The sequence below is a fragment of the Hevea brasiliensis genome, chromosome 3 (assembly GCF_030052815.1).
Source record: "Hevea brasiliensis isolate MT/VB/25A 57/8 chromosome 3, ASM3005281v1, whole genome shotgun sequence".
NCBI lineage: Eukaryota > Viridiplantae > Streptophyta > Magnoliopsida > Malpighiales > Euphorbiaceae > Hevea > Hevea brasiliensis.
In genome coordinates, this window is record NC_079495.1 from 96,281,069 (window position 1) to 96,349,250 (window position 68,182).

The 68,182-nt window shown below is 30.9% G+C and overlaps 5 protein-coding genes across 6 annotated transcripts; 2 read left to right on the plus strand and 3 right to left on the minus strand.

Moving 5' to 3' along the window:
• Positions 1-17,096: 17,096 nt before the first annotated feature.
• On the plus strand, positions 17,097-28,715 carry LOC110642886 (uncharacterized). Of its 2 annotated transcripts, XM_021795071.2 has the most exons (12): positions 17,097-17,479; positions 17,585-17,717; positions 17,830-17,903; positions 18,021-18,067; positions 18,163-18,313; positions 18,386-18,430; positions 18,504-18,708; positions 18,799-18,860; positions 18,960-19,060; positions 27,508-27,562; positions 27,635-27,688; positions 28,083-28,715. In XM_021795071.2, the coding sequence occupies exons 1-12, from the start codon at positions 17,275-17,277 to the stop codon at positions 28,259-28,261; spliced, it is 1,311 nt and encodes a 436-aa protein (XP_021650763.2). In that variant the 5' UTR covers positions 17,097-17,274; the 3' UTR covers positions 28,262-28,715. The 2 variants fall into 2 exon arrangements, with proteins under 2 accessions (XP_021650763.2, XP_021650768.2); XM_021795076.2 differs by lacking the exons at positions 17,585-17,717; positions 17,830-17,903 and having other exon boundaries at positions 17,100-17,479.
• Positions 28,716-29,953: 1,238 nt separating this feature from the next.
• On the minus strand, positions 29,954-30,833 carry LOC110642889 (light-harvesting complex-like protein OHP1, chloroplastic). The gene is made up of 3 exons (XM_021795077.2): positions 30,601-30,833; positions 30,354-30,476; positions 29,954-30,247 (listed from the first exon to the last, which is right to left on the minus strand). Exons 1-3 carry the CDS (start codon positions 30,763-30,765, stop codon positions 30,179-30,181), a joined length of 357 nt encoding a protein of 118 aa, XP_021650769.2. The 5' UTR covers positions 30,766-30,833; the 3' UTR covers positions 29,954-30,178.
• A 2,499-nt stretch (positions 30,834-33,332) lies between these two features.
• Positions 33,333-35,094, minus strand: LOC110642894 (putative cyclin-D7-1). Its single transcript, XM_058143482.1, has 6 exons — positions 34,812-35,094; positions 34,638-34,724; positions 34,361-34,459; positions 34,069-34,273; positions 33,776-33,909; positions 33,333-33,688 (listed from the first exon to the last, which is right to left on the minus strand). The coding sequence occupies exons 1-6, from the start codon at positions 35,067-35,069 to the stop codon at positions 33,428-33,430; spliced, it is 1,044 nt and encodes a 347-aa protein (XP_057999465.1). The 5' UTR covers positions 35,070-35,094; the 3' UTR covers positions 33,333-33,427.
• Positions 35,095-38,266: 3,172 nt separating this feature from the next.
• LOC110642884 (uncharacterized) lies at positions 38,267-40,797 on the minus strand. The gene is made up of 8 exons (XM_021795068.2): positions 40,641-40,797; positions 40,405-40,460; positions 40,039-40,182; positions 39,338-39,411; positions 39,131-39,185; positions 39,000-39,062; positions 38,778-38,905; positions 38,267-38,552 (listed from the first exon to the last, which is right to left on the minus strand). Exons 1-8 carry the CDS (start codon positions 40,684-40,686, stop codon positions 38,474-38,476), a joined length of 645 nt encoding a protein of 214 aa, XP_021650760.1. The 5' UTR covers positions 40,687-40,797; the 3' UTR covers positions 38,267-38,473.
• A 3,207-nt stretch (positions 40,798-44,004) lies between these two features.
• On the plus strand, positions 44,005-46,213 carry LOC110642885 (L-type lectin-domain containing receptor kinase V.9). Its single transcript, XM_058144092.1, has one exon. It carries the CDS (start codon positions 44,084-44,086, stop codon positions 46,061-46,063), a length of 1,980 nt encoding a protein of 659 aa, XP_058000075.1. The 5' UTR covers positions 44,005-44,083; the 3' UTR covers positions 46,064-46,213.
• The last annotated feature ends 21,969 nt before the right edge of the window (positions 46,214-68,182 follow it).

Sequence of the window (68,182 nt, forward strand, 5' to 3'; positions counted from 1 at the left end):
CAAAGACTAGCTAGTATATATGAGTACTCATCCAAACTCTTCCTCAACTGGCAAGCCAGAAAGGAAGGAACTCACCCCATTTAGTGGAGGAGATATCTCACTAAACAAGCTAATGAGAATTCAAAACATATTGCCATGTCAACTGTGGTTTCAAATCATATTCAAAACAATTTCTATTTACAAAAGTGTTTACAAACCATTAACATATTTAATCATTATAAATTCATGCTTAAGATTTGCAACACATCAAACTTAAAATTTACAATTCTCAAAACCATGCAATAAGTCCTTAATGCTTAAGAAAATTTATACTTAATTTATACAATTTCATTCAACAAGTTAAAATTCCCAACACAAAAAAAATCATAAATCATACAATAAACTTATTCAAATCAATTTGGAAGTGAAAAATAACAAAAGAGTTAGTTGTGCACAAACCTCTTATCGAGGTTTTTCTTGGTTCAATTTCTCCTCCTTCCTTGGAGGGCTCCTTTCCCACTTAAACACATAGCTAAAATATTTTAATATCTATTCAATTTATTTCTAATTAATAATTCAATAATTAAAATTTATACACTTAATTTACCCTATAAAATTGAGTCATTTGTACTTAGTGTAATTGTAGTTACTATTCATTTGACCATTTGGTCAAAATATTGACTTTTTCATACTAATTAGATATGCTAATTCTAATTACACCCACATACCACATTTTGAGTCATATTTTTGTTGGCATTGATTGCCAAATTCAATTCAAAGCCTATTAGGGTTAAATAAAATTTCAGTTTTGGGTTACTTGTTTGTACTGTTCCATTGGTCTATCTACAATGGGAATTTGGCCAACTTTCATTCATCAAAGTTGTTCCTTATTGTCTTATCTTTAATTTTCTTTTCGAATCACTTCATTTGGAGTTTTGTAGCCCAAGATATGCCTATTTTTCTAAGGCTGGCTAAATTAGTTCAAACCCAGAATTCTGGGCACTTTCTTGGCTTTGGCAGTTTTGGTGTGTTGATTGCAACTAGCTTTTTGGATGGGTTATGGTTAGAATTTGGGTTTGTATTCTTCATAAAAGTTATAGTGCTACGTCTCAGCTTTCCATCGGTATAAAATTCAGGTTATTTGGATCTTCCTACACCAAGTTATGGCCATTAGAATAAGTACTATTCATATGGTCAGTTTTATAAAGGGCAGTGTGCCTATTCCAAGTTTGACCTAATTGTTCACTAACTTAGAGTCACTTTCTAGGCATGATTTTTGCATGAAAAATGTGTCATTATGTGTTTACTTTCATCTCCAATTGGCCTCACACTAATTAGAGTGGCAGAATTATAGTTTTGGTCCCTGAAAGGGACCTAGGTCAAGCTGTCCAGTAATGACCCCTCACCAATCCGAATTTGACATAACTTCTCTCCATTCAAACACATTCTAAATTACACCAATTAATTATTTTAAACCTCACTTAGGTCACAGTACATCAATTACCAATTTTCTCTAAATTTTCCCCCAAACCCTAAGTTCCATGAACCCTAGTTTATCAATAACTCCAATTCATACATTTCAATGTTCACATCATATATTCAACATTATACAAGCTCCAAATCATGTTATAACTTCATCAAACACTCCAATTCCTATCAACACTAGGCTGGCCAAAATTCATGTAGTCCTTTAACATATCATTTTGTTTCATTTTTCAACAATTTTTTTTACTTAGTTCAATTGCCTAAGCATGAATATAAAGAGGAAATTGGAAAATTCATCACTAACCTTTTTGTTGGATTTTTCAAGTCTTTATTTCTTTAATTTTTCCTTTTCTTTCTTGATTCAATCTTCTTTTCAAGACTCAAAGACAAGGTTTAATTAAGGGAACTATGGGATTTATGGCTAGAATGAGGGTTTATGGAAGCTTGGGTATGGTTATTAATGGTGGAAGATGAAATGAAGAAAGAGAGAAGTGAGAGGGGTGGGCGGCCAACTTGTAGAAGAAGAGTAACTTTTTTTTTTTAATTTATGTGTATTTATCTCTTATGTTGACTTAGTCAAATAATTAAATAAATTGATAATTATTTTGAAGTCATGCTTAGGTCATTGGGTAATGTCATAATTCTCTTTTTAACTTCTTTTCTTTTCCTTTATTTTCTTCATAATTCTTTAATTTAATTCCATATTTCGTAATTTTCATTTCTCATATCTTATTAGATAGTTAGGCCACGAGTCATCTCTAGGGGTTAATTGACCAATTTGCCCCTCGCCTGTCTGATCTGATTTGCCAATAATTCAGTATTTCTTTCAGAACCCTAATCTAATTATTTGATCTGGTTCTCTAACTTTTTCTATGATTTTGACATTTTCTCTAGCTTCGCAATTTTTCCTAGGACCGTGGTGTCACAATGTTCCGTACGAAATTAAGGTTATAATTGACCTTGCAGTCACTTCCCGATACGGTTACCCATCGCTGTGACCCTCGGCTCATTTAACTTTTTATGCTCTATTTTTCTTATTTATATTTTACCTTCTGGTAATTACTATTAATTTTTGTACAGGGCTTTTCTAGGTGATATAAGCATATGTCTTGACATCCTGACTGTCCGGACAGACACCAGTCACCAGAACAGTAGAATGCATAGACTGCTTAATATTGGGGTGTTACAATTCTCCCCCCCTTAAAAAAAATTTCATCTCGAAATTTTACTCACTGTTAGTCCTTAAATAGTCATGCGCGTTGTTTTCTTATGTCCCTCTCACATTTTCATATGGCTTTATGGTCCGAATGATGGTCCATAACACTTTAACCGATGATATTTATTTATTTCTCGAATGCTTCACCTCGTGTGCCAAGTTCCTTCTGAACTTCTCATCATAAGTTAGATTTGAATTTATTTCAATTCTAGAGGTAAGCAAATTTGTGTGCTAACGGTTCCACTCCTTCTAGGATCCTGTGTGATCCTATGAAGTGAGAACTTAGTCTTTCTCCTTTCTATATAATCTTATAATCTTATTTCCTTTAAGTTTATGTAAGACTTCCAACAATCTAATGCAACGTTTAATTTTCCTGTATAATTATAATATTCTCTTAGTGTTGTTCTATTTAATATTTCAATTCATGTTTTCTTATAAGGAAATTTCATCGATCATATGAGAAATACTTATCTCATAATTGGCCATAAGTCTATAACCGTAATCTTTCATCTTTATTTATGACCTAGGCTTATGTGCCATTTTGCACCATCTTGTTCACTTTTATTTAACTTACTATTTACTAATTCACTCCCTTGCCTAATAGGACAATTTGAAATATCATTACACATCTTAAAATTTTTGTTTACTTTGTCTTCCCAATCTTATCCAAATATGGGCTTTTCAATTTGTTCCTTAATTAACTCCCTTATCTCCTCTAACAATTCAATGTTATTCTCTTTCTTGACTCGACTGTCGGGTTAAGAGCTAGTACTCCTTATTATTTCTAATAAATCCTCTAAACTTCAACGTTACTCTGAATTGGTCCTCGACCATTTTGGCTAATACTTCCAATATTCGTGATATTTCTCTATCACGCTTAACCAACTATTCAAATTTTCACTTCTATATTTTCTTTTATCTACCGATATCCTATAGCTTATTTTCCCATGGTTTGCGATTATTACCCTTTTTTTTATTGAACCATAAATAACTCTTTAACCTTAAGAACGGAGTCTACCGGACTCTTCTTTTTCCCATGCTATTCAAAAGTTTCGCACTAATCATAATCTAATCCTTATGATCCGCACAATAAAATTGTGTTCTTCCTAAGGAATGCCTGACCAACTATTTCTTATCGAATTACTGTTATCAGTATAACATCATTTCTTAACTATTTTATAAGTTATAATTATCATCCATAGCATCTTGTCTCTTTCAGGGGAATAAAATCATATTTTGTGTCTTACTGCTACACAAATAGAATACTGCTCCTTACTAAACTTTAGGCAAAAGATCTATTGCACTACCAAAATAATTATAACCCCTATATCGGAGACCGGATGACTTAGCCCTATAGGTATTATCTTTAAATTTTGACCATACTAAAATCTCTAGTCCCATAACAATTCCTGATGTACTGTAATTCGTGCTAGGGTAACAGTCGTTAACTCTCGCTACCTTACAACCATGATCTTTTGATATTCTAATTATAGAGTTTTAAATCCCGAATTAGGATTTTCAAACTCAGTTCTAGTAATAAAACTCTATTCTGGTATATTTGTACCAGAGCGAAAGCCTTTTATAACTATTCTTATCTTTGTGTACTATTGGGTAGTATGTAGATCTATACAATAAATCTCAAGTCAGTACTGTAATCTGTAGCTTACAACACAAACATCAAGAACATTGTATAGTTAGTACGATACATCCCAATAGATCAAACTTCCCTATATCTTATTTCTCTTAAATCCACTATTATCTTAAACTTATTTTAATTATGGTACCTACTGACATCTATCAGTAGTAATACCTTTGCTTTCATCTAGGGCAGATATTTTACTACAACTTACTTTTAGGTCCTCTTGCCTTACCTAATTAAGCTCACTAATTAACTTTATAATTTATCGTAGTCTAGGAGATGTCTCTCACTAACAAATTTTTTTCCAAAACTAATTCTAGTCACGCTTATTATCATAGTTCTTATCCTAATAGACTAATCACTAACACATCAAAATTTATTTCCATGCAAGGGAATAGCAGTAAAACATATAATTCTAGCATTAGCATATAAATAAGTAGAGCCGAAATCAAATAGTACATAATTATTCCTTTCAAAAGTTAAGAACGTATCGGCAACTATATCTGAAGTCTCTACTTCTTCCCCTCGACGCATGGCGTACACTCTTTCTAGTGTATTCCTCTGCTCGGGTTGGTCCATTGTGCTAGGATTATCTGAAGTGCTGTCTCTACTTCTACCTCTGCCCTTACTGACTATTAATGAGCCTCTAAAATCAGAACCTTGGACTAATTACTCTGGTGTAGTATGTGGCATAAATTGACGTGCACTAGTACAATCTCAGGCGTGATGCCCGATTCCACCACAATTGTAGCAGGCTCCAGTGACCTTATAGCAAATACCCCTATGTAATTTTCCACAAACGTCACAGATACAAATAGGGTAGGAACTTCTGATTCTTTGACAAATGGTTCTTGATTGCTTCTGCTATGAAGATCTGCCTCTGTCATACTTAAGAGCTCGGGGTCCCTCAAAACCTTTTCTCTTTCCCAATTTACTACTTGAACTCTAACCCATAGGTTTCTCACTCTTTTCTATTTCATGTCGCCTTTGAGGGGGTTGGGTTTGTACTTGGACCTGGGCTGACAGATTATCAGCCATTTGTTAAAAGAACATGGCCATCTGCAAGGCCATTTGTACAGTAATTTGTATAGGAGGGACTGGTGCAGCTGGACCTCCAATGCTCTGCGGAACTGGGGCCTCTCCTTATACGTCAGCTGTATCAGACTACTCTACTGTTTTATCCCCCTTGTCCATATCTATTCACAGGATTTTTTTATTTCCTGTACAACTAACACAAAGATATTTCTCCCCGTTAGTTCGTATTTATGATGTAAATGTACTATATGTATCAAACAGTCGAGCAGTTGTATTTATCGAAAAATATTTTAAATTCACAATTCAAAATTTACATCAAAACTTGCTCTGATACCACTAAAATATGTCACACCTTACCCTTTCGTAAGGCATAATATGATCCCGTAGTACACCTAATAAATTACCAAACTCTACCTACCGGTAACCCATTAAATATACTACAAGGGATTTTAAAACAATTTTCGTTCATTTTTAAATTCATGGGTAATTTTTTTCAGATATTAAAAACCTTTATTCGAAATCCAAACATAAATCAAATTTTTAGATATTTAAAATCTCTGCAATTTTTATAAAAATTTCTGTTGAGTGCCATCTGTATTTTGAGAAAATAGTTCTTCAAAACCTGAAAAGAAAAATACTCCCAATATATTTTCTTAACCACAACTCCATTATTCAATTTCATTTTACAAATCAACACAAGCAACCCAATACACAGTTTAAATTAAATCAAACATTAAAACATCTCATTAAGGTAACAAAATTAATATTTACATTCATGGGAGTATTAAAAAATTTAGTAGTACAAAACTTTATAAGTACATAAAATCTCAAGATAACATTACAATAATTTGTATTTGATTACATTTCAAAAATATATTACAAAATAGTTGATGCAACTGCTTGAATGAAATTACATACATATAATCATATAATTACATCAAAATCTAATGTACAGTGGTATACCTATGATATACCTGAAGATAGTCTCATTGTGTCGTCAAGTAATCTCAATCCGCTGCTTATATTTTCTTTCACCTGCGACAGTATATAAAGCTATCGCTAAGTAGTGAACTCAGTGGTGCACAAATTAATAATTTAAAACTTAATACAAGTTATTCTTTGACAACTCATAACAAATAAAAATTTAAAATTTCTAAATTCTTCAAAATTCATGACATCCAAAAATCAATATTTTCATTCATGCAAATTATTCATTTGAATAACATTTTGATCAAATAGTAATTATTTATCTATATTTCTTTTAAATAATGAAACAATACAATATTTTTGAATCACTGACAATTTATTTATTTCGACCACAATTTATCAAACTATGCATAATTTAAAGGGTGTTGCTAACAATTCACACAGTTGGACCCATGATACAAAATTCATAATAGATGTCGTGTCGTACACCACGATATTTCAAACTCTCCCAATAACCGAGGCCAAAAGGGAAGAACAAAGACTAGCTAGTATATATGAGTACTCATCCAAACTCTTCCCCAACTGGCAAGCCAGAGAGGAAGGAACTCACCCCATCTAGTGGAGGAGATATCTCACTAAACAAGCTAATGAGAATTCAAAACATATTGCCATGTCAACTGTGGTTTCAAATCATATTCAAAACAATTTCTATTTACAAAAGTGTTTACAAACCATTAACATATTTAATCATTATAAATTCATGCTTAAGATTTGCAACACATTAAACTTAAAATTTACAATTCTCAAAATCATGCAATAAATCCTTAATGCATAAGAAAATTTATACTTAATTTATACAATTTTATTCAACAAGTTAAAATTCTCAACACAAAAAAAATCATAAATCATACAATAAACTTATTCAAATCAATTTGGAAGTGAAAAATAATAAAAGAGTTAGTTGTGCACAAACCTCTTATCGAGGTTTTTCTTAGTTCAATTCCTCCTCCTTCCATGGAGGGCTCCTTTCCCACTAAAACACATAGCTAAAGTGTTTCAATATCTATTCAATTTATTTCTAATTAATAAATTCAATAATTAAATTTTATACACTTAATTTACCCTATAAAATTGAGTCATTTGTACTTAGTGTAATTGTGGTTACTATTCATTTGACCATTTGGTCAAAATATTGACTTTTCATACTAATTAGATATGCTAATTCTAATTACACCCACATACCACATTTTGAGTCATATTTTTGTTGGCATTGATTGCCAAATTCAATTCAAAGCCTATTAGGGTTAAATAAAATTTCAGTTTTGGGTTACTTGTTTGTACTGTTCCATTGGTCTGTCTACAATGGGAATTTGGCCAACTTTCCTTCATCAAAGTTGTTCCTTATTGTCTTATCTTTAATTTTCTTTTTGAATCACTTCATTTGGAGTTTTGTAGCCCAAGATATGCCTATTTTTCTAAGGCTGGCTGAATTAGTTCAAACCCAGAATTCTGGGCACTTTCTTGGTTCTGACAGTTTTGGTGTGTTGATTGCAGCTAGCTTTTTGGATGGGTTATGGTTAGAATTTGGGTTTGTATTTTTCATAAAAGTTATAGTGCTACATCTCAGCTTTTCATCAGTATAAAATTCAGGTTATTTGGATCTTCCTACACCAAGTTATAGCCATTAGAATAAGTACTATTCATATGGTCAGTTTTATATAGGGCAATGTGCCTATTCCTGGTTTGACCTAATTGTTCACTAACTTAGGGTCACTTTCTAGGCATGATTTTTGCATGAAAAATGTGTCATTATGTGTCTACTTTTATCTCCAATTGGCCTCACACTAATTGGAGTGACAGAATTATAGTTTTGGTCCTTGAAAGGGACCTAGGTCAAGCTGTCCAGTAATGACCCCTCACCAATCCGAATTTGACATAACTTCTCTCCATTCAAACACATTCTAAATTACACCAATTAACTATTTTAAACCTCACTTAGGTCACAGTACATCAATTACCAATTTTCTCTAAATTTTCCCCCAAACCCTAAGTTCCATGAACCCTAGTTTATCAATAACTCCAATTCATACATTTCAATGTTCACATCATATATTCAACATTATACAAGCTCCAAATCATATTATAACTTCATCAAACACTCCAATTCCCATCAACCCTAGGCTGGCCGAAATTCATGTAGTCCTTTAACATATCATTTTGTTTCATTTTTCAATAATTTTTTTACTTAGTTCAATTGCCTAAGCATGAATATAAAGAGGAAATTGAAAAATTCATCACTAACCTTTTTGTTGGATTTTCCAAGTCTTTATTTCTTCAATTTTTCCTTTTCTTTCTTGCTTCAATCTTCTTTTCAAGACTCAAAGACAAGGTTTAATTAAGGGAAATATGGGATTTATGGCTAGAATGAGAGTTTATGGAAGCTTGGGTATGGTTATTAATGGTGGAAGATGAAATGAAGAAAGAGAGAAGTGAGAGGGGTGGCCGACCAACTTGTAGAAGAAGAGTAACTTTTGTTTTTTTTTTTTTAATTTATGTGTATTTATCTCTTATGTTGACTTAGTCAAATAATTAAATAAATTGATAATTATTTTGAAGTCATGCTTAGGTCATTAGGTGATGTCATAATTCCCTTTTTAACTTCTTTTATTTTCTTCATACTTCTTTAATTTAATTCCATATTTCGCAATTTTCATTTCTCAGATCTTATTGGATAGTTAGGCCATGAGTCACCTTCAGGGGTGAATTGACCAATTTGCCCCTCATCAGTCTGATCCGGTTTGCCAATAATTCAGTATTTCTTCCGGAACCTTGACCTAATTATTTGATCTGGTTCTCTACCTTTTTCTGTGATTTTCACATTTTCCCTAGCTTCGCAATTTTTCCTAGGACTGCAGTGTCACAATGTCCCGTACGAAATTAAGGTTACAATTGACCTCGCAGTCATTTTTCACTACGGTCAACCATCGCTGTGAGCCTCGGCTCATTTAACTTTTTATGCTCTATTTTTCTTATTTATATTTTACCTTCTGGTAATTACTGTTAATTTTTGTTCAGGGCTTTTCTAGGTGATATAAGCATATGTCTAGATATCCTGACTGTCCGGACAGACACCGGTCACAGGAACAGTAGAATGCATAGACTGCTTAATATAGGGCTGTTACACCCCCTATACCTTGGACCTATCCAATATGCAAAGTAGTTCAAATCACACTTCTAAAGCCACACATCATCTCAACAACAACACATAGCCCCTCTTAGGTCCTCTAACTCAGGCAAATCTCACATAATCTAACAATTCAATTGTAAGGTTTAAATCAGATATTTTGCAAAAGTCATTCTAGCTAGCTCTAAAAATTCTAAAATTTTATCTTGTGGTCCTTAGCAATATTATAGAGCTAACGCAAAAAGAATTATAATTTTTTAGCTACTCACAAATATTTTATGGAATTTTATTCTAAACTCAGCACTATAAAATTGAAGAAATTCAGAGTTTAGGTTTACCTATGCCAATTTTGACGCTTGGAATGCATCCGGGGTGTCTGAAAATGGTGGGGTAGCCTATAACTTTGACCCGGTTCCAAAGTAATTCCGGCAGTTTATCTGCTCAGCCTGAAATTGTAGATTCGGGCGACGGTTGAATTGCCACGAAATGAAAGTACCTATGCAAAGCCCACAACACCAGGGTTTAGACTAAAATATTTATATTTACACATAAAATAATTATTTAAAAATTAGGGGTGTTACATTCTCCCCCCCCCCCCACCCTACAGAAAATTCATCCTCGAATTTTTACACAAGACAAAATAAAGAATTTCAAGATTACATAGTGGATAAGTATAGGTACTTATTGTGCATGTCCTGCTTTGACTCCTAGGTACACTATTCTACCGATTGGCTCATCCACAAAACCTTAACCATAGGGATCTACAATAGCTGCCTCATCTGAAAGTCCACTATGGCTATTAGCTGCTCCTTGAAGGTTAGGTTTTCTTTCAACTTCATTGTATTGGGTTGTAACAGATGGGAAGAATTAGGTATGTACTTTCCTAAGCATGGAAATGTGGAACACTGGGTGGACGTGAGAAATGCTTGGTGGTAACTCCAATTGGCCAGCAACTGTTCCAACTCTATCAATGACCACAAAATGTCCTATGTATCTAGGTGGCAGCTTGCCTTCCTTCCCAAACCTCATGACTTTTTTCTTTGGGGAGACCTTTAAGAATACATAATCACCCACTATAAACTCTACATCCTTTCGCCTAGGATCCACATAGCTCTTTTGCCTGTTGTAGTATCCTAGCCATCATCATCATTTCACAGCAAAACTCATACCTCAAACCACTCCTTAATCTTTTTCTGACATCTTCAGTACTCACTATACCTCCACTGTGTTTGACTTAATATCTCATAACTTCCATCCACTTTGGTGCTTACCTCTCCTTCATTGTGCCTTAACATATCTCTTAGTGACTTTAGTCCCCATACCTCTATTTCAACAATCTCTGCTTCTTACAGACATGACTAATGTTCCTTATCCTATAGTATCCTATGAGATGCTTTCCTGTAGCACCTATGATAGGTATTTTGTTCAACATCTTTACTTATCCTATGGCCCTATTGGTCAACATATATGCACCTTCTCATTTCGATGATACTTCGAATTCCTAATTTACTTGTGTTATTACTAAGGTCCTCAAATCAACCCCTGTCCATCTTATGTAACTAGTTATGTAGAGCTCTATCCAAGTATTGAGCGTTCATATTCTATCTATTAATAGTAGAAAGTGGGTTGGGCCTCTTCTCTAACTTAACAAAAGTCTACGTATTCCTAAGCCATCCATTCAAAAAAACTTATCATATCCTAATCCTTTTCTGAAAAGAGAGTTACTTGCCTTGTGCTTGAAATTTCTTACTATCTGACGTGCTTCTTGACACATTGGTACTTAAATCGAGGCTCCATTATTCCTTTATCTTATCATTTCACCATAATTTGTTTTAAACATCCCTTAGTGTATCCCTAGCGTACTTATTCCTTCTTATCCTCATCATTGTAACCAACTCAACTGAGTTTTTCACCTATCCTTTGGATCTTATCCACTTTCTTTTTTTTTTTTTTTTCTATTTCTGCTAGTGTTGATATCTTTCCAACTTATTGTACTTATTCTTTAAGCTTTGTCCTCTCTCACCCTTATGCCTTTCCTTCAAGGATATCCATCCCAACATCTACTTTGACTTTTTTTTTTTTATCTCTTAGTCCTATCTTGATTACTAGTTCCATTACTTCTGGGATTCTAACCTTACGATTAGCTCCTATCAGCACATCTTTCACATTATGTAACACTTGTAATTGACCTTAGAAAATTCTTTTTGTGTCTCCTTTTCTAACTTAACCATTAGAACATTATCATTCCCTACTATCCTTTGTAGGAAATTGCTCATCATAGTTAGATAGGAGCCCTTGAAACTATAAGTTGCAACTAAACTAACATGGCTGTGGGAAATATGTGCTATGCTATAATTTCGGTCGGGATACTTCATGTGTTCATTCTCCTTAATGCAACCACACATACTGCCCACGGCTCTCTAAACTTCAACCTTAAAGTTACCCATCAGCAACAATTTTATCCACTAAAACTTATTTACAACTAGCTCTTCCTCTGGCTTGTAGTTCAGAAGGGTTGCAAGCCCTGGTGTCTAACTTGACTTAATTTCGGTCACTACTCTGATCTTCCTTTCATACATAACATTAGGTACACGCTTACCATCATTTTCTTTTTAAGAAGAATGTGTACAGACTGGTGCCTATCAAGTTCTTAAATACTAAGTCATCACAACGTTATTTTCCTTGCTTTTGTAGACTTCTAGAGCCAAAGGCACAATCTAAACTTAAAGAGAAGGAGAAATCTCCTCCTATTAACATCAACACACCATTCATGTCTCTTGGTCTTCTCTATGAAATTTCATCATCTCTATATAAGATATCAACTATAGCAATCCTTCTATTATACCACCGATTTGCCTAATATATCATCTTAAGATTTTCTATCTCCACTTGTACTCCATTTTTACCTTTTATGCCTACCTTAACTCTTTTGCATCCCTATATTTTACTGTATTCAAGAAGATACCTCTCACTAATAAACTCTTCCAAAATGGATTCCAATCATGCTTACTGTCATAACTCTTATCCATGTACTTCTCAATGACTTGTGACTGTCACTCATACATGCCTCTTTCTGCTCTATCTCCTTCTGTCGTTCTGTCACTCATTTTCATTCATGTTTCCTTATAAAGTGACTCTATTGGTCATACTAAAAATACTTATCTAATCTTTGATCGCAGACCCCATAATTGCTATCTCACCACCTCTACTCAGGTCCTGAGCCATTGTGTCATTTTCCACCATCCTTTTTGTTCGTTATGCCTATTTGAACCATTAGGTTTACTTTTATTTAACTTACTACTTATTAATTTACTCATTTGCCTGATAGGACAGTTCAAGACACCATTGCACATCTTATAACTTTTACTTGCTCTAGTTGCATTTCTCAACTAACTTTCCTCATATTGTTAGAAGTCTAAATGGACTTATCCCATTGATACCCACTCCATCTTGGAAACAGGAATAGACAGAGTTTGATCCATATCCTACAACTCTGAACCCCATGTTTTGGCTCCTGACACTGCCCGATCCATGACTTGCTCCAAGTCATACACTTTTGAATTCTATATCTTGATAGCTATCCTCACTAATGTACCATCATTCTAAGTTTTCTAATATTGCCTTTTAGTTCATCCTATTTACCTTGCCCAGGATGGCACTTTATATACCTTATATCACACTTTGATCTTCCTGACCTTGTCTTATTTTTGGCTATTCGATTTACTCTTTAATTTATCTCTTTTATCTTACCCAAAGTAGAACTTGAGTATTTTATTCTTTAATGCTACTTTCTTTCTTGATCTAATTATCATGTTAGGAACTTTTATCCCTTCACTGTCTCTATCAAGTTATCAACACCTTGATGTTACTCAAAATTGGTGCTCTAACCACTCTAGCTGGTACTTCCATTGTCATTCGAATTTCTCTTTTGTTGCATCTAAAACCAACTATCCAAATTTTCATTTTTATATTTCCTTTTATCTACTAATATTTTATGACTTATTTTTACTGACTTGCAATCATTGTCCTTTCCTCTGTTTAACTCTAAACTACCCTCTAATACCTCAAGAAGGGAATCTACAAGATCCCTTTTTTTTTTCTTACTACTCCAGCTCTGCATCCATCATGAACTGATCTCTTATGTTCCTTACAATGAAAATTGTACTCTCCCTAAGGGGATACCTGAGCCACTATTTCCTATCACACTACAATCCCATTTAGGACATCATTCCACAGATCGTTATATTAGTGGTACTCTTCTATCTCTCCTCAGAAAACATTACCATACTCTACAGTATAACTGACTGCAAGAGAGATACTACCTTAACCCCATTACCACAACTATATAAAGCTGTCTGCTCTCTTTTTATATTGTCAACCTTCCTATAATGTCATTTCACAGGCTACGAATATTATTCATAACCTCCAATCTCCTTTAGGGAGTAGATTCATACTTACGCTCCAATGTCACACGAAGGAGGTGCTAGCTTTATTAAACTTTAGGCAATACGTACACTGTAATGCCAACACTGCCAGTGATCTCATACCGGAGACCAGATAATCCCACCAAGTAGGTGTCATCATTACACTGCAATCATACTAAAAACCTCTAGTCTTATGCCACTTATGCTCTAACTCTGCACTCAAAGTAGAAAAACTGAGTCATTGACTCTAGTTATCATCCAACTGTGACCTTTGGTGTTCAATCTCTAGGGTCTTAAACCCTAACTAGGAGTTTTCCCAACTTCTCTGTGGAAATAAAACTTTGTCTTGACATAACTGTACCAAAACAGAGGTTAGGTTGTTTACAAACACCCTAATCATGATGCACCATGGGAAAACACGTAGCTCTACACAATAATCCCATGTCGGTACTATAATCTATAGCTTACAACACAAATATGGAGAACATCATATAGTTACTATAATACGTCCCATATACCAGATTTTCCAAACCCCTTATCTCTTTTGAACTCACTAATACTATACACTTACTCTGATGGGGCTATCCACTAATAACTGCTAGCAGTGGTACCCTCGCTCCAATCTAAAGCAACTATATTACTAAAAATCACCTTTATGTCCTCGTGCCTTGCACCAGATAGGCACGCTACTTAAACCCATACTGATAGAAACATAGCATTTCTTGGAGTACTTATCCTCATGGCAGACCTCAACATGTCTGTTAACTCTATTTCACATCTCTATGTACTCCATGAAAATCAAGACACTAACTGAAGCACTCTTATATTACCCAAGGTATAATGCAGAAGCTAAAAGCAAGGAGTTACAGAAGAAGACGAAACAGAATCTTGTACTCCGCATGTAACATCCTAACAAGACCCCTTTTACACTCCCAAGTATACTCTTTCCCATAAATCTGGAGCCTAAGCTGTGATACTAACTTTGTCATGACCCAACCTATGGGCTGGATGGCACTAGGACCTGGGTCGGCCTAAAGCTCCCGAGGCCCGTAGTAAGCCTAATTAATCCTTAACCCAATCTTAAGGCCCATTTTAGACCCAATTCAAGAATTCAACCGGACAGAGTCCGGCCATAATGTGGACCATACAACGGAGAGTTTTTGACTCACCCGACCTGTAAACATAATATATAATCATTTGGGGAGCTCAGCTCATCCTCCACATACTTATAATATCATAAGATCCAATGGGAGCTTAGCTCCCTCATTCAATCCAGTCATGCATGTATTTAATAGGTTTACAGATTTAATATAACAATATATTACAGTCCCAAACTAATTAAAATACTCCTAATACATACAGAGTCTAAAATTTGATTAAATTGTATAAAATACATTAGATATTACTAATTGACCTGTGAAGAAGAAGAGCAGGTTAGTCACAATAAGTAATCCTCCTGTAGCCTGGAAAAATAAGAAGAACAGGAGTAAGCGTTCGACTCAGAGAGTAAAATATCAATTTTAACCACAATTTCTATAGCTATCTAAAGCTAATGCATCCTAAGGAGTGGAATGCAACATCATTATAATTTTCATACAAATCACATCATAACAGTAAAACGACAATTTGGAGCACTCACACACTCAATACTGTTCAAACAGTATATATATGGGAGCTGATCCCCTATACATCTCTCTTAATCCAACCTTTACCAGCGAGTGTCTCTCAAGCCAGACTTTGGCTTAATAAACCAAATGTGGGGGCCAGCGAGTGTCTCTCAAGCTGTGCCTACCCCAACTTATCCATAAAGGACCGGGTCCCAGCGAGTGTCTCTCAAGCCGCGTTTATCCGTTCTATCCATATCCAATACCACACACCACAAGCACGCCAACGCACGCACACTGCTCCAAATTACCATAGACAACAATCATAACACTTCGTCAATTAAGAATGCATTATAAAATATGCCTAGTGTTTAACTACATGGATACATATTTATAAGTGATGCATGGGCATGCTTGAACATATAATAATATTGAAATGATAATTAAAATTAATATTTTACTCACAGACTTAAATCGAGGTCACTGCGGTGGCTGGACGGAGGAGGAAGGCTGTCCCGGCTCACCTAACAAATTTAATTATAATTTTTAATATATTTGACTCAATACAAGTTTGGAAAAGACTAAAGACACCCTAAGTTGTGTCGAAAATCCGACAGAGTTTCCTCTATACCTAGGACCTACCCAACCTGCAAAGTAGTTCAAATCACACTTCTAAAGCCACACATCATCTCAACAACAACACATGGCCTCTCTTGAGCCGTCCAACTTAGTCAAATCTCACATAATCTAACAATTCAATTATAAGGTTTAAATCGGATATTTTGCAAAAGTCATTCTAGCTAGCTCTAAAAATTCTAAATATTTATCTTGTGGTCTTTAACAATATTATAGAGCTAACGCAAAATAAATTATAATTTTTTAGTTACTCATGAATATTTTATAAAATTTTATTTTAAATCCAGGACTATAAATTTGAAGAAACTCGGAGTTTGGGTTTACCTATACCAATTCTGACTCTTGAAAATCGTCCGAGGCGTCTGAAAATGGTGGGGTAGCCTATAACTTTAACCCAGTTCCAAAGTGATTCTGACAGCTTATCTGCTCAGCCCGAAATTGTAGATTCGAGCGACAGTTGAATTGCCATGAAATGAAAGTATCTATGCAAAGCTCACAACATCAAGGGTTAGACTAAAATATTTATATTTACACATAAAATAATTATTTAAAAATTAGGAGTGTTACATTTATTTTGCACTTAGTAATGGTACTATTTATGTTATTATATAAACCTCCTATATAATGAGACATGTGAATTTAATTTATATTTATTACTATATTGTTAGTTGGTTTATATGTTTGTTAATGATTATAAATTTATTAGATGTAAAATGTTTTTGAATTTTGTACAAATTTATAATTTTTTAAATCTATTCTTGAGGGTAATTTAGGAGACAAAGATAAATAAATTTCAATTATGAATTTATACTATATATAAATTATATGGAAATTTAATTAAATTTTATATTTTAAATTGTATTATTTAACCAAACTGTGTATAATTGCTTGTATTATTTTTTTAAAAAATATTTTTTCATATATATATATTTAAAAAAAAAAAACATGCCCTTAGACGTGGAACTAGAAAGAAAGACCACATGTCGTTGAGAAAGCGTGGCAATTACAAAATTGTTCTCATCCATTTAGATGCCACTGCTGTTCTACTGGGCTCTCATAGTTTCTGCCTCTAAACCCTTTCCTTTTGATTAGGGTTTTAAAATTTCTCGTCTAAGGAATAAGGAGTAGTAGTAGACAAAATAGCTATGATTCGTTTCTTATCGAGAGCAGCGACCACCGTTGCTCGAACAGCCTGGTTGCAACCAATCTCCAATAGACGCTCCCTGTTTGCTCCGTCATCAACATCAACACTGAGATTGTTTCATGAGAAAATCAACGGTCCAAATGCAAGCCCAGTTGCTCTTCAGATGATCGACTACGCTCTCTCTCTTCCCAAATCTCAGAAATCAGGCATTTATCTTCGACGATTCTGTTTCTCAGTTTCTTTTTCTTGTTTGGCATAAAATTCATTTTTATTTTCTTTATTTTTTTTTTCTTTTGTAACTATATAAGTAGATGAATCTTTCGCGCAAGCTATGCTGGTACTTGAGCAGTGCCTTTCTTCTCAGTCAAGCGAAGGACAAGATATTGTGACCCAAAATTCAAAGGGGATGGTCCTACTTGCTATGTCTAACTTATTATTTGGAAGGTTTAGGTTTTTGCCTTTTCTTTTTCTGGTATTTGTTGTGTTCATAAAGCCCAGTTAGTTTGATTCTGGCATATTGGGAAAGTCATGTTGGTCTTAAATTGATATTATGTAGAGAAAATTATGATGAAGCAATGGAGAAGCTGCAGAAAATTCAAGATTTAGCTCACTCTTCTTTGGGTGTTAAAGGTAGGAAACTATGTCTTCTATCCCAATTTATTGGTTTTATGGTTAAAATTTGTCTGTTGAGTTTTAGTTATGAAAAGGGTATTCACTAGAAGATAACTTCTTCTTTTGTTTTTTAAGTTGCTGCCATCGAAGCTCTTGTGGGACTCAATTTAGAACTGGGGAATGTAAGTTGCTTTAGGAACTCTTTCCATGCATTTTGTACTTCCCCTTTTGTTGTATATGATTCAAATTTTATTTGGAGATGGTTCTCCCTATATAGGATGATACTTCATCAGTGCTCGCAGATAAATGCTTAGAACTCTTGGGAAAAGATGAACATAAAAGGACTGTTGGAGAATTTGTGGTTGCAGATGCTCGTGCTAAAGCGGTTAAAGGACTAGTTGAGCTTGTTTGTGGCAATCTTGGATCAGGTACAACCACAAGCACTGTTGAATTTGTTGTTTCATTTGATAATTACTGATTCTTTCCCTTTTACTGTGTAGCTGAGTCATTATTCCAAGGATTTCATGACAGTGAGGGTTATGTTGGTGAGCATCTCTTTCATCATTTAGACCTTATATGGTGCACTGTTGTACCATAGACTGAAGTTGTGATATATAGGAAATGCTGCTTTATCATACGGAGAGTTCTTGCATGCCACAAGGAACTTCTCATTGGCAAAGGATGTGTATCACAAAGTTATTAATGAGGTGGCTGAAAACAAAGACTTTTCTGGCATGCATACCTTAGCATCTTGTAATATGGCATCAGAGGAAGTTCTGTTGGCAGCCATCTGTGCCTTGGGGCAGCTTGAGGCACATATGGGGTATGCTTAGAATTGTTTGCATTTTGTTGGTCCTTTTGCTAATTGGTTTTTTTGATGCAATATTTATTTATTAACTAGCATTTATTTCAGGAAATTTAGTGATGCAGAGGAGACATTGACGAAGGCATTGAATAAGGCAGAACAACATTTTGGTGTGTTGCTTAAAAGCTTTATTGTTAATTTCAACTGAGCTGGAGTTTTTGGATTTAATTTATGGATTGTTTATCAGCAAGTTCTGTTTATCCATGTAGGTTCTCGGCATCCCAAGGTTGGTGTAGTTTTAACCTGTCTGGCTCTCATGTTTCGGCAAAAAGCAGTACAAGAGCGTTCAAGTTCTCTTTTAATACAGGAGGTCAGAGTCTCCTCATGACCCATTTAAATTTTTGGCAATCCTAAAATTTTAATACTCATCCTTTATTTAATTACCTGATCATCATCTGTTGTTTGTTGTATCAAGCCTTATCCGATAAATCAATATTGTTTGTTTGGTTTATCAATTGGGTTTTGTGAATTAAAGATTAACTACATTTTGGATTCTAGGAACTGTTCTGGTAGAATAGGGTGATTTTTCTTAGATCCCAATTATTTTGGTAAGGTTATAAAGGCTTTGCTTGATAGAATCAAAGCTTTGGACAGATAATTGTCAGAATGGTTTTGCTCATAGTTTATGGAAAATTTTCCTTTGTCTCTCTCTCCTCTTCCCACCCATTTTTAAAATGGGATGCTCATTTATTGTCTCAAATTATCGAGTACACTGTCGTATAACCATCAATGTGATGTGGTTTGATGTAGAACCAATAGAACACTCAAAAGAAAAGAAACAAAGCTCGCAAAATTATTTTAATAATCAATTGTCAATAATAATAATATCTTTGTCTACAAAAATACATAAATTACCAAGTTATTCATAGACGAATAACTAAATTACAGACATATTTATAGACTAATAACTAATTGTACTTCTATTAGGATTAGGAATCCCAAAATAGCAGAATACTAAATCAATACTAACTAAGGAAACTCTAAACCAGTGTTATCAAGGCGAAAGGCGACACTAAGGCGATAGAGCATTCTATTGCCTTAGGCGAGAGGCGAGGCGAGGGCCTTTTTGAAGCGAGGCGCCATAACCTTAATTGTTTAAATTATATATATATATATACTTTTAAATAGTTGATAAGTAAAAAAACATATTAAAAAGAAAAAAAATATGATTTACACTATGTTTATATCTAAAATAAGAGAAATTGAAAATAGTGCATACCTGTATTTCCAGCTTAAGTATAAGATACAAGTGAAAGTATGAGACTGTAAAATTAAAATATATAGCATGAGTAAAAACACACATAATAATAAGAGATGTTAAAAAAAGAAATAGTTCATACCTGAATTTTCAGCAGATGTATATGATAAAAGTGACGCTATAAAATTATACATAATAAATAAAAAATTAGAAATAAGTCATAAGTCACATAATAGAAAATATAAATTATAGAAGTTCAGACATTAATACATAAAAATAAGTTGTAAGTCATAATAAATGTAATGCAATAAGTACATAAAAACTTATAACTAAAACTACTCATCATCAAGATTTCCAAAATCATCTTCATTTTCAACAACGCCCATCACAAATTCTTCCTCCTCTTCATCATCATCAACTTGCGAAGAGGATGCACTGCCATTGCACGAGGCCTTCAAATGATGGAGTTTCAATTGGTGGTGTTGATCTTGCACTGCTCGATTCATAACGAGATTCGTAAACTCCACCGCTTCTACCAACATCACCCAGTCAATATGTCATTCATGAAAACAAGAGAATCATCATCATCATCATCCCCATCACCTTTTTCTAATTCACCAAGCAACCATTCATTACTCTCATCAATATTTGCCAAATCAATAGGTGTTGTGATATCCCCAAAAGTGTGTCATGAGCAACGCCTATTGTACTTCACATATACCAATTTGTCCAAGCGCTCTTGAAATAGCCGATTTCTTTTCTTACTATGAAGTCATTATTTATTTTACAAGAATAAATAAGTTAAACTTCAAACTCAAAAGGCTCAAGATAAAATAACAAATTAAGAAATCTATATATATATATATTACTTACATGCTCAAATACACTCCAATTTCTTTCGCAACCACTTGCACTACATGTGAGACTCGTAACCTTTACAAAGAAACTTTTGTAGGTTTGGAGTTGAAGAACCATATGTTTTCCACCAAGCAATTATTAAAATATAGAACTAATGATTGTTAAATTCATGATATAAATTAATAAATGAGCAAAATGAAAAATTAATAAGAATTAAATTAATAACTGAGATTTGGTTGTTCTTCCTCTAATAGTCAAGGAAACCAAAGGTCCTCAAATGCCTTGTATTTCTCAATTTCATCAAGAATCATATCAACTTTTGCTGAATTTTTTCCATTTTATGAATGCATGAAAGCAACTCAGATTGACCTCTTCATCGATTCAATTCTCATCTTATTTGGATAAAAATTCAGATTCAAAAAGTATCCAAAGAAGATGCAAAGGACGATGCAATTGAAGTGACCATCTCGCATCAATAATCTCAAAATGCTCTTGTATTTCTCTTCATTGCCATTGAGTGAGTTGGCAATGGCTTCTTTAGCCCTATCCATGGCTTCATAAATATATCCTATAGCTGGTTTTTCATTATCAACAAGTCAAGCACACTAACAAGAGGACCTAAACCTTAAGAGCATAAACAACATGATTCTGCATATGTGACTCAAAACCGCCCTTTCACACTTTTTGCCTTTCACCTCTTTAGCCCATTTACTAGTTGTCCAACTTTCCAAGTAAACATTTTTCTAATGTTGGCTTTCTCAAGATGAATCCTTCCTAAAGGTAATAAAAGCAGAGCAAATCTAGTTTGCCCCTGCCTTAGCAATTTACTCCATTAGTAAACTTCCGCAACATATTTAGAACTCTCAAGAGCCATATGTGAAACCAAGAAGCTCAACACTTTATGAATGTTTCTTTGAAAACACGGATCTTAAAGATATCCTCCAACATCAAATCTATACAATGAGCTGCACATGGAGTCCAAAGATAGATGAGAAAAATTTGCTTCCAATATTCTCCCCATCATAAACAAGTAGAAAAATTCATTCCATTAATAATAAAAATAAAATGATATTTTTTTAGTAATATAAAAATTAAATAAAAATTTTACTCAGCAACATTATTTGATGCATTATCTCAGAATAACTTGAACTACTTTTTCGTAACCAATTTCCATCAATTCTTTCTCAATCAAACTAGCTAACAATGCCACTGCCTTTGATTCATCACTTGCATCAACCGATTTAATAAATACACTTCCCTTTGGACTATTAACCAAGAAATTAATCAAGGTTCTCCTTTCTATCTGTCCATCCATCACATATCAATGTACATCCATAATTTTCCCATTCTACTTTATTAGACTCAAGAAGATCATTTATGATTTGCACTTCCTTGTTAAGTAACCGAACTCTAACCTCATAAAAACTTGGAGGTTTCATTTTTTTCCCATAATTTCCAATTGCTCGAATCATTTCCCCAAAGCTATCATAATTCACAGATTAAAAGCTATTCCCACATCATACATCCATCGTGCTATAGCAACACAAGCACGCTCCCTTAACTCCTTTTTAGCTGGACTATTTTCATCAATGGTAGTTTGCCTCATATTTTTTTCCCAAAACAGCAGGTCTCGGGGAAAAATAATACCAATAGGCCTCTACTACTTTGTGGTGGTACAACTTTTGGTTTTTAAAAGCACTAGTACTGTGAATCTCCAAGATTTGCCTTCTTCTTTCACCGCCAATTTCTTGCATCAACTCTTCCTCTTCCTCATTTTCATCTAATCCTAGTGCTTCAACATCATCAAATTCGTGTGGTCTTTCCATATTCATAATTGATTTTTGCTCTCTTTTTAGAGATGAATTCTGATTTGATTCCTTACATCTTCCGACATTTTGGACACGAATTACATTTTTGTAACCTCCAAAGAAGATGTTGCTTGATTCTATTAATTCCTCCTTTGTAAACTTTCATACAGTACATGCATTGAAGATCATTGGTATTGTTTTCACTAACTTGAATTACATGTGCCCATCCTGGGTCCGTTCTTCTACTACTAGCAGAAGATCCAGATGTATTATTCTTATCACCCATTTATAATCTAGCAAAAAAATTAACAAGAATAAAAAAATAAATTAATTAACAACAAATTAACAATATCCAATATAAATTAAATAAGTAATTAACAAGAATAATAAGTAAAAAGTAAAATAGTAAACTAATTAACAACAAATTAACAATGCCCATATAAATTAAACAATTAATTAATAAGAACAAAAAGTAAAATCATAAATTAACAATGCCTATATAAATTAAACAATTAATTAATAAGAACAAAAAATAAAATCATCAAATTAATAATAAATTAATAATACCATATAAAATAAACAACTAATGTCTAATTAACAAGAAACAAAGTAAAACTAATTATTTTAATAATCAATTGTCAATAATAATAATATCTTTGTCTACAAAAATACATAAATTACCAAGTTATTCATAGACGAATAACTAAATTACAGACATATTTATAGACTAATAACTAATTGTACTACTATTAGGATTAGGAATCCCAAAATAGGAGAATACTAAATCAATACTAACTAGGAAAACTCTATACCTACAGTAACTTTTTGTTAATATTCCTAAATAAATAAAATATTATTTCTTAAATTATAAAAAGGTGAAAATGCCAAAAAAAACCTTGTACTAAATTTTTTATAATTATACCCTATACTAAAAAAATTACCAATTAAATTATGTATTTTTTTAATTCTTACCAATTATAACCTAGTCAACTGAGCCGTTGATTCACTAACAGAAATGCCACGTTAGCTGCCACATCAGATGTCACGTCCCGCCAATGATAGGGTATAATTGGTAAAAGTTGAAGAGTATAAGGTTTAATTGACTTTTTTTTTTTAAAAAAAAAATTTAGGTTATAACTACAAAAATTGAAAGTATAGAGTTTTTTTTTGGCAATTTATTCTAAAATTAATAAATTTTAAAACATAAATTATTATTAATTATAATACATTTTATGTAGATTATTAATTAAAATATATAAATTTAAAAATATTTGAATATTATTCAGGCAATATAATCGAATTTGGGACGGGTTTGGTTATTTAAAATACTAATTGGGTTAGAATAGAATAATTTTCATGGATATTTTATACATTATCATAGCATAATCTAAATTCTAAAGACTAAAAGATAAAATTTTCTTAAATATTTACTATAAATGTAATTAATTAATTAAAATATATGCAACAATAACAATTGAGTTCCCAAAACTAGTTAAAGTTGGCTATATTGGTCATTTTTCGCTATTTAATTATGTTTGACACCAATTTTGTATCAATATTCAAAGGTTATAAATTTTTTTGATATTATATCCTTTTATGTTATTTTAGATCTCTCCCTTTTCATTCTCATTTCCTTCGATACTAGTTTATCACATTTTCGTGTTGAAGCATTTTCAGGTCATTCAAATTAATCCAAATCAAATTGTTAATTAACTTAATTTGAAATTTTGTATAAATTAAAATGGATTGGGTAAATTGCCAAAAAAATGTACTTTTTTTTTTCAATTATACTCTATACTAATTAAATTACTAATTAATCCCTATACTTTTCATCTTCTACCAATTTTGCCTTATTGTTGGTGTGATGTGACATTTGATGTGGTAGTTGACGTGGCGCCTCCATTAGTAATTTAACAGCTCAGTCGACGGTAGGGTAGAATGAGTAAGAGTTAAAAAGTACCGGGTTTCATTGATAATTTTTTAGTATGGGGTATGATTGCAAAATTTTTAGAAGTACATAGTACTTTTGGCATTTTCCCCTAATAAAATTTAAACTTCCAAATAGAAATTGTACTAGAAAATCTAATTAAAGATCTTAATTTTACAATTAAAAATTAAATTAAAATAATTCATATATCTAGTTTTCCTTAATTGCACCATTCTCCGTTAGCTAGAGAAGACTTGACCTTGAATTTTCTTGTGTTCACAATCTAGTGTAGTCAAAGATGTGGAAAAAAAAGAAAAAATGCCTGGGCACCTTTTGACAAATAAGGAGGTGCGTGTTTGGTAGGGTGCTCACTTGTTGCATTTAAGCAAGCGCCTCTCATAAGGTGAGAGGTGCAAAAACCTATGGGCCCGTTCAGTTGTGGAAAACTGGAGTAGTTTTCATGGAAAAAGTTTTCCGTGAAAACTGGAAAAACATAGTTTTGTTTTCACATGTACCAATTTTCCAAATGAAGATCTAGAAAATTAGTTTTCCAAAATTTAACTAAAATTTGAAAAGCAGCTTTGAGTTGTTTTACACTGTTTTTCTTTATAACAAAAGTTCTTTTTTCCAAATGGAAAATAATAACTTTTCTATCATCAAAATATATTATAACTTTTCATAATTAAAATTAAATAATTATTTAAAAAAATATTTATTGACAGTGATAAAATTAATCATTTTATCATATAATAAATAAATAACACACGTACAAATTTTAAAAATAAAATAAGTTTTTAAATATATTTTGTAATGATTTATTTTTTTTAACCATGAAGTATATGAATTTTTTATTTGATTTTTGAATTATAAAATTGTTTTCTATTATTAACAGGTAACACGTTTTTCAAGTTTTCCCTTGTTTCAATGGACAATGAAATTGTAGTTTTCCTAGAAAATGGAAAATGAAAAACAGAAAGTAAACAGGCCCTATGCTTCTTAAAAAGTGAGAAATTTTACTTTTTAATAAGGATAGGTTTTCCATTTAAAACATTAGTATGCTAGTCAATTTTGGGTTTAATTAATTTATTAAATGGAAAGTTTAAAATTTGGGGACTTTTTAGTAAACACCTTTTCTTCTATTAGGAGAGTACTGTTAACCTAGCCACCTTGGGATTTTTTAAGTTAAAAAAAGAAGCAAAAAACTTTCAAACTCCGTTTTTAGTTGCTTCCATCTACTATTTCCCCATCATTTGTCTTAAAATCCTTTTTTAAGGCTTTAGCTCTTTCTGCTCTATTTCGACATGATAATTTTTTTTTCCATCTCTCTGCTTCCTCCTCCTATGTTTTGCTCTACATCAACTTGAATTTCACTTAATTTCTCAAATCTCAGCAACTTGAATATTAGTTCTACCACAATATAAATAATTTCAATAATCGGGCAAGAGTTTTTTTTTTTTTTTTTTGTGCCTTGTGCCTTGGGCAATATAGGTGCCTATCACCTTAAGTGTGCCTTTCGCCTTTGACTACCATGGAAGAATTGATGATTGAATTTGGAGAACAAGCAACTCGATCTTCTTGGATGGTAGCAATATGAGTGAAATGATGAACTTCATTCTTCCGAAACATCTCCAAGAAAACTTTGGACATATCAAATCAATGACAACTACAGCTGAGTGGCTCTTCAATTCACCATGAGCAAGAGAATTAGCTAAATTTTCATTTTCCATTGCCTTCTTCATGGTTTGGTTATCTTTTGTCCTTGTATAGATTCCTCAAACTTTTATGGCTCTTTCTTATTAACTTCATCATGAATAGGTTCTTCAAAAATTTTAATATCATGTTGAATTTCAACATGGGAAGTCTTAAAAATGAAAACTTCCGATTCTTCAAATTGCATTTCTTGCTCTTTGTTATGAAATTCTTGCCTTGCATCCGTTTGGGTTGTAATTACATTTTCAAGAACTCTTAAATTTAATATTGCTTCTAGCTTATAAAAAGTTTCTTCAAGGCACTTCTTACCTTTTTCTTGAGATCAAAATTTTAAGCAAGCATCATAAGCCAAATAATTAGAATTTATTTGTGGCTGAATAAATAAGTTATGTAAAACATGTATTGGTTCTTCCATTATTCAAGTTCTCTCTCCCGAACTTGTAAAAGTTGTTGATAGTTCAAAATTCATATAACAAGTGAGAAGGACAAAATTCATTACCACCTCTCATCTAATTGTACCATGTGAGAATTGATTTCAGCTTGTAATCTTTGAATTTCAGCCCACATTGGATCTAGTTATCAAGGGAGACGAAAAAATGTAGAACCATTTTTTTTTTTTGGTCCATGTCAGAGTTGCCCAACTTAACATGATTGAGTGTTGTAGTTGTATACCACTAGAAAAGCCCTTCCTTTGTAAATTGCAAATCACGTTGACCAAAAATCACGTTGCTACAGTGGATAAAAACAGCCACACTATTGAGGGAGAGATTAAGAAATCATGGTTGAACCTCTGAGGGACCAATTTGATGTAGAACCAATAGAAAACTCTATGGAAAAGAATCAAAACTCACAAAATTAAATTAATTATCAGTTCTCAATAATAGTAATTATCTCTAGAAAAATACCTAAATTACATAGGTATTTATAGACTAATAACTAATCTATACTGCTACTAGGTTTAAAAATAGCAAAATAGGAAAATACTAAACCAATGTTAAATAAGAAAATTCTAAACCTACTGTAACTTTTTCTTTTAACATTCCTAAATAATTAAAATATTATTTCTTAAATAATAGGAACCCAAACTTCTTAATAGAAATTGTACTAGAAAATCTGAACTAATGATCTTAATTTTGCTATTAAAAATTAAATCAAAATAATCTTTAAATCTGCTTTTGATTTACTGCATCAATGGTGTTGAGTTTATGCAACATGTCATAGTTTATGAAATGGTTTTGGTATTGTACCGTCGACAGGGACTTTATAGGAGGACAATAGATTTGTTGAAAGCCCCACCACTGGACTCTGAAGGTATGGGGAAAATTTTTGTTGATACTAACCCTCCTGTTCAAATTGTTGATGCATTTCTTTCTGATTGCATAGGCAATGTAACAATGGGAAGTTCAAGTAGAAGGGATGTTGTTGCCCTTGCACGAGGTATGGCTAAGCATTCACTCCTCATCATACTTTCTGAAGTTAGTCTCATAATGATAATATGAAGTTACAAATTTCTCCTAGCTATTCACTTCATCAAATTTTTGCATTCCCTTTTTTACCTCTTGTGTGCTGGCTTTTGAATTGAGTATTGTCTACATTGATGATATTATATTTGTGGTGGCCTATTAATTTATTGTTACATTGTTGCACTTGCATCATTTTACTCCTGGAATCATTTTAAACTACTGCCTAAACATGGGTTTTGCGGTTGTAGGTTGGTTCATGTGTTAAATTTAATGCATCAATATAATGATGCCTGAGTTTCTTAAGGTTAAGTGATTTCAGGTGCTAAAAAATGTGGGTCGTTATGTTGAATCTTGGGCTGACATTGCAGGTGGGTATGCTGAAACACTTTGTGTTCAACAGAACAGGGAGAGAGAAGGAGAAAGGATGAAAAGGTGGGCAGAGGCAGCATGGAAGAACAATCGCTTTTCACTAACTGAGGCACTGAAAACCTCAGAATCCTCCAACAAATTGCCAGTCATAGATGCTCGAATTGGTAGAGTCGTGTAGTCTCTCTTTTGCCAGGGGCACCAGCAGTTCAATGTCAGTTAATAGTACATCAGAAGGATCTGCCAGAATGTTCTGACAGTAAATGCACCCTTTGTTCGCAAGAGGCAAAAAAACAGATTTTCAAGTAGTACGCCACAGCTAGCTATGTGTGGACTCGCCCTGGAGGCATGACTTTGTGGTGCTATGTAGCACTTTGTGTTGTATCGACTTGTAGATCATCTCTGTTTGTTGCACAATCCCTTTGCAAACAAGTTATGTTGGCTAGAGCCTAGAGGATTATGGAGTTTGCAATAATGCGAGAAAATCTCTCTCCTCTTCCCCTTCCCCTACTCTTGACAAGTCAACCATTTCACATATTTAATATGAACGTTGTGAGAGAAATCACAATGCTTATTTTGCTGATGTAAGGTTATTAAACTGTCAAGGTTATAATCATTGTCAGATTCATCTGGAATCTTGTTTTGCATCCTGAAAGTGGTGTTTGTTTTTCTTTTTTCATTTTTTTGAAATAATTTTTTGTACGAGAATTTGATTAATGCTACAGTTGTGCTGCAGCTGCTACAACCAGATTTTCTGGAGGATCACTCTGAAGTTTGCACTGTGAAGTGTGAACGATTTGCAACTAACAAAACTATAGGCATAATCTAGAAAGTAGACCAAGTTTGCGAAATCAAAGTGTTGCCCAAAGACTTGACCAAAGAAAATGTAACAAGCAATATTAGTACATTACACTATAGGCATGTTTGAAATTACTATCGGAGTTAAAATGGAAGTTCCTGTCTTGTGAAACCCAAAATTTTCAGCCTCCCATCATGGCTACGGCTTGGGATTAGTAATCTTATCCCACCTCTTATTACAGTCATTCCTTTTACTTTATTTTATTTTTTCAGCTCTCAATAAACAGCGGAGAGAGTATCTTTGAGACTTGGTTTTCTTTCCTGCTTTTCTCTCTAGTAGTAAGAGTATCTTTAAGACTCGATTCTCACCGCTTGCCGTGACTTCGGCCTTCCCCTGCCCCACTGGGTAGGAGACGGCCTCCTCCCCCTACTCGGAATGTGGGTTTCTTTCTCCCTACCCATTTATATAGAGCTTTTGATGTTTGTTGTGTTGCAAGAAGTGGGCATTATGGAGAGGAAGTTTGTTGAATTTGCATAGGTTGCATTTCTTTTTGACTGGGGTGTCTGTTTGTTTGTCTTTGGGAGGGTATTCGTTTGCTGCAGTGGTATCCCAGGAGTCTGAAAGCCGACCTTGTTCACTAATGACTGACCCTCCAAGCTAAGAAAGCTGTGAGCCCTGCATCATCACCCTCGGTCTGGTTGGATGAGATTTCTTTCACTCAGAGCATGCATGTGTTGCCCAGTTCGGCTCGATTTGAGGTAAGCGACTTTGAAGAGGAGGTCTTTTGTTCAAGTTTTAATTGCTTCCTTCTGCTTCTGCTTTCAATGGCAATGATGGCTGCCATGGGGAGACGAGGCTTGGTGCATGACGGCATTCCTGGTTGCATATTTTTTGTGATGGTCGGGTCTCTCTTTGTCGGGTTGAACCCATTTTAACTTTAAGGTTTTTTATTTGTTAGGTGTTGGACCTTGTATTCTGCTGGATTTGGGTATTGAGTTCTTTTCTTTTCCCCATGTATTTGACCTATGGGCTGTGTACTACTGATTTCAGCTAATGAACTTTCCATCTTTGCTAAAAAAAACTCTCAAAAAACAGTAATATTTAAAAGCAAGTGATTGTACATGACTAATGATAGAAATCGGCAAAGACTAGCTAGAAATCAAGTGGCAGATCACTGAATTAAGAATTCACATATTACAACGAAGTGGAGTGTTGTTTGCAAGCATCAATGGTACAAAGATGCATCACAAGAGCAGTTAAAAAAGTATCATAAGCTCCAGTTACAAACAGATTGAATCTTCAGAGAGGAAGATCAAGACCTTTCCCAACTTCCACCCCAATCACTTGAAGTATTCCTTTGTTCAATATCTGAAAACAATTCCCATTCCCAGTCAAAATCTTGGCAAAAATCTCAAGAATTCATTCTATTACTAACAATATATATATAATTTAGTAAAATGATGAACAAACTTACAAATTCTAAAATGAAAACTCCAATGATGCCAATCATACAAGCTCTAGAATTCCACGTTTCAGCAGTCCTAGTAAATCCAAGAAAAGAGGCTCTGAATTTTGGCTCCACTTTTGGTAATTCCACCTGAAAAAATAAAAACAGAACATGTTTCTTTCAATCCTATTTTCTTTCTGTGCGATCAGAAACGAAAAAGAAAAAAGAAAACAAGATGAACAAAAAGAACCCATATAAAAGAAAAAGAACATACACCAGCAGGAAGCCTAGCAGCTCGGACCTTGAAAGAGACTGGCTTCTTGGGGACTTTTGCAATTTGAGTAGAATTCTTGAAAAGCATAAGCTGCTGATCTTGATGAGGAATGGTTAGAGGTTTATTTGGAAGGAAAGACGATGAAATGAAAGCAGCAGAAGCCATTGTTTTACTGTTGTTTTGCTCTTGCAAGCGTGACCACTCCCTTGATTATCTTTTCAACTGTGCGCGGTCTCATAAATTCCGTGGATCAAAAAAATTCCATAATTTTATTTTTCCCTGAGATAAAATATATTAATTAATAAAATAAAATTTAACTTGTTGTGGACATTTACTTTTTCTTTGAAAATATAGATAATTATTAATTTGAGTTTATATATAACACTTTGAAAATTATTTATTATTATAATTAATTATAAATAATTTAATTATTTTATTATTATCTTTATTTACTTTTATTTATTATTTTTTAAAAATTATTTTATACATAATTATTTCTCATTTTAAAAAAAATTAAAAGTATTATTTTTTTAATTTTATTTTTATTTTTATAAAATATAATAATTATTTATATAATTTTTATTTTTTAATTAAGTAAAATAATTAAAATAAAAAATATTTTATCATAATATAAGTAATTTAATTCATTTCTTAACTATCGTAAAAAAATCTTAAAACCTTAACCAAAGTAAATGGGATGTAATACAATATAACCGAGAATTGTACTGAATATGTATTGGCCTTATCCAACTAAACCCAAGCAAAATTTAATTTTATACCTATTAATCTATATTTTTTGGATGCATTATATAAGGGATGATATCAAAAAAAAAAAAAAAACTCAAACTTTTGCGGATTTTTATAATTATATTCTAATTTTTTTAATAAAAATACTTTTTAACTATATCCTACATTAATTTTACTGGTCTTTGTCATTTCAACATAGAAAAAATGTTAAAAAAATATTAAAACTTCATATTTTTTTTCTTTCTTACAATTGTATCTCAAATTATTTTTTTCATAATATACTCTAAACTTTGAATTTATTGTAATTAGACTCCACCATTAGTTATCTTGTTAAATACAAACAAAAGTACCTCGTCAACCCTTTTAATCATCTAATTTAATACTAATTTAATTTAATTTACAAATGAAAAAAAAAAATTCATTTCCAACAAAACAATACAAGTTTACCGAGATATAGAGGTTCGTCTTCTACTTCCCTACTCATCGGTCATTAACTCTCTTCAACTTTCATGCCTCATGAAACCATTCGACACTGATCTTTTATACCTACTCACTTTACCATCATTGATCAACACACTTATTTCTTCCCTATCACATGAGAGTAAACAATATATCTCTCAACCATCTTTCATCAACTTGACAAGCAATGACCTTTGCAATGCCCACTCCTGCCCAAACTAACTCTGTCCTTATTAAAACTCAACTCCACTCATCAATCCCTCCTTACCAACTCAAATATATCCACCTTGATAGCTCTAAAGCAGAACCTATTAATTCATCAAGTGGGATTTATTTTATTTTAAATTGAGTTTAATTTGTTTTAATTTGAGCGACTAGAAGTACTGACTTGATATTTTTATTAGCATTTAACAGAATAATTAACTGTGGGTTCAATTATAATGAATTTTAAAATTTAAGATATATTTATTAAAAAACAATTTATGATACAATTGTAAAAAAAGTAAAGTTTGAAATTTTTTTGGAGATTTTCTCTGTGCCGGCATGGCAAAAGTGGTTACAATTAACGGCGGAATAGATGGTGGGGTATAATTATAATAAAGTTAATAGTTTATGGTATTTTTTATTTAAAAAATTTGAGATAAATTATAGAAAAAATTTAATCCCCTTTTAATAAAATCATTTATATATCTATATTCTATTAAACATGTAATATGTAGCTCTTATATATAATTAAACTTATATTTGTATATAATTATAATAAATAAATTTAGGACTTATCCGATTATTCTCTCTATTTTTTAATAATTTATAATTATAAATACATTACATTAATTAAATTATATTTATTTTTTAAAAGACTTTATCCATAATTAAATAAAAGTTTTAATAATTATATCATAATAACATATCTAATATAATGAAAAAAATTATTGCAAATAGTGAACACATGCCAAATTATATAGTTAAATTATTTATCAAAATTAATTAAATGGTTAAATCAATTATTTAAAAAATTAAGTAAATTAAAAATGAAAATGAAATTATAAATTTATTGAAAATGTTATATAAATTTGTTATAAAATTTAACAAAAATATGATATTATTAATTATGCATACATATACATTACTATGTATAATAAAAAAACTAATTGTATTTTATGAAAGTAAAAATATTTATATTTGATTGCTGATTTAGTGTTTTTTCTATAAATTAAAATTTCAGGAAAAACTCAACTTGAAGCACCTAATTAAATTCGAAATTCCGATATACTCAACTTAAGTATAGCAAATTAAGTAAAAAAATCTAGACCAAAATATTTAGTGTTAACTTGATTCTGAATTCAGGTAGATGTTAAATATTTTTTTATTCTAATTTTGATACTTTCTTATTGAAAACATTTAGAGATTTCAGTTGTCAATGGATAAGCTGCTGCCAATATGCTTGTTTCATCAAGATACTTTGGCAATCTTTCAATCAATCCCACAAAGGTTTTGCCATATGCAACAGAAAATGCCCACTTTGTGGGTGCATTAATTAGTAAATTCTTCAAGTCTTTCACAGGCATAGCTAGGCTATAGCAGCTTATCACTCTTATTTAACAAATACAAATAAAAATTGTTAGATAGAAGTTGGTTTTTGAAGACCTTGCATCTGCTTTCTTCTCTTCTTGATTGATTCAAGATTATTGTTGTTTGATCCTGAAGGATCCTTAAAGAGAGAGAGATCAACATGGGAATCATGCACGTCAATCCGTTCTGTCAGCAGAACTGTCACAGGACTTGAAGGGCAGTAATTGTAGTTCCCACAGGCTACTAGGTTGTACAATGGATTAACCAGTTTTGCTTCCATCATGTACTTATGGTATTTGATGATATCATCCTAGTGAATTTAAAACACTAAATCAAGAAGATTACTTTCAAGGGTGAACATAGCTTGATAGCAATTTTATTTTTTCATAAACATTACCTTCTGATTCTGATTGAAGAAGCCTGTAACATAGGCAAGGTGGGCGTCGGATTTTGATGGAAGTAACTCTTGTAAACCGCACCAGAGAGCAGACGCGCAAGCTATACTTGGTCGACATTCCACCGATTGGCAATCTGCATCAGTTGATTTTATTTATTGGAGGGCATGCAAATTCCAAGAACTTGTTTTTGGCTTTAAGCCTTGATTATCATAAAAAATTTTAACATTATAATAACTAATAAGCAAACAACAGTCCATCTTCATCGACTGTTAATGCATGTGAAGGCATATACCTAGTATAGCTCCAAGAAGCAGCTCCGTGACTCGGGCAACCAAGTCCTTTCGAAGATGAGACCTAGAGGGGTCGATGTTAATTGTGAGCAGCTCTACATAGGAATAAGCTGTGGTAGAGCCGAGGCGCCATCCTAATGCCTGTAACAGCATCAGTTCCATCCTCTGGATTGTGATTGATTGAAAGGAATGATCCAAGTCCTCCATCTTCAACCACCAATAACAGAATAGATATAACTCATTGCAGTGATTAATTTCAAGAGAAAACTCTAGAGGAAATGAAAAGGAAGTCACCTGCATTTCTTGCAAGGAAGGAGTAGATATCTCAATAAACTTGGACGCAACAGACAGACAAGCAACAGACAGCAATTCAACCATCCAATTCTTCCATCCCTGGAAAATTATCCTATTAAAACCACCTTTAATTAATAAAAACAACAAAGTTATTAAGCAACAGACAGCAATTCAACCATCCAATTCTTCCATCCCTGGAAAATTATCCTATTAAAATCACCTTTAATTAATAAAAACAACAAAGTTATTAAGCTGATGATTAGTATATGTCGCTTACGTGAGATTGATTCATAGATATAAATCGATCGAGGTAATTTGCTGCGTTGAAGAGGGTCACAAAAGAGAGGTTCAATCGACTGCGAGACTGAAGACATAAGATGAAATTTATCATGAGATTAAGTCGTACAGAAAGAACCTACTGCCAGCCATATCCAAGTGCATGAAAACCAACCTTGATAAGCCATTGAATCGCTTTGAATCTGGCAAAGAACAATTTTGTAGAGTGAAGATGCTCTAGGTATCCATGTTCAGGCATGTAAGTTAACTCCTCCTGTAAGCATGAACAAAGGGCTTGCTCAAAGTCTTCTTTAGTGGTGTAGAACGAACCAAAGCAGTAGTAGCATTCCACATTATTATCACTATTACAGCTATCAGGAGTTGAAGGAGCAATGGTGGAGAGCCAGACCTCATCACAAAGCAAACTTTCCATACCTGGGTCTGAAGGGAAACAGCTAAAAACCTGTTGCAGATATATAAAGAGATGGGAAATCGTCTGACATGAAAATCATCTACCAAAAATAATTGTAGGATGAATTTGGTACATTAATTAACGAAAGGGAAAGCAAATGTAGGTGGGATTAATGGGTAGTTGAAGATGGAGTTGGTTAGAGGACGAGAGGGAGATATAAAAAGGAGGACACGTCCCTCATGAAACGGGGTAAATGCTGCATGAATATATTTTTGACTGCGCAATAACCAATTGCGTGAATGCACGGGGATGGTGGACTGGAGGCTCTTTGCATAAATGTGCCATTTTTCTTTCAATATAGAGAGGAGGAGGAGCACTGTATAGTTATTATTCCTGATGTTTGGAGATTAGTTATTTCGCAGTTGGAACTTGGAACTCACCAGTTCACCACCAAGTGTGGCTGGTAGTGGGCCATCTTTTTCACCTAAGTTGGCGTTTGCCAGCTGGGATTGGGCCCACGTTTTCAACCTAATGGAAGTTGATCATGGGGATGCACAGTGATTGCTAGTTTGCTGCTGCTAATTAATTATCAGCAATTGCTTTTACTTCTTGTGACATTTTTATTTTGTTATATGTTTCTATGATTTTTTTAATTGATTTTTGTAAATCAGATTGCAAAGAGGACTGAAAATTACACTTCTAAAAATAGGTTATGATTAGTAACATTATTTAAAAAATAAAAATAAGTTTTTTTTCTTATCAATTAATAATTATTTTAGCTTAATTTTTTATTTGAACTAAAGCACTCTTATTAAAACTCATAAATTAATAATAAAACAATAAATTAGATATGATTCATTTATTTTGTTATTACAATTATAAATTATTATAAATAATTTATTTTTATATTCATATATAGATAAAAATTTTTTTGTTATATATATAGAGAGAAATTTAAACATATATATATATATATATATATATATATATATATATATATATATATATATATTTTATTTTTTTTAATTTTCTTCTTTTTTCTTATTTGCTTTAATGCTTTTTATGGGAAAAAAATATAAGATATATATAAAAAATAACATATCAAGGTGTAAACAAAAGCTAAATTTGCCTAATCTAACTTGAATTGGTAGCTAAAGGTATATTACTCATAAATCAGAAGTTTCAGATTCGAGTCTCTACTTATCCAATCTCTTTAAAAAAGAAAAAAAATTTAAACCCTTCTAAAAAAATATCACTTAGTTCAAGCCTATAATATATTTTTTAATTAAACTAATTTTTTTAAACATGCATTGCATGTTTTATATACTCATTATATGCACCCTTAATTTTTTTTATATAATTTTTCTTTTAAAAAAGAAAAAAAATCTAAACCTTGATAAAAAAATATCACTTAGTTCAAGCCTATAATATATTTTTTAATTAAACTAGTTCTTTTTTAAATGTGCATTGCACGTTTTATATACTCATTGTATGTACCCTTAATTTTTTATATATAATTTTTTAGTAATTCTTTTATATGATATAATATTATCATAATATATTGATTATTATTATAATAATATAATAATTTTTCATGACATATTTCTTGTACTTGCACTTATCATTTTTAGATATCAATTGAAATAAAAAGTTATAGATGTAAAATTTATTATTATAATAAAATTTTATAATTATAAGTTTTTTATAAATATATAGTTTTAACTATTTATTATTTTATATATTTTCTTGTTAAATTTTTTTAATAATAAAGTGTTGAGTTTATTGAAACTAATTAGTTTTTATGATTTTATAATTTTTATAAAACATATCTAATTAGCTTGAACTTTTTCTAACATTACTTAAAAATTTAAACACATGATAATAAAATAAATTCAATTTAAATAGTTTAATATAATGCTGATTTTTTTATTTCTAATTATTATTTATTTATTTTTTTAATTTTATTTTATAAAATTAATCATGCACATAAATATTAATAAGTATTAATATTATTACTTTTATTTAATAAATAATATCTTACATAATTTTATATTTTCTAATGATATAGAGAAAATTTAAAAACAATATTGAGAAATATATTAACATTAATAAATTATTTATAAATAATAAATTAATAACTAAAATTTTTTTATATAAAAAATAAAAAATTGATAATAGAATAAAAAATATTGATGTTAGTATATTATTATTCTTAATTAGAATGGTGATAGTTAAAAATGTATCGATAATTATTCAATTTACAATAAAACACTTTATTAAACTAATTAATATATAATATATTTTTAAATTAAATTTTTATAATAATTTTTTTTAGAAGTAAATGAGTTGTTGGATCAAGTGAAGGAAACTCAATGGAATTCATAATTTTCTCAAATGCTATTCAAAAGAAAAAGAAATTTCAATCCCTTTCTTGTGTTAAAATAAAAATAAAATAATAATTTGTCCAAATAAGTTTCAATAATGCCATCAAGTTATTGAACTTAAGCTAATAACCAAGAATTATATTTAATGATATAATACTTATATTTATATGAAAATTAGACTAATTTTATATCAAAATATTAATTTGTTTTTATATTTAAATATAAATTTATTAAATTAAAATAATTATTATATATTTAAAATATGATTCTAATTCTTTTTACACCTATTTACTATTCGTAAAATTAGAATAAGATTATATTATTAAAAAAATAAAAAAATTATATATATATATTTGTATTTATACACATTACTATTTTTATATTTTTAATAATGTATCATTTTAAAATTAAAAAATCAGTATTATAAATTCTAATTATAAATAATTATAAGGTAGGGATAGAAATTTATTAAGATTTATTAAAAAAAATGATTCTTGTAAATAGCACACCTTCCTATTTTTATAAAATTTTATTTTAATATATATATAACTGAAATTGAAATTAAAAAAGATTTACAAGAACCTTATTTGGCATTTTTTTTTAATTTACTATTGCTCTTATATTTTATTGGTGCTCTTTAATCTTATTTGCCACTTTTCTTTTTGTAGGAAATTAATTAACTGGTGAGATTTGAAATGGAACCATTACATCTATTATTATATGTTTGTATTTCTTGAATATTTATTGTACACATAAAACATTACATAATTGTATTTGAGAAATAACCACATTAATATTGACCATCATATTTATAAATATAACCTTATATTTACATTTTTATAAAAAAATTCATATTTATAATAAATCATTATTCACTAAGCACACCAGTACACTTCAGAAGTTGTGTATTTCACGAGGCTTTATAAAATAATTTATCAAATATATTGATTGGAGTCCCTTTGGCCCAGCAAATTCAAGCTCCATTCAACAAGTTCACTCGAAACAGTAGCTAATCCTGGAATGAAGTGCCCATAATCCATTTTACTGCAATTCATAAGACGAAAAACTGAAGCCTGATCGCCCCTCGTTGGTCGATTTCAGTTCAAGCTTCTGAAATGGGCTGAAAGTTGATTGGAGTGCATATTTTCATCAATCAGTTCGGCTCAAAAGTGCACAAAACTAAAACTCATTAAAGTATCAACAACAATGTGCCGGTTTGAAAAACACATATTTCTGTAAATAAAGTCTGAAATCACAATCAATCATTTGACATTTTATATTCTGACAGCAAAGCAGAAGTTAAACTATGTAGAATGCTACAATGCAAATGAAGAAAGAGAAGTACCTGCTATTAGGATCATAATAGAACCCACTAATGGAGCCATCAGTACAGGAGAAGCAAACATAGTAAAACCCAGCTATGGTTAACCCACAGTCTGTTCCAACATTGACAAAATATTGCTCTTTCCACCTCTACACAAGAACATCACAGAAAACAGTTAAGTTGCTGGTTTATAAGTACATTGAGAATTTTTCACCAATTGGTGAAAGACCAACAGTAGATTACCATAAATATGTACGGGTAGTTACTCAAGTCTAAAGATTTGCCACCATCAACCTCCACTTGGCACTACAAAGGACGAAGTCAATCTATTGAGCAGATATTCCAGAATAAGAATATAAGTTCTAACTTCTTACCAAGAAAGGGGAAAAGGATGGAAACTTTGTCCAATGTCTTATATCATCTTCCGATCTGTTAAAAATGTCTCAAACTCATTAAAAGGGGTAATTGACATTTCAAGTTCATCTAGGCAAGCAATCAATAACCACATCAACAATGACTTCTTTCCACCATTACTAATATCCATATATGATACAAACTCAAGAAATAGAAGAAGTACGTACGATGCTTCCCATTTACCAGTGAAGAAACTGTAATTCTTGCCATCAACAATCTCCCCTTCCCAGAAGGTTACCACCTGAGAATACATAGCATGCAAATGAAATAAATTTTAAATGGAAGGCTCAGAAACATTCTGCATCACTCGACTAGATTGCTTGAATCCTGACATACTAAAGTTTGTAGCGTTTTAAAGAATCCCTATTTAATGCAATGGGAATTCCAGTCCCATCTGAAGCATTCTAGCAAATAAAAGTTTATCCCATATAAGGGATATACATGAAAATTTATAGACAAATTCATCATGCTGCATCGATATGCCACAATGGCATCTAATATCCTCTAACAATTAAAAAGGCATACAACCCAAAGAAGTGAAAACACATTTTGCAATTATTACTGTAGGTAATCACCCAGAGATAAAAACATTAACATGGTCGGTGAAGAAAAATATTATTAGGATAGAAGCCTTTGAACTAAGTCATGTGCCAAACAAGTAGTGAAAATTAGTCAGATTCACATAGGCTCTCAGAGAAGGGGGGAGGGAGGGAAGCTTCAATCATTACTTATCCTTTATTGCACTATTTAAAAAAAGAAAAAATCACCCCATTTTGCTGCTCAATGAATTGTAGAAAAAGAAGACAAAAGAAGGGAAGAGCAGAATGCCCATTCAAAATAAACTAATTGAAGTTAAGAAGATACTTACTGGCGTGTCCGCCATAGGAACATTCAGAGCTTCCATAGTGCCACATAAGTAACCGTGCTCAAGGTCACATCCTTGAATACGGACATTAACTCTCCAGGCTTCATCTTTTTGTAGACTAGAAACATTCTGGGTACCAGAGAAAGCCTGCAATAAGATCATTTCAACTTAGGCCATCTTCACTGTCTGGCTGCATACACACGCATGCAATTCCTACTAGTCCAGTAACAACTGGGGCACAAATAATACACATAACCATATTAATTGGGAAATCAAATAATAAAAGCCCCTACCTAAGAGAGCAATCGACAAATACAACAAATTCATAAGCAAAGAAAAATAGAGAGAGAAAGAAAAACGAACAATAACCTGTCCAACACTAAGAAGGGTGCAAAATGGTGGCGAAATCTGTCCAGAATGTGCACCTTCGCAATTAAGTAAAGATATTATAGTACGATTATCAGAATTTCTAAATTCAGATGCAAAAATCATATAAGCAAGCTAAGAAATGTGGAAAAAAAGAAACCCTAAGAGTAGCGAAGAAGTTGGTCCTCATTCAAATGCAGTAATTCTGCAAAAACTCGAAGAATTGAAGCGTGGAATACCTGAAATTTGAGTAGGTGCAGAGGTTTCGACCACCCTTACTGGCATTCTCAATGGATTGATAATCCCTCTGAAAATTGATCGATCCCCTCAATTTCAAGTATCAAGCTCCCTGAATTATTTCCTGCTCCCCGCTGAGGGCCAGAATGGACTTCCCGCTTTTAAAATCGAAACGCTGCGTTTGGGAGATAAATCGTGTTAGTATAAAAAAAAATTATATCCAAGTAAATTTGCTGTTAATATTTTTTTAATAATATTTAAAATAATATTTTTTTATTAAAAAAATTAATTTTGATATCTAAAATTTAACGTCAAACAGACACTTACAAATTAACCATAAATAAATCAAATTGGTTATAAATTATTCGGGGGTTCATTCGATTTCTTTTTAAATAAAGTTGTAACTTAATTTTTTTTAAAAATTATTTTTTTAACAACATTTAAAATGATATTTTTTATTAAAAAAATTAATTTTAATCTCTAAAATTTAAACAGACACTTACAAATTAACCATAAATGAATCAAATTGATTATAAATTATTTGGGGGCTCATTTGATTTCTTTTTAAACAAAGCTGTAACTTAATTTTTGAACACGTTTGATGAACAAAATGATTTCAAATTTATTGATATTCGATTTGTTAAGTCAAGCAAATTCACTTATTTAATAAATTTGTGAGTCAACTTAATTAAAATTATTTAGTTTTAAATTTATTATCTTAAGGCTTATAAAAGTTACAAAGTTTTAAATTTTATAAAAATTTTAATTTTAAAATTTTTTAAAACAATAAATGAATTAATTACTCGTTAGATATTTGAGATTTGACTTGATAAAATCTCAATTTAACTCAACTTATTTTCATGATTAATTGAGCTTAAATTTAAAAAAATTTTGACAAATTAAGTTTAAACTTTTCAAAACTCCACCCAACTGATTTGATTTACAACTAAAGTTTGAAATTAGCTTCAAAACTACACTTATGACGTGCACGCAAAATCATCATATGCATAAAAAAATATTATTTTAATAAAAAATATTATTTTTGTGTGGGCCGCACCAGACATGAACAAGGCCACTTTAGCCCGATGCAGCGCCCATTGAACTTGTCTGGCCACCTCATAAGCCATAACTTTTCATGATAATTTGGTACATGATACATGAGAGGCTATGCATGTTTGAGCTGGATTGGTTTATGCCTAATTCCATTTTTGTCCGCACTTCAACTTTTTAAGTTAAAATTTTATTTGTGTAATTAAAATCATAATTTTTTAACATAAAAGTATTAGAAGCATAGAACACAATTAAAGAAAAAAACTTTTAAAAAATTATTAACAATTGTTGATGTTCAGCGTCCCACATCAGTTAAGAGTTGATGGGCTAAATCGCTTATAAGCACTAGTATCTTATTTTTCTCCCAAAGACTCATTTCAAGAATAAAATTTCTTAGGTTATTGTTAGCACCAGTCCCGAGGATAATATCTCTAGAGCAAGGCTTAGCCCATGATGTAGATTTTGCACGTCAACATTGGCACTGTTTGTGGGAACGTGGTCATGTGCCTCTCCCTAAGTCCCTCGACTGGTGACTGGTAGACTATGTTGATGCCCAGCATCCCATGTTGATTAGGAGTCGAAGGGTTAGATTATTTACAAGTACTAGTCTCTCCTTTTTCTCCCAGAAACTCCTTTTTAGGATAAAATCGCTTGGATTGCTGCCAGTAATAATTGCGGAAATAACACCTCTGGAGTGGGGCCTAGCACATGGCACTGATTGGCACATCAACAACAATGAATTTAAAATCAGAGAAAGTGAAAAACTCACTTCCAAATCAATCTTTATTTTTTTTGTTTTATTGTTTAATTGCTAAAAATTTAAACAAAATAAAATAATTTTAATTTTTTGTATTTTAAAACATAAAAAATATCATGCATTATAAAGAAACATAAAAAATTGAAAATTTTTAATTTTATTTTTTTTCTAAAAAATAAATTTTAAAAATTAGATAATAAAATAAAAGAGAAAACAAAACTAATACCATGCAATCCATTTTTTTTTAAGTGGTGTAAATTTTAAAGAAAAATACTTGTACCATGTGCACTGTATACAATTCAACTGGACAATCTTTTAAGGGCAGTATAATTTTTAAGAATTTTTAATAATTTTTTTATTAATGCTAATAAATAAATTTTCAATTTTTTTTTGGATATACTTCAATTTAATTTTTAATTTAAAATTATATAATTATAAAAATAATTTAATATTATAAATTTAAAATTTATTATTTTAATTTAATAGTAATAAATCTAAAAAAAATTTAAAATTTTTTTAATAATTTTAAAAGCACAAATTAATGCATTAAAAAATTCTACATATTGGATCCTTGAGTGGACATAATAGCCATAAAAAATGTTACGATTGGGATTTATAAGAAGAAGAGGGAGTTATCTATTCTAAGGTTGTGTGGGCTATCCTTATGGCTTATAGATGGTCAGGGAGCTCCGATGCAGTACCACCTTCTTGTTGTGGAGCTGTGGTGGATCTGGCTTCAAATGTGACCGTTGGAAATGTTTTGTTGGCTCACAATGCTTGGGGAGGCGCGTTGCGGTGTTGGTCGATTGTGAGTGCTTCTCGTCTTGGCTAATTGATTGCCGATTGGTCTTCCTTAGTTCTTCGACAGTGGTGAGTATGGTTGGATAACTAGAATAAATTTATTTATATTGAGAGACAATAAATGAACTTAATCATAAATTAATTTGAAAATTTAAAATAGTAGCTTATAAAATTTTAGTGATATTTAAATTAAAATTTATAATTTTTATAATATAAATTAAAGTTAAAAGATAATATTAATACAATTAGGATAATAATTTTTTATAAAAATTATTAAATTTTAATTTTTTTTATAAAATTAATTAAAATTTAATTTAATTTTATAGAAATTACTATAATCAAAATCCTCTCTTCCTATAATCACCTGTTAAATAATTTTATTTGAAAAAATAATTTATTTAATATTTCCCGGCTCTTATATGGAGGAGAGGCCTACAGAAGAAAACAAACACAAGGATTTCAAAAGCATAAAGCAAAATACACTGACAGACATAGATGATGGGTCTTTTGCTTTTATGAAGACCGAGATAAATTATTGTTCTTCTAATTTGAGCTGTCTGATAAAGTGTGCTTCTGTTATTTAAAAAAAAAAAAGAGATTATGTAAAAATTGAAAACACTTAAAATTTGAAAAGATATTAAATTAGTCAAAATAGTCCGCTTAATATATTGGGGTATGATAATTCTTTAGGCGAAAAGTAAGCAATTGATTTTTCAATTAGGAAATTAGACACTCAACTGCAAATAAATTTAATTTTTTGGACTTGGTAAAGGTAAAACAGAGAAGCAGAGCAGGTTTTGCTTCTTTCCATATCCAAAACCACAACTTCCACCAAAAATGATGATCAGAGTATTTGAACTATGTCTAATGCTAGGTGCTCTCATCAGGGTTGCAGCCGCCAGCATGGGCGGTTTCAGCTTCAACGGAAATATAGAACTTGCCGGGGTAGCAGAGGTCTCTGCGGATAATCTCTTTAGGCTCACTAACACTACATATTTTTCAGTTGGTCGTGCTTTTTACGCTCAACCACAAACCGTCAAGAATTCATCAAACGGGAAGGCGTTCTCGTTTTCGACGACTTTTGTTTTCGCCATTGTCACTGACGAGTCCAAATTAAATGGCCATGGCATGGCTTTTGTGATTTCTCCCTCGAAGGAGTTATCATCCGGTGCATCATCCCAACATCTGGGGTTATTTAACCGCACAAATAATGGAAATTCATCCAATCATATTGTTGCTGTTGAGCTCGACACATTTCGAAACCAAGAGTTCAATGATATCAATGATAACCATGTTGGAATTGACATCAACAGCTTAACATCGGTCAAATCTTTCCCTGCAGGTTATTTTGAAGATGCAACTGGCGAATTCCAGAATCTGAGTATGGTTAGTGGAGAACGAATACAGGCATGGGTGGAGTATGATGCTACAGTCAATCAACTTAATGTTACATTAGCTCCGATTCACCTTAGCAAACCAAGACTCCCGCTTTTGTCTTTGGATATAGACATTTCACCAGTAATATTGGACCAGATGTATGTGGGGTTTTCTTCCGCCACTGGCCGACTAGTACAATCTCATTATGTTCTGGGTTGGAGTTTTCAGATGGAAGGGAAAGCTCAGCTTGATCTATCTCGACTGCCATCTGTCCCTGGAAACCAGCAATCTAAAAGCAGAAGCAAGGAATTAGCAATTGGATTGTCCATATCTGGAGTTGTATTGGCAGCCATAATATTCTCCTTCATTGTTTTTCTATCTATGAAAAGGAAAGACAAATTCACTGAGATAATAGAAGATTGGGAGGTTCAATATGGACCTCATAGGTTCTCATACAAGGACCTATTTGCAGCTACCAAAGGATTCAGAGAGACAGAGCTGCTTGGAAAGGGAGGTTTTGGAGAGGTATACAAAGGTGTGCTTCCGGTATCCAAAACCCAAGTTGCAGTTAAGAGGATTTCTCACAACTCTAAACAAGGAATGAAAGAATTTGTAGCTGAGATTGCAACCATTGGCCGGCTACGACACCCCAATTTGGTTCGACTACTTGGATATTGTCGCGGTGAAGGTCAGCTCCTTTTGGTCTATGATTACATGCCTAACGCCAGTCTTGACAAATTCATCTATAATAAGGCACAAGTAACTGTTAATTGGGTTCAAAGATTTAAGATTATCAAAGATGTTGCTTTAGCACTTACCTATCTTCATGAAGAATGGGTTGAAGTTATTGTTCATAGAGATATAAAGGCCAGCAATGTGTTATTAGATAGTGACTTGAGAGCGAAATTGGGAGATTTTGGGCTTGCAAGAAGTAGCAAACGCACACAGGATCCTCAAACTACTCATGTAGCCGGCACCTTTGGCTACATTGCACCCGAGCTTGCAAAAAATGGCAGGGCAACCCCAAGTACTGATGTTTATGCATATGGGGCATTTTGCTTGGAAGTAGTATGTGGTAGAAGGCCAGTGGAGTCACGAGTGTCACCGGAAGAGGTGGCATTAGTGGATTGGGTATACCAGCGTTGGAGGGAAGGGAAAATCTTGAGTACTGTGGATCCCAAACTGAACAAAGATATCAAGATTGAAGAGGCTGAACTAGTTTTGAAGCTTGGACTACTTTGTTCGCATCCCATGGCAGAAATTAGGCCAAGGATGTCACAAGTTCTGCAGTACCTCAAGGGCGATGCTTCACTCCCTGAGAATTTTGATTTTCATGTTCTGGGTCAAGATCAGAAAGGAGAGTCCTATAAACCTGCCATATTGAGTTATAGTACACCTTCAATTACATTTACTGAATCCTTCAAGTCTGTTGGTCGTTGACTATGGTAATCAGATTGCGCAAGAAAAAGGTGATGGATAATTGCACACCAAGCATAATTGAAGTGCGAAATAGCTTTTACAGGTGAAGATATTTAGACAATGTCTGAAATCTTTTCTATGTATATAATATCTGGACTTCATTTCTCTCTCTCTCTCTCTCTTTTTCCTGTTATGGCAAACTATGAACGGATGAAAAAGATGCTATTTGCTAAAATGAAACGAACTGTAATTACATAATTAGCAGAATTAATAATAAGCAGTATTATGCACCAGCGCAATCGGGCATAAACATAATCCTCCGAGATTGCGTTGATTACACAAATTTCTTGCTAATTCAATGATGAACTGATTTAGTAGCAAACTCAATTGAGTTGATCATTTCAAGCTTGGTGGAAAATAAACTCAGCTTTGTAATATCAAATTGAACCAAGCTGACTTAGCTCAACTTATTAAAATTAATTTATAAGCACTTATAAGCTAATATAAATATTTAAAATTTTAAACTAATTAGTCATTTTTCACACATGGTTACATGGATTATTTATTTTATTTTAATAATATAATTTAATATTTTTATATTTTATAATTTCAAAATCACGCTATCTTAGTGAATGTAATTTAAATATTTTTAAAATTTTAAATATTTATATATTTTTCTAAGTCAAATTAAATTTTCATTTATTTAAATGATTATCAATTATTTTTTCTCAAAATATTATTTTATTATGATTTAACAATATAATATATTTACAATATAAATACAACTAAAAAATCATATATTATTTAGAAAAACATATCTATAATAACAAATACAATAATAAATATACTTAATGATCAAAATTTTCAATCTAAATAATTGAATCACTTTTGAAATTGGGATATAAAAGTTGTAATTACTTTTTGGTAGTAAAATTTTCAAGAAACTACTCATATAATTAATTAGACCCACAAATGTCGAAAGAGAATATTATTAATTTTCATGTTAGAAAATGAATTATAATATATATATATATATATATATATATATATATATATTAAAATATTCTTAAATTTTTATTTGTTTATAGCATTAAAATTCTTTTAAATATTTTAAAAAAATAAATATTTTCTCTCTTTGATTATACGCATTTGAATCACTTTTGATGCCACTTGCGGTAACCACAAGGAAATATATAATATGAAAAAAATATATATATACCTTATATTTTCTTTTTAAGATAAAAACCTTATAATTTTTCATCACCTTTTTTGTCTACATATATTATTATAAATCATTAGTATTATTGTTATTAAATATAAATAACAAAGTATTTTAAATAAAAAATATGTAATTTAAATAAATATTTACACACAGATACATTTCTAAGTATTTTTTGAATAAAATTCAGTTGTGGATATTTTCATTATTTTTAAACTTTTAAAGGAGAATTTTTAAATAAAATATATAATTTAAAATTAATTTTATAAAAAAATACAAATTACTATATATAATAATAAAAAGACTAAATGATAAAAAAAAATCAAAACCTTTATGTGAATTATTAATTTTAACTAATTTTTAAATTTTTTTAATTTATTAAATAATTTTATAATTTGTATTAATTTTAGCAAACTTTATAGTGTAAAAAGGCACATAATTGAACAATTTATCTAACATTGTTTTCTCAATTTTTAATTCTTATTCTTTCTATTTATATTTCGATTCATATATTTATTATCATTTTATCTTAAATATATGACTTAATAAATGAAAAATTTAAATATTTAAAAATAAAATTTATATATATAAAGAATATATAAACAAAAGAAATAATATTTTATTTGATTTAATAAAATAATATTTTATTAATTTAAAAATAATGATTAGAATTGTTAAAAAAATTAGAAAAAATTAGCTAATATTGATAATGTAGGTAAATATTTGAATTATTTTTGTCAATCGAATCTTCCAATTAAACTAATTATTAAAATTAAGAATTATGCAAAAATTAGAGAATTAAATATAAAACAATTAAAAAATTTAGTTAAAATTTAAAAAACTTATAAAAATTGGAATTTTGTTAATCATTTAGCCTAATAATAAAAAGACAATTCTAACCTCATTTTGCAAATAACTAGCAAAACCTTTTTGTCATGCGTAATCGGTCGATGATTACCACCATACGTTAATACAATTCTAAAAACGCATAATTATTATTTATCTATAATAATATTAATATTCATTGATTATGAAATCTTGATTAGTGCATTAGATATATTTTATAGTTTTCTTAATATATATATATATATATATATATATATATATATATATATATATATATATATATATATATATAAAGTTACATTTTAAATGTATGAATGTAGTGAAATATTATAATACACTACAAGAAATTATAAAAATAATTACAAAAATTAATCATCAAATATGCCTATATTTTATTAGTAATTAGGATTACCAATGAAATTTTTTCATTCACAAGTTTTAGTGTATGTAATTTTTATCGACGAAAAAAATATTATCATTAAATTTATCGACAAACAATTTCATAAGTAAATTAGGATTTTGTTTAGATAATTTCGTAGGGATCGTACGCTAATAAATTACCAACTATGTATTGACAATACTTTTTGTTAGTAATTACCGACGATAATAAATTATCGTAGGTAATAACAAACAATAATAAGTTATCGTAGGTAATTACTAACGACAACTTTTCGTAGCTAATTTTTATTTTATATTTTTTATTTATTTTTTTTATTTTTAATTTATTTTATTTTATTTTCAATTTAATTTAACTTTTAAATTTAATTTAAAATTTTCATTTAATTTAATTTTTAATATATTTTTACTTTATAAAATTTTTTATTATTTTTTAAATTAAATATTAATTATTAATCATTTTAATTTAAATGTAAAATTAAGATTTAAATGACTTTAAAAAAATAACTAGTGGGGTTCAAAGTAGGCCCCACATATTGTCTATGTCACAATTGCTATATATTGGAGAGTGGTTTTTCTTTTATTAAGAAATTAATATCCCTCCTATCTATTCACAAACGATATAGAAATTTTATATTTTTTGTGATTTACCGATAGATTACCGACGAAATAGATATTTGTTGATAATTACCAACGAACTATTTTCGTAGGTAAAATTTTTTAAGCTTTTGTAAATTTTTTTTTCTATTTTTTCTTAGTATTATTGGTTAAATATGGTTCGTTGATAATTAACTAATTTATTTTAAAAATTTTATTTTTTTACTTTTTTCTTAATATTATCGACAAAAGACAAGTTCATTAGTAATTACCGATGAAAAATTTTTGTAGCTAATTTATTTTAATTTTTTTAATATTATCGACTAAATACTGTTAATTAGTAATTATCGATGAAAAATTTTCGTAGGTAATTTATTTTAAAATTTTATTTTTTATTTTTTTAAATTACCTAAAAAAATGAGTTCGTTGGTAAATTAATAATGAAAAATTTTCGCAGGTAATTTATTTAAATTTATTTTATTTTTTTAATATTACAGATTAAATATAGATCGTTATAATTACTGATGAAAAATTTTCATAGATAATTTATTTTAAAATTTTATTTTTTATTTTATTCTTAATATTACTTACAAAAAATAAGTTCACTGGTAATTATTTCTTAGGTCATTTATTTTAATTTTTTTTAATATTATCGACTAAATATGGTTTGTTGGTTAATTTTCATAGGTAATTTATTTTAAAATTTTGTTTTTTTATTTTTTTTTACAATTACCTATAAAAATGAGTTCGTTGGTAAATTACCAACGAAAAATTTTTGTAGTTAAAATTTTTCAAGTGTTTAATTTTTTTTTAAATTTTCGTTTTAATATTATTGACCAAATATGAATTAGTCAGCAATTACCAAAGAATTTTGTCTTAGGTATTTTTTTTATATGATTGCTAATTTTACCATCAATATTATGCGTCATTTTACCTATGAAATTGTGTCGTCAATAAATTGTTTATCAGTAATCGATCAGTAATTTCATAGGTATAAATTATTTTAAATTTATTTCTTTTTTTCGTCAATAAAGCGTCGATAAATCGTTGATAAATTATTAACAAAATTTAATGGTAGGTAATTTTTGTATTTATTTTTAAAATTTCTTGTAGTGATAATACTTAATAAACTTTTTCAAAAATGCTAATATGAGGACTATATTCATTTATTCATATATGATATAAAAAATCACTTATATTGTACATTAAAAAATATTTTTAAATATTTAAAAATATAATTAATATTTATTTTTAATTTTTAATTTTACTTAATTTAATTGTAATTATATATTGTATACTGATTATTTCTTTTTTTCTTCGATAAAACGTCGATAAATCGTTGGTAAATTATTAACAAAATTCAATGGTAGGTAATTTTTGTATTTATTTTTAAAATTTCTTGTAGTGATAATACTTGATAAACTTTTTCAAAAATGCTAATATGAGGACTATATTCATTTATTCATATATGATATAAGAAATCACTTATATTGTACACTAAAAAATATTTTTAAATATTTAAAAATATAATTAATATTTATTTTTTATTTTTAATTTTACTTAATTTAATCGTAATTATATATTGTATACTGATAATGATTATTATATTTTAAATAATAAAAAAATAGTTTGAAGTCAAATATTTAATGTTTTTAAATAATAATATGATAACATATGAACAATACATTGTAGACGCACACATTAACAACAATGCCTATCTTTGAATACTGAAATATTAAATAAGGGATTTGGATTTAATTTTAATATAAATTATTGATAAATTGCGAATTTTAAATAATTTTTTTATAAAAATAGAAAAATATTTCATTAATTAGAAATATAATACAAAAGAGAAGTACAAGTCAATATATTATATTTTTGCATAAATGAAATTAATCACTCTTAAAAAAAATATATAAAGAATTTAAAAAATTTGATAATGTATTGGCAGAGCATGTAGATTGACTTCATGCCCACTTTTGACTTCATGGTCTTTTTACGAGTCCTAGTAAATTACCTACAAATTTAAATCTCTTATTGAAGAATGACCTACATTTTATAGAGTAGTCTACTTAAAAAAACAAAATATTTTAGTAACAAAAATACATAAAACTCTATTAAAGGAGAAAAAAAATTATACAAACTCAAAATCTACCAACAATGACATATTTGATAATTTATTCACTCAAAATCTATTAATAATGATAGATCTAAGGAGATATTTTGAAAATTTATTTTAAATGAATACAGATTTAAGAATTATTAGAAGAAAATAATAGAAAAAAAAGAAGAAGAGGGATTGTCACTGATAAAAATACTCACTGATTGCCACTCAAAGAGGAGATCAAAATGAGGAAAAGAGAAAAGATCAGAAAAATAGAGGAGAAGAATTAGTTTTTAGAGAGAAAGTAGAGCTCCTCTGAATTGTGGATTTTAAATATTACCATTATTTGTTAAGAACCTTTTAGAGAGGATTTAAAATAACATTATTTTATAAATTATTTCAAATCAACACTCAAATAAGATGTTTATCATATTTATGAATTTAATATATATTCATGACTCTAATCAATTAAAGAAAAACATATATTTTTTACCAAATTAAAATCTCATATTTTAAATTTCTCACCAAACACAGTGTTAAATTAATTCTAATAAAGGTAAAACACAATGGTACTCAATAAAATTTAACATGTATATATAATCAATTTGATTTTAATATAATACAATATTTTGCATACAAATTAATTAATTAATTATTTTGATATAAGTTAAATATAATTTACAATTATTAAAATAAAAAATCAATAATTTGCCAAGTTGCTGAATTTTTTTTTTGTCAATTAGTGATATTAGTGGAATAATTTGATTCAAAAATTTTATATTAAAATTCAGTTTAAATTCAAAATTAAATTTTATTTCTCTAATTTGATGCACGTGCAATGCCATGCTTTAAATATTGGTGTATATATCTAGACAAGCACACACACACATACACTCTTTTAATAACAAAATATAAAAATTTCTTATAAATAAGGAAGAAACAAAAGAAAATAGCGAAAAATGAAGAGTGATAAATTACTGTAGCATGCAATTGGATCTTAAACTGAGCGTACAAAAATAGTAATGAAGGCTTTTCCATGCCAATATACTGTGTAGAAATCATTTTTCACCATTGGTTTACTCGGCAGATCGACTAGTGTAGACCATTTTTGCTAAAAATGTTCATGGGGATTTATGAGAGTTTAGGCATATCTGTAAAGGGATACCAAAGAGAGTATTATCGAATATATTTCTCTTTTATGTAATTAATATAAATACAAATTACATGATAAGTTTTGTTAGCTTTATCTAAATCTATTTGATTTATAAATGACAAAATTTTATGGTTAAAAGTGGTTACATTTAATTAGATTATCCATATCATTTAGATTAATTAATATTTTAAAATATAATTATTATTTTTTTAATTTTCTCTATATGTAACTAATATAAATACGTATTACATGATAAAATTTGCTAGTCTTGTTTGGTTTACAAATGACATATTAGGGTTACAAATGATTACATTTCGCTTAATTTGTATGTGTTTAGTTAAAATGCTTATAAGTAGCTGATAAGTAACAAATTTAGTAAAAATAACTTTTTTTTATATAAACAGAAAATATTTCATTAATTAGAAATAGAGTACAAAAGAGAAGTATAAATTAAAATATTATATTTTTACATAAATAAAACTAACCACTCATACTAAAAATAATATAAAAAATTTAAAAAATCCGATAGTGTTGACAGGGTATGTAGATTGATCAATAGAAGGGCTATGTGCCCCACTTTTCGATTCTATGGTTTTTTTATGAGCCCCATTAGATGGTCTCCAAATTTAGATTTCTTAAAGGAAGGATTTGCACTTTGTAGAGTACTTTTCTCAAAAAAGCAAAATATCTTAACAACAAAAATATATAAAAACTCTAAAAGGAGAGAACAAAAAACCATAAAAATTGAAGATCTATCAACAATAACATATATGAGGACTTATTCATTCAAAATCTGTCAAAAATGATATATTTGATGAGATATTATCAAAATATGTTTCAAACGGATACAGATATAAGAATTATTGGGAAAAAAACCAATAAAAAAGAAAGGAGAGGTTGCCACAAGTGAAAATACTCACTTGTGGCTACCCAAATAAAAGATCAAAAGGAGGAAAAGAGAAAATATGAGAAAGATGGAGGTAAAGAAGAGATCTCTAGCTAGATAGAAGGTAGAACCCCTTATAATTAGGGAATTTTATATTTGACAAAAATAACTTACGAGTACATTTATTATTAAAATTACTAAAAGGATATTAAATAACAAACATGGTAAAATTTTAAAAATTAAATAAAGGTAATATAGTAAAATACTTGATCAAACTAACTTATAAGTATAGGATTTACAAGTACCAAAATAAAAAGTTAGTCTCCCTATCTTATTATTGTTTTTTCATTAGTTAATAAGCCCAAAAAATGTTATAAAAAAGTAAATAAACTAATTTTTAGAACTTATAACTTATAAGTTAAGGCAAATATCTTTTTAACTCGAATCTCGAATCGAATAGAAGTAAACCTGAAATGAGTCTAAAGGCAATAATTTTTTTAATGAGTTTTGTCTTGGTTTAAAATGGGTGAAATCAAGTAATTTGCACTTGTCATTCCTAAGTTTTAGGGTTTTTCATGTTAGTATTTCAACTTTAATTTGTTACTAAAAAATTCTTAAATTTTAGTTTTAATATCATAAAAGTCCCTCTTTTACTTATTTTACCTGTTGTAGTAGGATTTTCAACTATTAAAAGTTAAAATTACAAATATATCCTCCTTCTAGCATTCCTCATTCTCTTTATAAATATTAAGAATATAATTACTTCTTTATAGAAACATTTTTATTTTATTGTTAATTAAAATAGGCCAAAGGCTCAAATAAGCCCTTAATGTTTTGCCCAATAGTCAATTGAGCCCCTAACTTTTAAAATGAGCAATTAAGCCCTTAATATTTTTAAAATGGAACAAAAAGAAATGTTAAAATTAATGGACATAAAACATCCATTAATCTTATATTGATTTAGAACCTTTACCACCACTAGCTTGCCTCTATGAAGAGAGGCAACTAAGTGTGAATTGGGTTGATTCTTTTGTAAATAAAGAAAATGAACTATAAGAGATTTCTTACATAAGACCGAACTCCTCATCTTCTCTATTGATGTTTCTATCAATTGATATATATTTTTTTTAGAGGAATGAAAACAAAACCTCTAAATGAAGGTCATTTCAACTAACACGTTGTGTGCAGACCAACCTGGTTAGAAGACACATATTTTATACGCAAACAAGCACATAGAAATCATTTTAATATGACCACTTATTAGGATTTGATAGATTTTCTTCCACCATTTCATCAATAGTCTCTAAGCATCCAAACAACAAAACAAAGATGAGCAAAGAATGTGTGAGGTAGAAACACCCAGAAAATGAAATTTTATTACTTTATATTCAAATTATCTTCTCATACACAAACACAAAATCATAAGATCAAATTCAATTTGTTCGCACTACTAAGGCGCTTCAGTAATCCATAATAAACAAATTGAGAAAAAAAAAAAGAAATTCAACTCAAAATAATTATGACAAGAAAACTCTTATAAAAACATTCAATAAACAAACAAGCATCAATACCTATTGGCTACTTATTGGAAGAGATCATCAATACCAAAATACTTGATGTTGATATCAACCAAGGCCACCAGAACTCCTTTCAACAACATATGGTGGAGAAAGAGAATCCATGGTTGAAGAATTGTGATTGCAAAGAGAGTTGTGGGGTTGTTTGTTGTGACTTTTCTTAGGTTAAGTGTGGAAATCGATTTCAGGGAAACTTTCTACATGCATCCACTTCCATCTTTGAAGCTAGCACTATCATTTCTTGAAAATTCTTCAGAGCTTTGAATTACACAAGATTTGATTTATCAGAAGGCAGGGGCCTCGATTTCTCTTGAACTAGTATGGTTTTTATCAAGAACTAAGATAATAAGGAATAAACATTTGGAATAAATGGATGTTTATGTCATGTGAGCACTTGATTGATTTTTGGCTCAATATTTTTTATTTTTAATAATTTAAGGTCTTATAATTCTATTTTAAAAATATTAAGGGGCCTAATTACTCATTTTAAAAAGTCAGTAGGTCAGTGACTATCGGGCAAAACATTAAGGGCCTATTTGGGCCTTTGGCCATTAAAATATTAAAGAGAGAGAGAGATTTTCATCCACATTTGTATGAAAATATGCACATACCGACATTAGGTTCAATCATGTTATGCCTCCATATGTTCCTACACCTTTATTTCCAACACATAGCCTAATGTAGACTATGAAGCACCGAGGAAAATAGTGCAAATGTTTTATGGGCCCAACGTTAGGCAAATAGGCTGCCTTGAATTTCACAAACCCTATCTGATTTTGAAAATGGAAATAATCCATATCATAAGGGTTATCAAATAGTTGAATTTGCTTTATTCTTAAGAGATGTTTCACAATCAACTTTAGAGCATATTAGTTAACTTATTGTTTAATGTGGTGAATTAGCTAATGTCATAGCTTTGATTATTCCAAACTTAGACTATTTCGTAATTCTTTAAGTGTAACAGCTTTAACTTGGTATTTATTTTTACTTAAAGACTCAGTTCACGCATTGCAAGACATGGAACACACGTTCCATACTCAATTCTATAAGACCCTAAGGTGTTCATAGTTGAACTATCTAAAATATCATGAAGGCCAAGAGAAATTGTGGATTCATACATCTCTAAATTTAAGAATATGAGAAATAGGAAAAAAATATTCTTTCTTGAGCAAGAACTTGTGAAATTGGTCCAAGGCGATTGAATATTGAGCTGATAAAGAAGTTTTAGAGCATGGAATTTAATGACTTCTTTTAAGCTTGCTACTAAAGTGCTAGGTTGCAAGGAGTTGCTAAGAGAGGAATCATTAAAAAAAAAAAAAAAAAAAAAAAACCCTTCCACGGGAACATAATACTAAGAACATTTTATGATGTAAGGATAACTAACTTATTAAATGTAGGCAACTGTGTATGCCCTATGTTGACTAAGCTAGCTACAACTATTGAACCATGGAGGAAAACTTCTTCAAGTTCTGTGTTGCTTCGGCAACAATACTCATTTAATGTAATAAAGGTGGAGTAGATTTTTTTTTTTTATTTTCTTTCACAAGAAAAGTTAATTAAGATCCCTTTTCACCAGTGATAACCATCAACACAATTGATTTTGATCTAATGAGGGCACTATTGGAGGATATGAATGCTGAAAATGAGAAGTTGAAACTCAGGAAATCTTAGGTTGCACAACGAGAAATCTACTTGATTCCTGAGATGCAATAAAGATGTACTAAGAAGCGTGATCCGTATGGGAGAAAATGTTTAGGAGTTGTTCATTGTAATTCAAATGCAACAAGATCCAAAGCTTGCTTTCTGGTTCCATTTAGAAACTTAATGAATGAAGGCTGGAACTTGGTGAGGCGCAAAAGGTTTCCTAAGTCATTGACAAAGTCTCAGAAAAGGAGACTTTAACAACTAAGGGTGAAAAAAACTCTTAGGGCAAACTAGTGGTGCTAAGAAGAATCAAGGAAAGCATTTGGAACTGAAACCATGTGAAGTGGTAAATCTGCAACTCAAGAACCACAGAACATAAAAAAAAAAAAGGACTTGCTTGGATAGACTTCAAGCAAGTTTAACTTCTAAGTATTCAAAGCCACTATTAGGGAACATTCTTCTTGAATCTATCATATCTATTAGTTGGAAAGCATATGACCTATTGGATAAAGAAGTTATTAAAGAATCAATAAAGTAAGATTGTTTTATGGTGGGTGGGGTGCCAATACCATTTGATTGTGCTACAACTTCAATAATACTGCCTTTATCATTTGAAACTTTAAAGAACGTAGGAGACTTTGTTTGGGGGGGGTTGAGTGATGTACAAAAAGTTTGATACACAGTTGAAAAAACACATCAAGCCCCTGTACATCAAAACACATGTTAAAAGCAGGATAATATCAAGAAATCTTAAGAAAATTTGATTCATTATTTCCAATAAATAATTGTATTGATTAGAAGTTTAGGCGTACTTTAAGTCAATTTTTGAGATTCTAACATTTTCGGTACATTTGCAATCCATATATACATAATTTGTTGACAGGCTCGGTGAAAAAAATGTCAAATTGAATGATTTGATATGTAGATATATCAATACATTTTAGAACTTATCAAGTAATTCTGAAGAAAAGTAAGATCTTTTTACCCTTCATTTCTAAGGAAAGAGCTGTCAATCTTTTGTGCTTGAAAAGTTTTTTTTTTTATTATTATTTTTTAATTTAAGTTTGTGCTTGAAAAGGTTCTTTTGTTTTTTCAAAAATGTTTGTATTCCATTTTCCAATCAAGCAAACATGTTGTCACATGGTAAGTCCAAAGAGGCAACTATATGTCAATTTTCACAATTAGCCCTTTTGACTTTTGGAGAACAAGACACCAAAAGGTGAGATGCGGACCAAAAAGCACACTCAAAATGCCCATCCATAATTAAAAATAGGAAGAGGACACAAAGATGAACAGATTCGCACTAATTATCAAATTTCCAACGATGTTTGTCAAATTGTATCTAGCACTATTTCTCATCAGCAAATTGGCAGCCCCAAACAACAATGGCTTTACTTTCTACCGGAATTTAAAACTAGGTGGCATAGCAAAGGTCATGCCCAGGGACGGACACAACGCTAGGCCAAGAGGGGCATTGAGTCCCCTTGGAATTTTAAAGAAATTTGAGGGTATATTAGTAATTTAACTCTCTAACCCTAAAATTTTTTTAACCCAGTTGCATCACTTATATGCCCATAGCTCTGTCGACAAAGAAAACCCATATTCTTTACAATTTCTCTTTTTCACCTCACCTCACCTCTTCCTTCTTTTAACTCTATAATTTCCTGGATCATTTGGCAAGCTCTATATGTAAGTCCTAACTTCTAAATCCACTTTAACTCTATAATTTTTATTTTTATTTGCTTAATTTTTGTCTTTTTTTGTATGAAATCTATTTTCCCCCCTATTTTATATAATTTTTTTTTTGTGTATAATCAATCAAAAAAGGAGGCTATAGAATAATAGATAGCAAATCTGAAAATGGATTTGATTTTTTTTATTATTATTAATTTTTCTTTCTATTGGTTTATTATTGTTTGACAATTCTAGTTGGGCAATTAAATCCATCTAATGAAATTCAGTTGGACAATTCCCTTTTTTCCAAGCAATTTGCAATTAAAAAAAAATGATAATAATGCATTAGAAATTTGTCATTTCATTCATTATTTTGTTGTGAGTTGATACTTAAAAATAGACACTTAAAAATAGACATATATAGATAAATAGATGTATTAATTTTATCTACTATTATTTTATAGAAAATATTAGATAGAGTATGTATTTGAAGTTTTGAACTGTAATCAAAATTTAATTAACAAAAAAAGTATACATTTAAAATGAATATATCAAAGAAATTATAAGACTTAACTAGATATTTCATTAATTATTTATAATGCATGTCCAATCTTGAAATCATTACTATAAAAGAAATATAAAAAATGTGAAAAATTCTTGTTCTTTAGTTTAATAATAAAAATTATTCATTGTATTCATTGATATTGTTATCTCTTTTCTATATAAATCTTTTATATATTTTATTTGATAAAATTTACTTCATAGTTGCATTAATACTGTTATCTTAATTCTATATAAATATTGATTGTTTTTTATTTTTATAGATATGGAGCGATTTTTTAAGAGAAAATCAAACACTGTAGAATCATTGTCATCAATCAATCAACCTGTTTAACCAGCACCACCTGAGCAAGTGATTGTTGAGGAAGTTGAGGTCATAGAAGACATTCCTTCTGATACAGGACTATGACCTAACGTAATGTGCTATCTACCTGATATTAGGAATTAGGTACGTAGAGCTTACTAACTTAAACGTCAATGTCAACCACGCCATTATAAATTTCCTCAAAAGGTAGATGGAACTCGAAAATGGAGATTTATTGCATATTGGTTTGATGAATTCAGTAGTTGGTTGGAATATAGTATTGAAAAAGATGCTACATATTGTTTATATTTGTTATGGAAAACCACACCCACATCACACAAAATTTAACGTAGTTCGGTGTAAGCCTATTCCACCAAACAAATCTACTATCAAGGAAAAATAATTAGTAATAATTACAACCACTAATTATTTTTCTCACCCGCAAAATCACTCAAACAAAACTTATAGAATTCAACACACCTCTCCACTTTGTGGGCTCTCTGCAATGCATTCCATATAATGGCCAATCAACCATTCATACATATAGGCCACTAAAACCTAATCCTTTTAGGGCTCTAATTATTAAACTTTGTAATTTAAATTCTACTAAACTTCCTAAACTAATTATACTTACTAAATTAATTATACTTTTTAATTCCAATTGGACTTGGACTCTAACAATCTCCATCTCTAAGTCAAATGGAATTAGTCTTCACAATTTCTACAAAAGTCAATTTTCTCTTGGGTACTTCCTTGCACTCTTGATTATTGATGTTACCTCTTGTTTCCACTTGCATTCTTCCAATCATTTAGCTTCCTTTCAATTTGTAAAGATTTTTTGTATCAATCTTCTCACCCTTTATGATCACAAGAGCACATTGGTTAGCTCTCATGACTTCACCATGAATTGAACACCCATAACCCAAAGAATCCAATTTACCCAAGGAAATTAAGCTCCTTTTAAATTTAGGAACATATCTCACTTCATTGAACACTTTTGCTTGATCACCATACAACTTGATCTTCACTCTTTCAATACCTTCAACTTGCATCTTGTTTCCATTGGTTAGCTTCACTTTTTTTCCTTTCTTTTCTTCAATAACATCAAACCACTCCTTTGAGCAAATATGAAATGAACAAATAGAATCCATTAACCACTCATATTGTAATAGATCTTTTGCCTTTTCCTTATCATCATCCACATTCAAACATTCCCCATCAACACCATCATCCATTGCAATTGCAGCAGTTCCTTCTTTTTCTTTTCCATGACTCTTCTTGAATTATTTAAATTCTACAAGATCTTCCTTCTTCTTCATATAAAGGCATTGAATGTGACCCTTCTCATGACAGTAGTAGCATTCTTTATCTTCATGGTCTACTCATGGTCTCGAGTTCGATCAATTATTCCTTCTCTAATTAGTTCCACGTGGATTGCTTCTACCACGACTAGAACCAGCAATAAAAGCTCCACCTTCATTACTACTACTTGTCTTCTTGAACTTCTCATCATCCAAGATAACTGCGGTAACCTCCTCCACCTTTAAAGTTTCCTTCCCAACTGTTAGAGTTGTCACTAAGCTTTTATAAGAGTGTGGGACAGAGGTTAAAAGCAAGAGGGCTTTATCTTCTTTATCAACCTTCATACTAACACTAGCTAATTGGATATTTAATTTATTAAAAATATTAAGGTGATCTCTCACATCAGTACCTTCATTCATTCTGAGTTGATATAACTCATTCTTCAAGTACAAACGATTTGTGAGTGACGTTGACATGTATAGGCTCTCTAATTTCTACCACAAAACAACTGGCAAAGTCTCCTCTAAGACATTGTGCTTCACATCTGGGGCTAACGTCAATCTAATCATACTCACAGGCCTTTGTTGAAGCTCCTCCCAATCATCATCTTTCATGATCACCGGTTGCTTTTCATTAAATGCTTTAATTAATCCTTGTTGTATAAAGATATCTTTCACGGTGCTTTGCCACAAATTGAAATTATTCTTCCCATCAAATGGCTCCGCCTCAAATTTTATGGTTGCTATCTTTGACATCTTAAATCACAGCTCTGATACCACTTGTTGTGAAAAATTACACCCACACAAAATAAAAAACACAAAATTTAACGTGGTTTGGCATAAACCTACTCCACCAAATAAATCTACTATCAAGGAAAAATAATTACAACTACTAATTATTTTTCTCACCCCCAAAATCACTCAAACAAAACTCATGGAATTCAATACACCTCTCCACTTTGTGGGCTCTCTACAATACATTTCATATAATGGCCAATCAACTATTTCATATAGGCCACTAAAATCTAGTCCTTTTAGGACTCTAATTATTAAACTGCATAATTTAAATTCTGTTAAACTTCCTAAACTAATTATACTTACTAAATTAATTATACTTCCTAATTCCAATTGGACTTGGAGTCTAACAATATTGTTATCTTTTTGCATCTAGGCATAGTAAAAAAGGTCATGATGCTTTTGTATCAAAAGGTTTTACTAATTCAAGAAAGAAAGAAAGATTGAGAGAACATGTAGGAGACTATAATAGTGATCATAATAAATTTCGGTTAGCTTGTGAAGATTTGATAAAACAAGCTCAACACATTGAAGTTTCTAACAATAAGTCTTCGTTATCTCTTGATGTAAGGATTAGCTTTTCTAGGGAATGATAAGTTTGAAAATTCATTAAATCAAGGAAATTTTCTTAAATTATTAAAAGTTTTGGCTTCATGAAATGAAGAAATTAATAATGGTGTGTTGAAGAATGCTCATGGCAATCTCAGATTCACATCTCCTAATATTCAGAAAGATATCACTAATACAGCTACAACTGAGACAACAAAGGCTATCATTATAGATTTGGGAGATGATTTGCTCTCTATTTTAGTTAATGAATGTCGAGATATATCAGTAAAGAGCAAATGGAAGTTGTCATATGATATGTCAAAGGATTTGGATGTGTTATTGAAAGATTTATTAGTCTTGTGCATGTCCATAATATAAGTGCGACATCTCTTAAAAAAGATATTGAGTTTTTATTTTCTACTTATTGCTTGAGCATATTTAGTTTGAGAGGTCAAAGCTATGATGAAGTTAGTTATATGCGAGGTGAATTTAATGGCCTTAAAAGTTTGATTTTAAAGGAGAATTCTAGTTCTTATTATATCCATTGTTTTGCTCATCAACTCCAACTCACACTTGTTGCTGTTGCTAAAAAGCATTCAAGTATAGGTTCTTTTTTCAATATTATTACTCATTTGTGCAATGTTATTGGAGGTTCTCATAAACACGGGGATATGCTTCAAGAAAAACAAATGGAAAAATTGTTTGAAGGGATTACAAAATTTGAAATAAAAACCGGACAAGGTCTTAATTAAGAAATGGCATTGAAGAGATCGAGAGATACTCCTTGGAGTTCTCATTATGGTATGCTCATTAATTTGATGCATTTATTTCCTTCTGTCATTGATGTTCCTGAGTATATTGGAGAAAATAGTCATGATAATCCATAAAGGGCTAAAGCAATTGATTTGATAGATATTATGAATCGATTTGAATTTATCTTTGTGTTGCATATTATCAGAAAGATTTTGGGAATCACACATGAGTTATCACAAGTTTTACAGAGGAGAAATCAAGATATTGAAAATGCTATGAATCTAGTTAAAGTCTCAAAATGTCATTTGCAAGTGATAAGAAATAATGGTTGGGAATCTTTGTTGCTTGAGGTATTGGAATTTTATGGTAAATATGATATAATTGTATTAGATATGGAGGATGTCTATGTAGCTAAAGGGAAATCAAGGCGTAGAAGTGAAGAAATGACAAATCTTCAACATTATCATATTGAGTTGTTTTATTTTGTGATTGATATGCAATTTCAAAAACTTAATAATTGATTTGATGAAGTGAATACAAATTTACTTTTATGTATGTCATGTCTTGATCTTAAGGGCTCATTTTCTGCATTCGATACAAGCAAATTAATTCAACTTGCAAAATTTTATCCATGTGAATTTTCTCCAGTTGTTCTAATTGAACTTGTCACACCCTACTCCTCGTAAGATGTAATATGCTTCCGTAGTACACCTAATGAATTACTGTACTTCGCCTACCGGTAACCCATTAAATATACTACAAGGGATTTTAAAACAATTTTTGTTCATTTTTAAATTGGTGGGTAAAATTTTTTTTTCAGATATTAAAAACCTTTATTTAAAGTCCAAACATAAATCAAATTTTTAGATATTTAAAATCTTCATAATGTCACACCTTACCCCTCTATAAGGCATAACATGATCCCGTAGAATACTTAATGAACTACCGAACTTCGCCTACCGATAACTCATTAAGTACCATACAAGGGATTTTAAAACAATTTTCTTACATTTTGAAAGTGGTGAGCATTTTGGTAGGAATTAAAAATCATTTATTCAAGATTTAAATACTAATAAAAATTTTGTCCATTTACATTTTGCCGCAAATTTTATAAAAATTTTGACAAAGTTCTGTTTGTAATTAGAGAAAACAGTTCTTCAGATACCTGCGAAAAACACTTCCAAAAATTTTTCACAACTCCAAACCTCCAATAAAACTCAAATCAACCCAATTCAAATCACTTCAAAGCAAATTCCACAATTTAATCAAAATTGATCATCACAAAATATTTAATACTTCATTCACAAGGCATAAAGCAGGAAATTCATATGTACAAATATTAAATTTACAAAAAAAAAATCCAAAATAATATTATTACAATTTATTTACAAACTGCTCGACTTACATTGATACATACAACATTTCTATATTTACATCAAAATTATTTACAAGGGTATAAAATAATACCCGTACAAAATGTTCAGGGGTCCACAATTCGATAGCAGCTCACTCTGCTGCTTTCTCCTTGCTCTTATTTGCGACAGTAAAATAAGCTATCGTTGAGTATAAAATACTCAGTGGTGCATAATAAAAATTTAAAATGCAATATATAAATCATTCATTGCCAAAACACAATTTAAATATTTCTCAGTCATATTTCGCAAATCTCAAAGCTCATAACAACACCATTTTGTCAAGTAATCTATTAAACACAGTTTAGTCAAACAATTTCATAAACACAGTGTTGCCAAAGTCATACACAACTTAAGCCATGATACAAAATTTCCGATCAATACCGTGTTGTACACCACGACAAAGCAATCTCAACCCCATTAATCGAAATCAATGAGGTAGATGGCTAGCTAGCTAATGAGTACTCATCCGATCTCAACCTCAACTGGCAAGCCAGAAAGGGAGAAAAATAAACGATCTCAACCCCATAAATGGAGGAGGAATAATGTGATACTGTCATGCTAAGTGTGAACATAAAATTAATTCAAAACAATTTATTCAAACAATTTATGAGAATTCTGATCAATTTCCAAAGTCACATTTACGATTATAAAATGGCAACACAGTACATACTAAATCAAAGAAGTCAAATTTTTGAGATTAAAATATTTAAATAATTATTATTGTGCATAAACCTGACTGGAGTCGCCTCTAGCCTTGACTCAGTCTCTCCGAGCTTCCAAGTCTTTTTCAGCTGAAACACACAATTTCACCGTGTTTCAGTACCATAACTTAGCATAAATCCAAAAATAATTTCACTTCATTTTTACCTAGCTTAAATGTGCTAATTTCGACGTTCTCGAAGTTTTTGTGTTTCGAGTTACTATTCACTACACTATTCAAGTCAAATTGTTGACTTTTTAAGGCTTAATAGGTATGGGAACTCCAACTTCACCCACATACCACATTTTGGTTATTAAATTTGTTGGTTTTGGTCATTTTCTCAAAGCTTAAGTTCTTTAGGTAAAATTGTCAAAATTTCAGTTTTGGTGCTCCTAGTTGCACTGTTCCATTGGTCAATCTACTGTTGGAATTTGGCAAACTTTTCTTCATAGAAAATGTTCCTTAATGTCTTAAGTTTATTCTCCTTTTTGAATCACCCCAATTGGAGTTTTGTAGCTCAAGTTATGGCCCTTTGAATCAGGGCTGCCGGATGGAAAATAACCCAGATTTTCTGGGCAAAGTTTGGTGCTGGCAGATTTGGATCACCAACTTGGGGTGGCCAAATGGCTTGGTTGCTGGCAGAATTTGGACTTGTGTTCTTCATGAAAGTTTTAGGTCTATATGTGATCTAACCACTGGTAAAATTTCAGGTCAATTTGACCTGCCTAGCTCGAGTTATGACCAAATGAACAAACACTGTTTATTTGGTCAGTTTGTACAGTGGCAGACTGCTCTTAACCAAATTTGGTCAATTGGTTCACTAGGTTTTGGTCATTTTTTGGGCATGGTTCCTAAATGAAAATTGTGTCATTTTATGTCTATTTTCATCCCCAATTGGTGGCATATCAATTGGACTTGTAAAATTTCCATTTTGGTCCTTCAAATTTGGTTTGCAGCATGACCATTTACCCTACAAATTTGACTTCCATTCCAACAATTCCCACACATCTCCTTTGGTCATTATTGACCATTTTTCAGTTCACAATTGGTCAAAGTCATCATTTATGTATTTCTCCAAAATTTGCCTCAAAACCCTATGCCTCCAAACCCTAATCTCACTACTTATTACAATTAATCACATTTATACATTTCCATCATACTACCATACTCATGTAAGTTTACTAACACCTTTAATTCATTTAAAATACATCAAACTCTCATACATCCATGGCTGGCCGAAATTTCAGTAATGGTCCCTCACATTTTTTTTTCATTTCTTTAGTTTCTAGTTAATTAGGCTAATAACACAACTAATTCAACAAAAGAAATCAAATTTAATCTACTAACCTTAGTGCAGAATTTCTTTCCTTTCTTCCTTTTTTTGTTGTCAAGTCCTCTATCAAGGCTTGAAATCAGGGTTTAATATTGGAGGTTTAACTTTCTATGGTGGAATTAGGGATTTGATCAAGCTTAAAATGAGCTTTAATGGAGGTTTTGGGTGAGGGAGAGGGAAAATGAAAGTGAGGCGGCAACCAAGGGAGAAGAAGAAGGATTTTTCTATTTTTTTTTCTTTTGTTTTCTTTTATTAATTTTGCTTATGGAAGACCACAAAATCTAATTTAATAAATATTTAATTAATTCTTTTATGACATCATGCATGATGTCATGCATGATGTCATCACCTTTTTACTTTTTCATTTTCCTCTTTTTTTTTTTCTATTTTTCTATTAGTTCTTTAATTTAATTCTCGATTCCGAAATTTTCTTTTCTCCGATTTTATTTGTGATTAGGTCGAGTCACTCGGGTCAATTGACCAAATTGCCTCTCGCCAGTTCATCCCGGTTTGCAAATAATTTCATATTTCTTCCGGCTCTCTGATCTAATTATTTGACTGGCTTAACAGTTCTTTTTCATGATTTTCTCTCTTCCACTGTGTTCATGAGGGTCCTAAGGACCGCGGCGTCACATTTTACGGTTCGAAATTTGAGTTTAAAACGACTTCGCAGTCGTTCCCGAGGAGGTCACCCATCGCTGTGACTCTCGGCTCGTTTAACTTCTTATGTTCTGTTTTTCTTATTTATACTTAACTGATTGAACATTACTAATTATTTGTGTTTATGGTTTCTCTAGTTGTCTTAAGTATGGTTCTAATCCCCTTAATTGTCCGGACCGACATCGGTCACCGGAACAGTGAAATATACAAGGCTATACAAATAGGGGTGTTACAATTCTCCCCCCCTTAAATAAATTTCGTCTCGAAATTTTACCTGGTATCAATCTCTGAACAGCTGTGGGTGTTATCTCCTCATGTCCTCCTCTCGTTCCAAAGTAGCCTTCTAGCCCAAATGATGGTTCCACAGCACTTTTACCAATGGTATCTGCTTGTTCCGTAGCTGCTTCACCTCATAAGCCAGAATCTTCATGGGTTCTTCTTCATATGTGAGGTCTGGATTTACTTCAATTTCTTCTACTGATAGTACATAAGATGGGTCTGATCGATACCTCCTCAACATGGACACATGGAAGACGTTATGTATCTTCTCCAACTCTGGAGGTAGTGCCAAACGATAAGCCAAAGGACCCACTATTTCCAATACCTATATGGCCCGATAAAACGAGGACTTAGTTTCCCCTTCCTACCGAATCTCATAATCCTCTTCCAAGGAGAAACCTTGAGGAAAACTTTCTCACTCACTGCATACTCAATATCCCTTCTTTTCAAATCAACATAGGACTTTTGACGGTCTGATGCAGCTTTAAGTCGATCTTTGATCACCCTGATTTTCTCTTCAGTCTGTTGAACAATTTCGGGTCCAATCATTTTTCTTTCACCCACATCATCCCAACACATGGGGGTTTTACATTTTCTGCCATACAAAGCTTCATATGGAGGCATCCCAATGCTTGATTGGTAGCTGTTGTTATAAGCAAACTCAATCAAAGGCAAGTGTGTATCCCAACTGCCCTTAAACTCAATCACATAAGCCCGTAGCATATCCTCCAAGATCTGAATTACCCTCTCAGACTAGCCATCTGTCTGTGGGTGGAATGCAGTACTAAAATTCAATCTAGTTCCTAGGGCTCTCTGAAGACTACCCCAGAATCTAAAAGTGAACCTAGGATCTCTGTCTGATACAATGGATACTGGCACTCCATGAAGTCTCACAATCTCATCGATGTACAACTTGGCCAATCTGTCTAAACTGTAGTCCATTCGAACTGGCAGAAAATGAGCAGACTTAGTTAGTCTGTCGAAAATGACCCATACTGCATCATGACTCTTCTGTGTCCTCGGAAGTCCCATTACAAAATCCATGGTTATTCTTTCCCATTTCCATTCTGGCACTGACAGTGGATGTAACAACCCAGTGGGTACTTGATGCTCTGCCTTTACTTGCTGACAAGTCAGGCATTTGGATATAAACTCTGCCACATCTCTCTTCATACCCACCCACCAGTAATGCTCCTTTAGCCCTCTATACATTTTTGTATCACCAGGGTGCATAGCAAAAGAAGACTCATGTGCTTCCTTCAAAATAATTTGCCTCAAATCAACATTATTAGGAACACACATTCTGCCCTGGTGTAGCAGTAGACTATCATCTCTGAGTGAGAACTCTGGTTTCTTGCCCTGCTGGACTTCTTCTAATAACTTCTGATACCTTT

Excerpts from the sequence above, each read along its gene's own strand:
- LOC110642886 (XM_021795071.2), top strand. The coding sequence starts at position 17,275 with ATGATTCGTTTCTTATCGAGAGCAGCGACCACCGTTGCTCGAACAGCC. Across the intron at positions 17,904-18,020 it reads CTCTTCTTTGGGTGTTAAAG|TTGCTGCCATCGAAGCTCTT; the intron begins GTAGGAAACTAT and ends TTGTTTTTTAAG. Across the intron at positions 18,314-18,385 it reads TTGTGGCAATCTTGGATCAG|CTGAGTCATTATTCCAAGGA; the intron begins GTACAACCACAA and ends TTTACTGTGTAG.
- LOC110642889 (XM_021795077.2), bottom strand. The coding sequence starts at position 30,765 with ATGGCTTCTGCTGCTTTCATTTCATCGTCTTTCCTTCCAAATAAACCT. Across the intron at positions 30,477-30,600 it reads CTGCTAGGCTTCCTGCTGGT|GTGGAATTACCAAAAGTGGA; the intron begins GTATGTTCTTTT and ends TTATTTTTTCAG. Across the intron at positions 30,248-30,353 it reads GAGTTTTCATTTTAGAATTT|ATATTGAACAAAGGAATACT; the intron begins GTAAGTTTGTTC and ends AATTGTTTTCAG.
- LOC110642894 (XM_058143482.1), bottom strand. The coding sequence starts at position 35,069 with ATGGAAAGTTTGCTTTGTGATGAGGTCTGGCTCTCCACCATTGCTCCT. Across the intron at positions 34,725-34,811 it reads CGATTCAATGGCTTATCAAG|TCTCGCAGTCGATTGAACCT; the intron begins GTTGGTTTTCAT and ends TTATGTCTTCAG. Across the intron at positions 33,910-34,068 it reads GCTTCTTGGAGCTATACTAG|ATTGCCAATCGGTGGAATGT; the intron begins GTATATGCCTTC and ends CAACTGATGCAG.
- LOC110642884 (XM_021795068.2), bottom strand. The coding sequence starts at position 40,686 with ATGCCAGTAAGGGTGGTCGAAACCTCTGCACCTACTCAAATTTCAG. Across the intron at positions 39,412-40,038 it reads TTCCTATGGCGGACACGCCA|GTGGTAACCTTCTGGGAAGG; the intron begins GTAAGTATCTTC and ends ATGTATTCTCAG. Across the intron at positions 39,063-39,130 it reads CATCCTTTTCCCCTTTCTTG|TGCCAAGTGGAGGTTGATGG; the intron begins GTAAGAAGTTAG and ends CGTCCTTTGTAG.
- LOC110642885 (XM_058144092.1), top strand. The coding sequence starts at position 44,084 with ATGATGATCAGAGTATTTGAACTATGTCTAATGCTAGGTGCTCTCATC.